The 72,089-nt window shown below is 38.8% G+C and overlaps 1 protein-coding gene across 1 annotated transcript; it reads left to right on the forward strand.

Annotated features, from left to right (window-relative positions):
* Positions 1–17,952: 17,952 nt before the first annotated feature.
* On the forward strand, positions 17,953–54,881 carry GPR26 (G protein-coupled receptor 26). The gene is made up of 3 exons (XM_089507823.1): positions 17,953–18,701; positions 44,764–44,877; positions 53,317–54,881. Exons 1-3 carry the CDS (start codon positions 17,983–17,985, stop codon positions 53,546–53,548), a joined length of 1,065 nt encoding a protein of 354 aa, XP_089363949.1. The 5' UTR covers positions 17,953–17,982; the 3' UTR covers positions 53,549–54,881.
* The last annotated feature ends 17,208 nt before the right edge of the window (positions 54,882–72,089 follow it).

The following is a 72,089-nucleotide window of genomic DNA, read 5'->3' on the forward strand; positions in this document are numbered from 1 at the left end:
GTGTTTGCTGCAAAGTCAGTGGGGATTAGGAGACTTTCATGATCCCTATGTAATATCTAGGGATCCAGGCATTGCATAATTGTCACTTACTATTTGATGTTCTTTTGGTGCCTGTTTATCAAACCATTTCCTGTATTGCTATGTACTGTATATGCATTATCCTACTTGAGAATATGTATTTTCCCTGGAAAATGATTAACCATCCATTATGAAGCCAAGCCCTCCCTCCAGTCCACCTGCCTTGGTCCAGGCCTTGGAGGTAGAGAGGAACTGCTGGACCTCTTACCCTTTCCCTCCACCACTCCCTTCTCCTTCTGTGTCATGTCTTTTTAGATTGTAAGCCTGAGGGCAGGGAACCGTCTAACTAAAAAGATTGTATGTACAGCGCTGTGTAAATTTACAGCACTTCATAAATAAAGGTTAATAATAATAATAATAATAATAATAATAATAATACAAACCGATTACAAATTAATAATAGGTCATGCACTCACAACTGCCATACTGAATTCCAGCCAAAATGTCTTACTTCAACCACAGGCCAAAAACAAAATAGGGTGGTAGAGAGAATGAACAATCTCATTGATTTCTCAATGTATTGGTGTGTGATCCTCTTTGTAGGATGAAGGGTTCTGTTGGCCAAGTACTGTGCATTCTAATAGTTCATGGAGCTCTTTCAAGCTCTAGCAGGCTGTTGTGTGATGTCTGAATAATTCAGACATTTATGGCAATTTCTCTCATGGGTGCAACTACTACATCCTGGTATGGAGATGTTAGTACATGTTAGGTAGTCTATATCTTGCCTCTATATGGCTGCTGCAAATAAAAAAAACTTATAGATGCTTTGTAATTAAACCTTCTTCTTGAAAGAAATATTTCTGTCAATGGCAGAGGGTAATTCTCTTTAACTATTACCCTGGCCTTCAAAATCTTCTCTAGAGAGTTTAAGAATTATAGGTGTGTGTGTGTGTGGGGGGGGGGTAGTTTGAGGCAGAGGATAGTGTAGAGACTTCAAAGGGAAGAATAGGGACCCATTCACACTGCACAGTTATATTCCATATTAACTGTCACTGTTCCATCCTATAGGATCCGGGGGGGTTTAGTTCAGTGAGATGCCAGAACACTCTGTCTCATGCCTTCTAAATACTGATCCCTAAACTGCAAACCTCAAGATTCTATAAAATGGAACCATGGGCGGGATACAAACCGCCATATAGTACGTATTCTATACGTACTAGGGTTAGGAAGGGGCGGTGCTTCTGCACCCCCCTAACCCTAGTACGTATAGAATACGTACAACATGGTGGCGCCCCTTCCACATGGGGGCCGCCATGTTTACGTACTGGACGCATAGCGTCCAGACGTGTCGCGGCGCCTATGACATCGCGAATGTGCCAGCGGTGCCTCGCGACGTCATAAAGGCGCCGCAAAAAGAAGCTCTGAAATGGAGCTTCTTTTTTGCTCCGCGCGGGAGCCGCGCGGTTTGGCTGCTGCAGCTCCCACGCGGAGCAAATGGCGCCAGCGGGAGACTGCCACAAAGCGGCGGTCTGTATCCCGCCATGGTAGTTAAAGTAGAACAGTACTGCTATAATTATATATTATTAATGGACTACAAGACAGCCAGCATGGCATAGCTGTTTGAGTGCTAAACTACAGCTCTGGAGACCAGGGTCCAATTCCCTGCTCAGCCATGAAACCCACTTGAGCAACTTACATGCTCTCAGCCTCAGGGGAAAGCAACGGCAAACCTTGTGTGAACAAATCTTGCCAAGAAAACCTCATGATAGGTTCACTTTAAAGTTGGCATAAGTCAGTAATTACTTGAAGGTGCACAACAACAATAACAACAACCTCCAGGAGTGGGAGGCCTGGTATACACATGGAAAACACCCACATAAGATTGGATTTCACTCTTCTTATCTACAAGAAACCAGAAAGCCTAGGAATATTTAACAAGATCAATAAAGCTAAAGTAACTTAGCAGGATTTGCTTCTGAATAAGCAATGTTTACAGCTGAACTGGAAGATTTAACATATTGCCTAACTAGTACAATGAGCCAGTGTGGTCTATTAGTTTGAGTGTTGGGTTAGGAGTTCCTGAGGCCAGGACTGAAATCCCCATTCAGCTATGGAACTCCACTGGGTGATTTTGAGCAAATTTTAGAGAAATATGAGGTAGTGAGGGTGTGTGGAGAACTTACTATATGACAGTAAAAGGCAAGTTTGACATGTAAGACTGATATAATGTGGAATTCTCATAAGTCATTTATGAGTCCCAATGTGTGATGCAACCTTTTGAATTACAGAAGAAATGTACAGAGAATATATGTACAAAGCAAACTCTCTCTGTGCTTAATATTGTGGAGTGACACCAGACAGAGTAATATTGCCTCTAAACTATGATGTGTTTAATAATGCAAATGTATTTCTCTCATACATCTTGTGTGTTTGAGTGTGTGTGTGTGTTCAAGCACATTATTTATTTCTGCTGTTGCAGTTCTCTCCCTCTCTTTTCACCACTAGTCATAAAGGAAGTAACCATGCATGGCAAATGATAAATACAGCAACACATAGAAAAAGAAGAAGCATAACACAGATTAGTCACTTTATTCCCATTGTAGCTATTTTAAGAATATCTGGGTGGATCTGTTTCCCCATTTTGCTCAGAAAAGTCTTGCTTTAATGCTGTCTGCAATTTTACATCGGTCAGCTTCACTGGTTTTAAGGGGATTTATCCACATGTAGCTCTGAGGTAGGAAAATGTAGCCTCACCACGGATGTGCCTGGATATTTGTGGGTATCATTAACAGTTTCAGCAAACCTGGTTCTTCCAAATGTTTATTTATTTTTTTAGGAACTGGATACTTCCACATTTCTAACTCTTTGAAGTGTTCCTCGGCTGACCTGTTTATCCAATTGGGATGTGCCCTTGATCTTCTTTTATGGTGCTTTGAAGTAATAGGCATGTAGGCTTTAGTTTCTGCAGTTGTTTTTCAATCCTCGCTGGTGTCAACACAAAAGGACTTACAGTCAGACCAATTTGTATCTCACTTTATATTTTGCAACACAAATGCATGCATTGCTCCATTCTTCTACACCTTTCAACAGCCATTTCTCTTCATATTCACAGTTATTTAAATAAGCTCTTCATTTTGTTAAAATGCATATCAAGCAGCAAGATATGCATTTTAACAAAATAAGGAGCTTATTTAAATAATTGTGAGTGGGATCCAAAATGCCATACCAAATAACAAGAACAGAGCCAACATGGTATAGTTTGAGCATTGGTTTATGATTCTGGAGACCAGGGTTCAAATCCCACTTGGCCCTAGAAACCCATCAGTAACCTTGGACAAGTCACAATATCTCAGCCTCAGATGAAGACAAAGACAAAGGCAAACTGCCTCTGAACAAATCTTTCCAAGAAAACCCCATGACAGTTTTGTTCTAGGGTTGCTGTAAGTTGGAAATGACTTAAAGGTACACAGCAAAAACTTCCAAATAAATGTAATGGGTAGACAATGTACTTTGTGGCTTCCTGGCTTGTTGTTGTGTAAACTGTCTTTGAGTTGTTCCTGACTCATGGTGACTCTGTGGATGAGACATCTCCAAGACCGCCTGCCCTCCAGTGCTCTGCTCAGGTCCTGTAAATTCATACCTGTGACCTCCCTTATTGAGTCTATCCATCCTCTCTTTCTACTTCCCTCCATCTTTCCTAGTATTATTGTCTTTTCTAATGAGTCCCACCTTCTCATGATGTGGTCAAAGTACAACAGCCTTAGTTTGATCATCTTGACTTCCAGGGAGACTTCAGGTTGGATCTGTTCAAAGATCCATTTGTTTGCCTTTTTGGATGTCCATGGTATCCTAAGCTCTCTTCTCCAGCACTAAATCTCTAATGAATTTATTTTCTTCTTATCCACTTTCTTCACTGTCCCACTCTTGCATCTGTACATGGTGATAGGAAATACAATAGCTAGGATTAGTCTAAGTTTTGTGCTCAGTTGTATATATTTACTCTTTAGGATCTTTTCCAAACTTGAATAACAGATTTCATTTCCCATCCAGGCATGTGAAATGCAACCAATTGAAATTGTTTCACCCAGGTAATGACTGCTAAAAATTTTCCGGAAGAAATCAGATATGGATGTTAAAATAGGCTGTTTCCAATATATTGCGGTTGTTCCTGTATGCATTCAAGTCATTTTGGTCTTATGACGACCTTAAGCTGAAGCTATCTTGGGGCTTTCTTTTCATGATTTCTTCAACATGTAGTGTGAGTTGCAATTTCCTAACTCACCACTTTAAAATGCTATGAGTAATCTCCTAAAGAGAACCAGCATGATGTAGTGGTTTGAGTGTTGGACTATGACTCTGGAAACCATGGTTTGATTCCTACTCAGCCGTGGAAACCCACTGGGTCACCTTGGATGAGTCATACACTCTCAGCCCTAGAAAACCCCATGATAGATTTATCTTATGGTTGCCATAAGTCAGAACTGATTTAAAGCCACACAACAACAAAACAACAAATTACCTAATGGTTGTCACCTAACAAATCATCTAATGGATTACATGTTATCAAGTTTTGTAAAGCACAAAATGATGGAATTAAACTAGGTAGCTGCCAGGAGTAAAGATAGGTCCTTTAGGTTTCTGGAGTATATACAAACAAAGTAGACCCCACCAACTGATTCTGCTGCTGACGGGGGGCTGTTTCATACTACACAGTTATAACACTATGATTTCACTTTAACTGTAATGATTCTGTTCTGTGGAATCCTGAGATTTGCATTTTAGAGAGGGGTGTCTGGAATTATCAACCAGTCCCTATCCAAATCCCAAAACCCAAGGTTGCACACAGTGCTGCTGTGGCTGTCAGCATGGACTCATGCTGCTATAATTATGTAGTGTTGATCTCTCATTTTCCCTGGTTAACTCTTGGAGAAGAAAATATGTCATGATAAACAGTATTGTCAAAATCTGTAACTGGATCATGGGGTGGCCATCTGGTATGGAACATACCATGTTGCCTTTCACTGGGGCAATCTGTGTGTTTCCATGTATTTTTAAATTGACTGTGGGAGAAATCCTATGTGTGCAACTGTAAATTTATGCTGCATGTTGTTATGTTGCAAATCTGTGTGAGACTGATTCCTCAGTGCATTGCCTCACCAGAGAATGTTGGAGAACTGCACTCTTTGGCTTAGTGACAATCTTGGGATTTGTAGTTTGTTGTGGCACCAGAGCTCTCTGACACAGGAGGCTAAATAGCTCACAAAATTACACATTCCAAAATTCCATAGCACTGAGCCATGGCAGTTAAAGTAGAGTCAAACTGTATTATTTCTGCAGTGTGGATGCATCCCAAGAGTCTTGTCTGTAAAAATGGTTAGCTAGGCCAGTCAGAGACAGGGTGAAGATCTGAACAAGGTTTTAGGGTCTGAGAACATGGAAAGAGTTCTGGAATTTCATGTTTAACTTATTTGTTATATAGCAAATATTTACTGTTTTTATTTTCTGCAACTGTATCTGACTGTTTACTGTTAAGCATGGAAAAGGAAGACTGATCTGCTGATTTACCACACTGAACCCACTGATCAGCAGCAACAGCAATATATTGGAAACAGCCAATAAATTGTCCAGAACAGGAGTAAGCTTGAAGCTTGAGTACAAGATCTGAGGGCTGATCTTGAGCTTAAAATGACAGGAGGCCTAGGACTGGAAAAGTAGGATCACAGAAAGATAACACAAGGGCCATCTATTGCATAATCCACAGCAGGAATCACTCCTAAGCACTACCAAGAGTTGGTCATCTAACCTTTGCTTACAAACCTCCAACAAAGTATAGCCCACCACCTGCTTCTAGTACTGTATCTCCTAGTATTCCTCTTCACTGGATATACTGGTTGGGGTTAATGGGGGATGGAATTGAGCATTTCAAGGGCTACCTTAATCTATCTTTGCCCACCTCTGCCTCCAAACCAGTATGCTCCCTCCTCAACAGTATCCTGTTTACATCTCCTGACTTTTCTGTAAACATGTGCTGAAACTGGAAAAACATAGTTCCTTCAGATGACTGTAGGGTAGCAAGGGTGAGGCAAGAGAAGTTATTTCATTCACTCTTACTCAAAATAACAGGAGATTGTTTAACTGAATATAAACCAAAGAAAGTCAGAGCACCTAATTATTCATGGCGGTTGTCCTTGAATTTGAACATCTTGTAATGAACCCATTCATAGCGGAAGCACACGGAAGACAGAAAAGAAGCAAGAAATCATGAACTGAAGACAAGTAATCAGGTAAATAAGCTTCTATTTTGGTGATTTTTTCCATGCAGTGAATGTGAATGTTCATTTTGCAATGTTTTATTCAGTATCAAGAGATAAATGGTTAAAAGCCCAAGAGAAGTTTTCAGTGATATTCCCATGAATGACATTGGCACATATGTGGCCTAACATTTCTTCTTTGTGTTAAATTCATTTTCATTTGTATATTGCTTTCTGAATTTTATCTCCCACTCTTCCCCTTGCTCTTCAAGTTCAATTGTGCTGGTTATTCTCACTCTAGCCATAGTAATTAATGGATCAGCCCAGGAGATAAAAATAATAATCTCCAAGCAGTTTTCTTCCTTGCTTTTGTACCATGTTTGCAGAGCAAACTACAGTGTGGATTAAAGAAGGTAATTAATCACACATTGTCTACATTTGTGTTTATGGTACACAAATACTGTTGTGCCATTCCATTTTTCTCACTAGAAAAACCTGATTGCACATTGGTCATTCCTAAGCTTTCTTCCAGGGCCCTTTCACACTACACAATTATAACATTATGATTCCACTTTAACTGCCATAGCAATGTACAGTGGAAACCTGGATTTCATTTCATTCTTTGGGGAGGCACTTGAGCACTCTGGCTAAGAATCTTAACTATATCTGCCTGAACTTCCACATTTCCAATCCAGAATTCCATGGGATCTTGACATGGAAGTTAAAGTGGAATCATGGTGCTGTAATTCTGTAGTGTGAAAGGAAAAGGCCCCTGAACTTTTGTAAGTAACCTGCATGGAATATTACATATATGAGAGAGGTTTCCTTAGGCAAGTCATCTGCACATATTAAAGAACAAACGATATGTGTGGGTGAGTAGGTGGGTGGGTGCGTGTATGTGTGTGTATGCTTTATGATGAAATGGATCTGCCTCCTCTTCCCTCAACTTTTATCAAAATGATTTGTATCACAGAGTTGTCCCTGTTTGGAACAGTATGTTCAAGATTGAGAAATTTGGATGAATAGGAAAATTTTAAGGAGCAGGCTTGGGTTGTTTTCTGCTTGGTTTTCAGTATCAAAATCATAGCAACCTTGTTCTTGAAGGAATGGTGCATGAGACTTTATTGGGAAAATGCACAGAATGTTTGCAACAGAGCTTGCATGTATGGTATGGTGCTAGGGGAGTAAAGTACCCTTTTACTGCAGGGGTGAGCAAATTCTGGGAATCAAAGGGACACTTTTAGGCCTCCAAGATCTACTGTGGTCTGCACTAGTAAACAATGCATAAATAAATAAATAAACAAACCAGAACTTGCTGAGAGTAAAACCAAGTGAATGGCTGGATACCTTGTTTTAAAGTAAAATTGATGCTCCTGTGGCCTTTTATTACAATTTTCTATGTTCATTTTTTGCAGAGGAGAGGAGATTAGTTCCCCTGAGCCCCAATGCACATTCACTTAATGTCTGAAGCTGGAAGTATACTGAGTTGCTGCAGACAGCACCTGTACCAGGAAAAGATATCGTTTCTTCTGCTGAACCAAGCAGAGCTTTGAAAGTAACTGTTGAGAAGGTGGCTATATTGACACACTGAATATATCCATCAAACATCTCCTTTTGCTTGATAAATCTGATAACCTTTGCTCTGTAGTTTATTTCTGGAAATATTTAATCTGGTACTGATCTATCCTAAATGGGACAAAATGGACAAAATAGAGAGATACTGCTGAAAAGATCTAGTCTTCTTCCAGAAGCAGTGTGGTATCCAAACCCTAAAAGGAGGCTGCAAGAGCATTTTATGTAGGTACCTGATGAAGAGTCTTTTCTTCCTTCTGTTGCTAAATTTGCCCTGTCTTACCACTTGCAGGTAGTCAGTAGACTCTTAGCATAATAGGTTGAAATGAGTCAGAGGAAAGGGTAAAGAATGAGTGTGTGTCCAAATGTTATCTTGTTCCTGTTTCCAAGTACCCCTGTTGAGGACTGACTGTAAATCAGTTTGACATTTGCCTGGAAAGCAAGAACTTTGTTGGCATAGCCATACACTAAAATTTTATATCCTCTTGTCTCCCTCGTGATAAGGGATATACAATGTCAGATAACAACTATCCCTGTGATATTCAAGGTGGGAGGGAAAGAATGAGTCAAGGTTAGAAGAGGTAAAATTATAGCACTTTTCACACATAATGTGTTCAATAACCTACATAATTTAGGCATCAGTTCTGAAAGGCTTGTTGTCAAAAGCTTCTCTTTGACTTTGCTGTGACTTGAGGAGTGAGGGGATGAGCTTCGTTGAGCTCATACTGAAATAAGAACTATACTCAAGGATGTTAATAATGACTTTTGAAGCCTAAATGGCTTGGGATCTTGTTATTGGAGGAAATACCTCAATCAATATATACCTGCCTGATCATTAAGATCTACTGAGAGGGAGGGACTTCTCTGTGTCCCACCTCTGTAGTAGCAGGTACATAATGGGTATTTCCACAGGAGCCTTAGCAATCATATCAGAGCAGCCATCACCACATGTCTTTTCAGTCATGAGACTGAGGCTGCTACATCCATCATTCTTCTGCTACATTCTTCCTGACCCCCTTTAACTCCATCTCCCTGCCCTATGCCTTGCCCAACATGCTTTTTGGTTATTTTATTTTCCACTTTTTTCACACAATTCTGGAGATATGCTATTTTGAGGTTTTTTTTTTTTAAGAATTAGAAAAAATAAAGGGAATTTGTCTTCTTGGGAATAGTGAGAGGGAAAGGCAATAATGGGAGAGGAGGGGAATCTGATACCACGTAACTACCAATATCACAACTGCCCTGGCAGTGACATTTCACACCTGAAGACTTGTGTGATTGTGAGGTGATTGATGGGTTTCCTTTATCAGTGAAAAGGGATGAAGCAGGTATGGGCTGGGGACAGAGCAGCCATGGGTTGGAAACAGCGGTGTGTAATAAGTATCACTGAAGCTGCTTTTACCCCCTAGTTTAATCATGGTCAAAAAGCTGTATATAGTAATCTTCATGGGAGTGGTCTTTCTTGACTGTAGCCCCAATTGTTCTGGAAGGCCCAGCAAATAGTGGCATTGCTCCTATTTCAGCTCCAAACTGGCTGTTCACCTAAGAATTTGAAGCTTATTAAGATTGTGACTAGATTTTTAATCTATCATTTTGCTAATTCTGGCGGGTTACATACCGCCATTTGGGACGTCCCCAGGATGTCCCAGTTTAAAAAAGGGGCGTCTCTTCTAGACGCCCCTACTCCTGTTACGGACTCTGTCTGTAACAAATGGCGGCTGCCGTTCCACACGGCAGCCGCCATCTTGACGTAGCGGACACTGTGCGTCCGCACGTCATGCGGCGCTTATGATGTTGCGAGGGAGCCATTGGCGCCTCGCAGAGTCATAACTGCGACGCAAGAAGAAGCTCCATTTTGGAGCTTCTTTTTTGCTCCACGGGGGAGCCGTGTGGTTTGGCTGCTGCGGCTCCCGCACGGAGCAAACAGCAGCGCTGGCAGACCGCCGCACAGCGGCGGTCTGTAATGGACCTCTGTCTTGTTTGAGTTGTTTAAAACCTACCAATATATTTTAAAAAATCTGAACTGCTTTAGATTCATTTAGGGTGATTGTATGGATTATACTGTACTCCAGGACTATTATACAGTACATCCACGTTATACGCATCATAATGGCAGGCGCACCGCATGTCGCCACATGCACAATCCCCATTATCTTTAATGGGGCTTGAATAGACACTGAATTCCCCTTATGCAGGGGGGAGGGCAGAACGTAAGGGAAGAGCCCACTGTACTTCATGGTTGACCGTGCTTTACCTGGTTTCTAGACATGTCACCTAATGCTCATTTAGACCACCATGCAACCCAAATGTCATACTTTCATTTATAAAAGCAAGTTTCTAGTTCTTAAAAGAATGGAGCTGTGGGTGGAAATGTTCTGTCACTCTCATGACCAGTTGTTTTATGAGAAACAAGCCTTCCCCTACAACCTTTGATATATTTAGACCATGAGCAAAGTTTCACATCTATAACTAACATGATATTTGTGACCTGTCCTCTCACTCAGTTTCTCATTCAAATCTCTTAGTGTTGAAACTCTAGCAGAAAGTCTAGGTTTTGGAGGAAAGTGTGGTTGAGATCTGTTGAGTTCCTTTCAAAGTCTACACAGAAAACCTGCAATATTTGAGGTTCCATGGAGTCTGCTTTTCCATGACTTGCATGATGTAAGAATTTTAATCTGTTTTATTAGAGGTCCAGGAAAATAAAATTAAGTTCAGTTTTATGAAGGGGCTCTATCACACAGAGGAGGCAATCATCATTAAATCGTGATTAAATCATGCTAATAGCATGATCAGGGGGATGATTATCACATCCCTGTGCACTTCTCCCATTTGTGTCCCATGTGTAAATAGTAATGGAAATAGTTTTTTGTGGGCGTTTCGGGCTATGGAAATGTCATTGGGTAATAATGGGAATTTCTGTTATTACCCAATAACACATCCATCACTGTTTACACACAGGACACAAATGGGAGAAGCATGCAGGGGTGTGATAATCTTCCCTCCGACTGCACTATTAGCATGATTTAATCATGATTTAATGACACTTGCCTCCCATGTGAAAAAGTCCAAGGGCTCTTACAGTTCTTCCTCTGCTAATGTGGAGTGGGGGAGAGACATTCCTATTATTGTGACCTTTTCTCCATCCCAATTTGTTTTCCTTCCCTCTGCAACCATCAGTTTTTCTCCTGCCCCTTGTCTTGGAAGAGCAGCAGTACCACCACCACCACCAGCAGCAGCAGCAGCACCACCACCACCACCACCACCACCACTACTATTGACTTCATCTGGCAACCTGTCTTCTGTTTAAAGCAGAATTGGCAGCTTTGTTTATCTTTGCCATTTTAGAGGGCATGCAGTTGGCAGCATGAAATGAAACAAAAGGGGGAGGATGTGTAGCTACAAATGCAAGAAAGGGAAGCACAGGGGCAAGCTGAGGGGAAGGAAGAGAATGTAGAAGGTGCAACAGGTGGGTCCAAGATGTAAGCGAAGGATGCAAGCAAAGGAAGGTCCAGCAGTATGAGGTAGGAGGAAAGAGAAGGGAAGGAATGATGGGATAGGATGACATCTAAAGAGCAAGGTGAAGGCACAGTGAGGACAAAAGTTCAGATAAAAGAGGGGTGGGAGGGTGAGAGGTTCAGTAACAGAGTGCAACAACCAAAGAGGTAGGCATAAGGTGACAGACAGTGCAAGAGAAGGCAGAGTGGAGACACAAGTTGAAACAAAGAAGAAATGTAAAGTCGGTGACACAAGCAATGGAGAGAAAGCAGCAAGGCAGCGTAGAAGGTGCAACAGGTGATGGTATAAGGTAAGTGGGATTCAGATACTGAATAAAGGATAGAGACATTGTGGAGGTACAAGTTGAGGCAATAGAGGGGAAAGAAGGGAAGACAGGGTGAAAGGTGCATTGGGGTGCAAGGAACAAGAGAAATAGATTAAAGATGTGACAAAGTGCAAGACAAGGAGGTGTATATTTTTTCTGTCTTCTGAATTTCCTCCTGTGAATCAAATGTCAGCCATTTTCAGGAGCTTTCTGTGATATTTTCATAATTAGGTATATTTTTCCATCAGTAAAAAAAAATGAAAATAAGGTAATGACAACCAAAACTGATGAGATGAAAATGCAGTAACAATTAAAATGTACAGTGCTTTATAAAATGTAATAATAATAATAATAATAATAATAATAATAATAATAATAAAATTGACAAATGTATTTTTTGATGTTGGAGTTATTACTACTATTTTGTTGATGTTATATGCTTTCAAGTCATTTCTGACTCATGGTGATTAAAGATGAACATATTACAGGGTTTTCTTCATGGGAATTGTTCAGAAGGGGGTTGTCATTACCTTCCTCTGAAACTCCTACTACTACTATTATGCACATGTTCACTTTTTATATGGTACTTGTCTTTCTATTAGTCCCCACAGTAACCCTGTAAGGTAATTTTGCTGACAGGTAATGATAAATCTTCTAGAACATGGCCACATAGCCAGAAAAACCCACAAAAAACTATGGATGCCAGCCATGAAAGCCTTTGTCTGCATGAATACTTGTTAGAGATGGCATTTAGAAACCTTCCGAACATCTTTGCAATCATGTAATAATTGACTAATTGGTTAAAGTAATCAATTAAAAAACTTTCAAAGAAATTCCACCAGTGACTCCTGTTTATCAGGTAACAGATTTTTTTTTTAAAAAAAAAAAACACACACAAATAAACTGGCAAGAATTACTTTTGAATAAACATTCCTTCTCTTCTGTCATTCTGAGAAAGTGGATTTTCTTTCAGAATTGTTGCATCCACAGGCACATTTATGTACATATAACTGATGGATTGAACAATAAAGGAATGAAATTACATTTACAGTGCAATATCATGCATTTGTCCTCAGATCTTAAATCCCATTTAGTTCTAAGAATGACTAATTGTTAAACCCTAGGGGACTGAGGTATCATAGAGTTCCTCCTTCCCCAATTCCCCCCCAAGTGCCTCATTTTTGTCTTCTTCAGCACTGAGGTTCAGCAAGCAGAGAATCAACAATAGCAAATATTTCAGCATCCACACAAAGGAAGCTTCCAAGAAGAAAACTTCTTTTCTACCGACAGATTTCTCTCCAAATGGGCTGAGAGCAAAATCCACAAAATTCTATGACCCATGAGATGCTCTTAGGTTGACCACAGAGTTGTATTGTAAATTACAACTTTAATTCTGATTTTGCTGTCTGCAACACACTGTGAAACAGAAAAGGCAAAATCATTGAAGATTTTCACACAGCATCGTTATATTGTTCCTCATGTGAAAATCTTTTGGAATTGTCTATCTGTTAAGACAATTCCACTACACTTTGGGACAATAAAGGAACGATATAACGATGCTGTGTGAAAATCTTCATTATCATGTTTATTTATATCTTACTAATTTCTCAGCTCAAGGGATTCAAGATGGCTTACAAAAATTAAAGCTGATACAGAAAAATGTTTATATCTGTAATAAAATATACATATAATCTGCTATTAGATACAAGCTATTTAAAATGTATTCATTACAAGTCCCCACTAGGCCATGAAACCCACTGGGTTGCCTTGGGCAAGTCACATGCTCTCAGCCTCAGGGGAAGGCAATGGCAAACCTTTCTGAACAACCTTGCCAAAAAACAAACAAACAAACAAAAAACATGCCAAAACACCATGATAGGTTTGCCTTAGGGTTGCCATAAATCAGTAATGACTTGAAGCCACAAAACAACAAAGTAAGAAATAATAGTACAGCACATTATTAAAAGCCCCTTCTCCCCAGTCTGAGTGCACCCAAACTGCAGAATTAAAGTGGTTTGGCACCACTTGCCATGATTCTGTTTTTCAGATTCCTGGAATTTGTAGTTGGGGGAAGCAAGAGCTGTCTTGTCATACCAGGCTGAATCTCTCACCAAATTACAAATCAGAGGGAGTCCTGGTGGCACAGTGGTTAAATGCTGGTACTGCAGCCATTCACAGCTACAAGGTTGTGAGTTCAGTCCCAGGGACTCAAAAGTCCACTCAGCCTTGCATCCTTCCATAAGTTGCTAAAATGAGTAGCCAGCTTGTTGGGGGCAATTAGCTTACACATTATAAACTGCTTAGGGAGTGCTTAAGTGCACTGATAAGTGGTATAGAAATGTATTTGCTGTTGCTATTGCTACTTAATTCTGATTAGCTGACACACCCTCAGTCAGTTCCCAAAAGCCTATCAAAACAAAAAGTCCAGGCAGGGATGTGTGGGAGAATATGGTCTTTCAGATTACACAGACTTGAGCTGTGAAGGGCAGTATAGGTCATAACCAAGACTTGCAATTGGAAGTCTTGGTTATGACCTATGGAAAGTGGTCAGTGGAGCTGTTGTAACAAGAGCATTGTGTATCCAGTCCTGTATCCAGCCCAGGACTGGCTGCAGCTCTTTGAACCAACTGATATTTTTTTAACATTCTTCAGTGCAGACCCAGGTAGAACACACTGCAGCAATCCACACAAGAAGTAACCAAGACATATCTCACCATGACCAGACAACTATATAAATGGATGCAGTTGGCATATAAGCTTTACCTGTGCAAATCTAGTTAACGTCAGGTTGAAGCAGGATAATTTACACTCATTAAAAAAATTGCAGAAACATTGCAGAAATCCTTATATATCTGTTACTAATAGCTCTGTTATGCCCCCTTTTCCCACTGAGAAATACAATTAATTTTTAAAGAGTTGAACATTTGAGAATAGCCTAGATAGAGGTATCATGTAGAGAGAAATAATGTTTATACATATGCCTATTCTGTGAATGTACTTAAAGTGCCTGTTTACCTAAACAGCGCAATTGAAAATGAACACAGTTCTCCATATAAACGGGTCATATGAAACAATGCGCAAGAAATGTTCAGAAACTGTCCACAGGAAAGAGCAGCATTTCCCACCCCCTCAGATCCACCCACAGAAGACTTCCTAGTCAAAGATTTGTGTGGGCGGTGGCTGCTGCTGCTGCTGCTGCTGCTGGATTGATTTGATTTTCAAGTATACTCTGAAAGCTCAAAAAGAAAAAGAAAACCCCCAAAAGGGACAGAACATCAAGAAACAGGGACTGTTTGCCAGAAAACCTATTTTTAAAAATATATATATTACAGGAAATAAACTGAAAACTAACCTAGGCATTAGTAATTTGCAAGTACAAATAATAAATGTTTCTCATTCTGCTGGTGTTCTTTAAGGTAGGTTGATGGATACAAAATGGATTACTGTTAGAGTAAAGTGAGTCATTTTTGTTCCTATTTTCAAGATCAAATGGAAACTTCAAGAGAGTATTTTACTGTATTTTAAAAAAGAGAGACATGATTTGCAGTCTGCCTTTCCTCAAAGGCTTCCAAGGGGGCATACTCAAACCCACCTAGTAACGTAAGTCATAACAAAAGCACATTTTTCTCTGATGTGGTCACACAGGACAGTCATCTGCTTTTAACTTAAATCACTGCAATAAGTCATAAATTTCAGTTTCCTGCTGTTGTTTTCCAATTTTAATCCATCTGACATCACTCACTATCCAAACCTCATTCTGCTGTTAGCACTTTTGCATGATCTCACCAGCCTAAACTTCTCCCATCCTTAACCCACCTCAGATGTCCAGCATCACTATATGTACAAATGTCAGCATATAAACATTACATATTAAATCAATGAACATATGGAAAGCAGGGGTACATTGACACCAAACAATTATAGTAGTTTGACATAACTTTCATTGTCGTAGTTGCATCCTGCCAACCCTGGAATTTGTAATTTTATAACAGACATCCTCTGATGTCAGAGAATTTTCATTATTTCTTGAAACTATAACCAAGAATACATATGTTGAAACCATGACAGTTAAAGTGATATCAAAGCACAATAACAGTGTCGTGTAGGTACATCCCAGAACAGAGGCATGATCCCTCCACACATTCATTTTACATGGTTTCAGAATGAACGACAATGATTTTTGTCACACATATATATTTGCCTTTATTTCCCTATCCCAAACCATAGAAATCCTCTTCTTTCTCTCTCTCTTACATACACACTCTCACGCAGAGACCATATTGAGATACAGAAACTGCAAAGAAACTCCACTTTGTTTCAACCACAAAAATCCTGTAGAGTCAAAGTTATTTCTGCTTCACATCACATAACCTCATTTCTCACACATAGAGACATTCTCTCTCTCTGTCTCTCTCTCTCTCTCTCACAAACACACACATTAAGCATATTTTCCTTATGCAACCCCCAGCATGGTATATAACGGTATTCCCCATGGCACTATGTCATTTTTTCTGGTAAATGAGACTAGCTAGTACCTATTGAAGGCCGAGTCAAGTTCTCAGCTTCTTCCCTTTCCTTGCCTCCCAGATATTCTTGCCAGAATGTACTCTCATTACAATATGGCAATATGTCCAAACCATGAGTCTTTATTTTCTCTTCTAAACCTCTCCCACCCCTAGTTTCTCTGGTTTATGCCACCTCTGCATAATATCAGGTAAATTCAGAGTGTTTCATGAAAGATGCTGAACATTTTGTTCCCAAACAAAAATGTCTGTTTCAAAATGGGACGTGAGAGGCACTTCTTTCAGGGGTCAGGAACTCCAATCTTCAAATTGATTGTTGCAGTCTTTTGAGGGGGAGAAATAAAAAAAAACTAGGCAATGAAAGCACAATTGTGCCTTTGAAATCTAAGTGTCTGAGACCCTTATCCATTGGAGGAGATAGCCAGCAGGTTTATTATCTAAAACAGTTTATTAATAACTTGACCTGAAGTCTTATCCAAGAGCACCACAATATGAAGAAACATTGGAGTTATTAAGATACAAAATTTGGGGTTTTAGGGATTTTAAAAACAGTTTGCTGGTCCCTTATGTTTGAGAACACTGCATGACCAATATAGTATTTACTAAGCAATGGTAAACAACAGGACCCTTGATGGGCTCTTCAAGTAGTGAGGAAGGGTTTTTTGTCTCTGTATTTGGAATTTAATGTTATTCCTTCTTCTTGTCCTAAAAATCTTGGTTCTTTGTATTCTCTGTACCTTAAGTACTATACAAAAGATGCTGATTTCTGTGAAAAATCCAACCGATGCAAATTCAGTCTGTGTGACTGAAGGGGACTGGGAATGTGGTTTCTTAGGCTCAGAATTTGGATTGGACTAGGTGGGGATTTGAACAAATTGCTCTCTGTACACTTGCTTTTCTTTCTATGAGGGAGGCATGCTCTCGTACATTAGAAAATGTTCACATTCACAAATGAAGTGTAGTGTAAAAGTGCTGGGACTGTGTGACAGTAAAGGGAAATATATGTTTTCTTTGGCATCATCTGTAGCTAAGTTCATCAACATAAATAAAAGAAGAGTCATCCCTTTAAGGATACACTGAAAGAGAGGAGAAGAAAGAAGGCTGAAATATGGGATTTTGGATTTTATTTTGGGGGAGGAAGAGATGGCAGATGAGTAAAGATGTTAATCTGTGTGGGATTTCTTTTAGATATGCAGCTCCCCAAATATCAGGGGGATAGTATCTGGGGGTAGTATGGGGAAGGGGGAAATTAAAGGGGAGATGACGAATCAATCATGCCAGCAAATCACCAGCAGTGTGCATGCTTTAATCCATTAATGTGGGATTTATCTGTGATCATAAAAGCAGGTTAGAGTCAGCCTGGAACCGTGTAGGTGGGAGGGGAAGAGTGAAAGAGTGAAAGCAGGAGAGAGAAAGAGACAGAGAGAGAGAGAGAGAGAGAGGAAGGGAGGTAAAGAGAATAAATATAATGGGTGAATTGCTAAGAAGCTTTAGGACCAATAATTAGGAATCTCAGAAGAGCTGCTCTTCAGAATATCCTGCTTTCTCTAGAAGAAGATTGTGTCTTGGTCCTGGTAACATATATATCTATATATATAGAGAAAAATCTCCTGCATAGTTTTGATGGGCATTCCCAGTGCTTTTTGTGCATGTCTCTAAAAAGCGTTGATGTGGAAAGAAGCAGCAGCAGTGTGGGGGGAAACGGCAGCTTTTCTAAAAATACTGAGGGCATGCAGGAGTGTGAGCAGGCTGGGGAGGAGGAGGAGGGTGTGAGAGTGCCTTGCACCATGTTTTCTGGATGCCAGCTGGGTGCAGTTTTGGAAATGTCCCTCCTCTGAATGGAGGCACCATGAACATTTGGGAAGTGATCCTGGCTTTCTTGATTGTGGTGCTCATCCTTGTCTCGTTGCTGTCCAATGTGCTGGTGCTGATCTGCTTTTTGTACAGCTCAGATATCCGCAAGCAAGTCCCGGGATTGTTTATCCTCAACTTGACCTTCTGCAACTTGTTGATGACTGTGCTGAACATGCCCCTGACCCTCGTTGGGATCATTTACAAGAATCCACCAGGAGGAGATCAGCTTTGCCATATTGTTGGTTTTCTGGAGACTTTCTTGACCACCAACTCCATGCTGAGCATGGCAGCACTCAGCATTGACCGGTGGATAGCAGTGGTTTTTCCTTTGAACTATCATTCCAAGATGCGCTACAAAGATGCTGCTCTCATACTGAGCTACACGTGGTTGCATTCTGTGTCTTTCCCTATAGTGGCAACTTCTCTTTCTTGGGTAGGGTTCCATCACCTTTATGCCTCTTGCACCCTGTATAACAAGAAAGTGGAGGACAGGACACAGTTTATCATTTTCACTGGAGTCTTTCATTCCTTCAGCTTCCTTCTCTCACTTGTAGTCTTGTGTTTCACGTATCTCAAAGTACTGAAGGTGGCACGCTTTCACTGTAAAAGGATTGACGTGATAACTATGCAGACCCTTGTGCTGCTTGTGGACATCCATCCCAGGTAAGTAGGTACCTGTGTCCTTGACTGGAAAGGTTACACACTGAAGATGTCTGTAGAGAGAGAAGACCAAATTATAATCCTTCTGTAGCTCATTAATTTAATATGCAGTCCTTGTCATTTCTACTTTGCATGCTTTTATTCTGAGGTTTCTTTATTGTTTAAAAAATAATTGCTAATTATATGCTGCAAACAGCAAACAATATCACCCAGGAATCCTTATATGCATTTGGGAATGGATATGTTGAAACTGGGGGGGGGGGGGGAGGGGGGAAAGGTTTGCATAGGAATGCACACATGAACACAAACACACACACAATTTGGAATTTGTGTCTGAATCTTTGCTGTTATTACCTGCAGTGAGAAAAACAGTGCAAATATCTGTGTCTGTTTATTACAGTCAGTCAGTAACTTTCATTGGTAAGCTGAATCAAACTGTACTATCACACTGGCAGAGGAAAAACAGCATACTAATAATTAATTTGTTTTATTTATATACCGCTATTCCAAAGATCATAGCAGTGAACAGCAAGTAAGCTAATTAGCAAGTAAGCTAATTTGCCCCCAACAGTCTGGGTACTCATTTTAGCGATTAGATGCCATTCTATTTTCTATGTATTTTTAATATCCCCATGAAGCCAATAACTTTATTTTCCTTGAAGGAAAGATGCCCAGAGAAATAATATTCTCAAATTCACATGAACTACTGACTAGGTACAAATACATCCAAAATAGCAGTTTAGATTCAGATGCATACTGACAAGCAAAGAAAAGTTCAGTTAAATGTGTTCGAGAGTCCTTGAATCAACCCGTATTTTCTAGGTATGGGAAAGCAGCCTCAAACTATGAAGGGGAATGAAGGAAGAACTAGTAGGATGGGGAGTGATAATCAGGGGGAGGTACAAAAGAAATGTCACAGAGAATGAGGAAATTTAACCAGAAGATTTGGGTGGAGGGTTTAGAAACTAGATGTGAGAAGATCTGATGGAAAATTTGCGTGGCTGACTAAATCTTGGTGGGAGATGAAGATAACATCAGGGACAAGGGGCTTACTGGGAGGTAATGGAACAAAGAAGGAAATACTGTCACCAGATATGTGTCCAAGAGCCTCTGCTGTGAGGGGGATGTGTGGATTTGGGTTCTAAACACACTGCAGAAATAATCCAGTTTTTGACCACTTTAACTGCCCTGGCTAATGCAAGGGAATTCTGAGAACTGTAGTTTTGTGAGATATTTAGCCTTCTCTGTCAGAGAACTCTGGTGCCACAATAAACTACAATGCCCAGGATTCCGTAGCACTGAGCCAGGGCAGTTAAAGTGATCTTGAACTGGATTATTTCTGTAGTGTGTTTTGGACCTTGGTGAAGAAAATGGATAAAAGTGAAGTGAAGATGCAGATGGGCTTTTCTGTAGTGTGTGTGTGTCTGTGTGTATATAGAAGAAGCACTAGTAATGTGATCTATTAGTGTGTCATTGCTAGAACAGTCAAGTCTATTCATTGTTGTTATTATTCATAATAATAATAAAATGGGTTAATATGGTCTCAGGTGAGAAAAAGAATGCCTGAGTGAACAAAAGAAGGAAATCATTCTTATCATACATATAGTACTTTAGACTGTTCAAGCATTTTTAGAAACATTACTTATGATCTTTATACCAAGCTAGTAGAGGGCAGCTTAATCATCACAATCCAAGGCTAGGAGAAACTGTTGAGAGCTATTTAATAAGTTTGTCACAGAAGTTACACTCAACTGGGAGCTAAGTGATCTGTAACTTAAAAGCAAACTACACATGACACTGAAGATCTTTCCATGGATTTCTCAAAATCTACTGTTAAACAGAATTGGCTGTAGGACTCTAAATTGGGTTGGGCTGTAATACTGCTGGAGGATAGTCTCACCCAAACTTTAGTCCATTGCTGTAGGTGAAATCACTGTACAAATTTATATATTTCCTTCCAACATGTATAGTTATAGCTGGAGGTGCAATTCAATTCATGGATGGGAAGGATTCCATCCTCTCACCCTTAGTAACATTCCCCCAATCTAAGCTGGTGTCATGAAATTACTCTTCAGTCAAAATTAAAATCCTCTTGCATCAGGTGTACTGTATGTGGGCCTTGGCCATTTTGCTACATTAGTGGTCATAAAATGGATGAACTAGGAAACTGCTTTCACAAAAGGTCAGTGATATTTCAACAACAGATAATTTGAGCAAAAAGGTAAGAAAACAGACAAGGGAGTATTGTTATAAGATGGTCCATTCTGAAAGTGTTCCGAGGTTAATATAAAGGGATATCATACAGATCTAATGTTGATTTGGATCATAAGGGATAATATATTCACGGAGATGTCTGACTGTACATGAGGTATAGTAATGAAAAAATCTTGCAATGAATTGCAAATTACAAAGAATACAATTTTGCAATGAAAGGGGGAGATTTATCTGGGACAGTCTGGTTGCAAAGGTTTACATTAAAAGCAATTCAATAGAGGCAGTCCAGGAAGTGAGAAAGTTTTAACATCCTTGGGGGTCCCATAAAGAGAAAAATGCCCAACATCATTTATGCTTGGAATTAATTTCAGGTTGCATGCATCCATCAGTCAAGGTAATGATAAGATTGTAGGTTGACCATTAATGAACCTACTGTAAAATCAAGATGTAGAGACGGCTCCTGGCATATCAGAGTTCTCCCAAATTACTAGATGGAAGAATGTGGGTTTAAAAGATGGAAAAATCAGACACTGACTGGATTCAGGCACAAATGTGTGTAATAATCAACCATTACCCTCTGGCTTTTGTGCTCACTTTCTTTATTAGTCCTCTGGCACAGCAATGAGAAGTTCTGAAACACTAGATCCAAAACACACTGCAGAAATAATCCAGTTTGAGACCACTTTAGCTGTCCTGGGTCAATGCTAGGGAATTCTGGGAACTGTAGTTTTGTGAGACATTTTGCCTTCTCTGTCAGAGAGCTCTGGTGCCACAATAAACTAAAATTCCCAGGATTCCCTAGCACTAAGCCAGGGCAGCTAAAGCAGTCTCAATGTGGATTATTTCTCAATGTATTTTGTACCACTGTGTCTGAATCCCAAACTGAGGTTTAACTATGGTTCATTGAAACATATCAGCTACTACTAACGATGGCATGCACTTTCACCTGACCATTCTTGATATTAAATTCATCCTTTGTGATTTAGGACATAATGCTTAATCTAAAATGGAAGAGAAAGCTTCCAAACTCCAGTCCCAGAAGAGGAGCTGGGGCAAGGGAAAACATGACCCCGAGGCTTGCCATATCTTACAGTATTTCCATAACAACAAAAAAGTTTATTTTTTTCCTTCAGTATCAAGCTATTGACATAAATTTGTTGTTGTTAATTGATGTCAAGTCAACTTGGACTTATGGTGATCCCATGAAGGAGATATCCCAAAGTCATCCCATCATCATCATCATCATCCCTGCTTAAGTCTTGCAGACCCAGGGATGTAGTTTATAGACCATTAATGATTCATCACAGTTCAAAGCAGTATTGAATTTAGGGACAGACTAATCTATCAGTTCTGGGTCTAACCAGAAAGTTTTTATCAAATCATTCAAAGCCCTCAACGATCTGCTATGGTCAAACTGAAGAGGCAGAACTATTTCTGGTATGGACAGAATGATGTTGTTCCTGCTTGACATGTAGCTGTTACAGAAGATTAGGGAAAAATGGGGTGGAAAAGAAGAAAAAGAAACAATCCTAATTCGGTACTACTAATTGGAGTAAATGCTGCTGCTGCTGCTGCTGCTGCTGCTGCTGTTAGATGCCTTCAAATTAACTGACTTAGGCAACACTATCATGGGATTTTCTTGGCAAGACTTACTCAGAGAACGTTTGTCTTTGCCTTCCTCTGAATGTAGCCTATAGCACCTGCTCTTCCCTGATGGTCTTTCTCTTCTAAGTACTAAACAGACCTGACCTTGCTTAGATGCTGAGATCAGACAGGACCTGGAGCCTTTGGGGTATTTAGGCTTATTGAGCAAGACTTATTAACACCAGGATTCAAACCTAGACTTTTCAGAGTTCCACATTCCAAGCCCACTGCTTGCATGGGTGAAACTGTCAGTTTTTCTTTTCCTACATTTGAATTTTTAAGATCTCAAGTTATTTCTGTCAAATAGATGAAAAATAAATGGCAAACTTTGAAAATATAACCAAAAACAGAACTAGACATAGCCATGTTAGACTGAAAAATCAGTATTCAAAGGGATCATGTAGCACTTTTAAGCTTAACTGGGGGGAGGGGGGGAGAGAAAGCTGGTAGCATGGGTTTTCATAGACTCAAATCTGCGAAACTCTGTGAAAGCTCAAGTCTATGAAAGCTCAAGCTACCAGCTTCTTCCTTTCAATTAGTCTCAAAGGTGCTACAAGATCCTTTTACAGACTGAACTAGAAGCATTTCTCACCCATCCCTAATTGAACTTGTTCAACCACATACTATCAGCATTTCTATTTAATGTAGTTTCAGTTTTACTTCTTGGTTTTGATTTTGGTTTTCATACCACACCCCTTATTATCAGAGGAGATTGTGTGACATGTACAGTAGGCCATTGGTATCCACTGGGATTTGGTTCCAAGATCCCAATGGATACCAAAATCCATAGATGCTCAAGTCTCATTAAATACAATGTCATAATAAAATGGAGTCCCTTATATAAAAAAGCAAAATCAAGGCTTGCTTTTTAGAATTTACATTTTAATATTTTCAAGCCATGGATGGTTCAGTCTGTGGGGAAAAAATTTGTGGATACAGAGGGCTGACTATGGAGTTTAATGCATTGGCTTTGCTCCCACGATAGACACGGGGTGTAACTTTAAGAAAACAGATCTTATTGCATTTCCCCATCGCTGGGGAGTACACAGCCCATTTGCAACCCGGGCTTCTCCAGGCTCCTCCTGCATCTTTTCATTCTTGAAAAGATATGGCAGAAGCCCAGGTTGACAGGGAAATGAGATAAGATCCACTTTCTTAAAGTTACACCATATATCATGGGAGCAAAGTCAATGCGATAAACTGCTATACAGTATCTGTCTTCTATTAACAATGATGGAGAAAGTGGAGCCCCCTAGAAGTTGCTGCATGACAACTTCCATCAGCTTTAGGCCAGCATTTTTCAACCTGTGGGTTGCAACCACTTTGGGAGTCGAATTATCTTTTTACAGGGGTCACCTAAGGCCACCAGAAAACACATATTTCCAATGGTCTTTGGAATAGAGACAACGCTCAGGGGTCACCACAACATGAGGAACTGTATTAAAGGGTTGCGGCATTATGAAGGTTGAGAACCACTGCTCTAGGCAGAAAAGCTAATGGCTAGGATGCAAGAACTGAAGACCAACAACATGTGAATAGTTGTACCTTGCTCAGCTGTGTCCAAGAATTTAACTAAGTATTAACTAGGTTGATTTTATGTTTGTGTAGATCCAGTCAAATGCAAAGACAGAAACAGAAAACCAACCCATTTCCTTTCCATTCTTGCCTGAATCTGTTGTTCTCATAAGCCCATCAAGCCCCCTACCTGTCGCTTGTATTCATGTGATTCACTTTATTACTTGTGGTATGCATAGCTTTAATATTTTTATACAGTCTGCCCAAGGCAAACATTTAACTAAGAAGCAAAATGCCCCAAAGTATTGGAGATACTTTGTTTTGCTTGAAAAGAAAGTGGGTAATCTGTGATTGGTTAATGTCAAAATGAAATTGGATGCTTTAGGAAGCAATGGATCATATTCTGTCTGCTAAAGTGCCTTCTTCATGCCAATTATGCTGTTCTTGTTGTGGCTGTTTGCCTTCAAGTCGTTTCCAAGTTAAGGTGACCCTAAGATAAATCTATCATAGGGTAAATCTATCATAGGTTGTCAAGTTCCTTCGGAGGGGGTTTGCTGCTGTCATCCTCTGAGGCTGAGAGAGTGTGACTTGCACAAGGTCACATAGTGGATTTCCATGTCCGATCCAGCATTTGAACCCTGATCTGCAGGGTCCTAGTCCAAAACACTACAATGGCCCCTCATCATTTATGTAATCAATCTTAATTTTATGTAGGTCCAACAGCTTGGTCTCTGAAGCATAGGGTACAGTTGGGCTACTGATTATGGGTAACCTTGGTTAATATTTAAATACCATTAAAGTTATATTTCCTTCTTCTGTGACATGGTAGGGTAATATAGGTTATGTGATATTATAATGAGTATTAATTATATTATATTAATTGTATAATTAAATGTAGTAATTAAGGATACAAATTAAAATATCCTTAATTATAATCTTTTTAATACCATAATCTCTCATAATGTAAGCTATAAATCCATTTTTTTAAAGAACAGAAACAGTAGCTGAATTTGTGTGGTTGGAATGAGTGATTCAGTACCAAACAACAGGCTGTCCCTTTTTTTCTGAATTTGTAGGACGTCACATAGTAACGTTATTTACAAGCCTTTTATCAATGTGTAACAGGACTATGCAGTGAGACAGCTGAATTTTTTTTAAAGTAGAAAGATGCCTTATGGTGCCTTATGTGGGGGTGGACAAAGAGTTCCACAGCAGTATCCCTTCAGTCTCCTTTGATGGCACTTCAAAAATTGTATCCTTGTTTTTGGTCTTTAAACAGGGGAAATGGAAGAAATCAGATACCTTTAAAATAAGAGCAAGCAACTTCCCAGAATGCAGGGAAGCACACTAGGCTTTCCAGAACCAAGTGGGACCACACTGTCATACAGTCTGATGCTGGCATTGCTGTGGCCATTTGGCAGAAGCTTCTGGACTGCCACTGTCACAGTCACCATCAAAATTAGGCAGCAAGTGCAATGACTCCGGATGGTGAAAGGTATTAGACTGAGCATCCTCCTCCATCACAAAGCACCATGAGACGGTGGGTCAGAAAGTTCACATCCCTTCATGAGGAGAAGGAGGATTCCGCAGCAGTGATAGCCACCAGATAAGGAAGGAAGGAAGGAAGGAAGGAAGGAAGGAAGGAAGGAAGGGACGTACCGTAGATGTCTCCGGCTTATGACATTGCAGTTCAAACCCACACACGACCTTATGAGAAACTCCTATAAGCACTGTCTTTTTCATCCAGAGAATAGGCTTTCCAACTTTGGTGATCATAATAAGGAATGGCAGGCTAATTGTCTTTGTGGTTATGGTTTGAAAGCCAAAGATGTATAAATGTATATACCACCAAGAAACCTTGCACAGCAAGCCTTCTGTATCCACAGATTCTGCATCCATGGATTTAACTATCCAAGGTTTGAAAATATTCGTCTCCCCCACCAAATATTTCCAAAAGGCAAACCTTGATTTTGCCATTTTATAAAAGTGACACCATTTTACTACCCCATTGTATATAATGGGATTTGAGAATCCAGGGATTTTGGTATCCATGGGAGGTCCTGGATCCAAACTCCAGCAGATAGAATGGGTCTACTGTACATGCTTGAGGTTTCAATCAATGTTGGCAGGGCTGTCTACTCAAATTTTGAAAGACTATGTTTTCACACTAGCAATACATATCCTTTCTAACGTATGCTACGGATCCTTTCATACTACACAGTTAAGATTCCACTTTCACTGTTATGGATGCATTCTATGATATCCTGGAGTTTACAATTTTGTGAGTATGTGGAAGAGAGCCTTCTCAGTGGCTGTTTGCATGCTTTGAAATCTCCTTCTGAGGAGGCTATGCTGGCCCGCTCCCTGTTTTCCTTTTGACATCAGGTAAAGACTTTTTTTCTTTAAGCAGTCTTTTAATGTGTAAATACTTGCAAGGAGGCTTCTTATGGGGAAAGGTGTTTTATTTTTAATTTTTATATGCTTTTTAATGATTTTATACTGTTTATAATCTATTGTTTTAACCTGAATATTTTAATTGTGCTTAAAAATTTATTGTTTTTAGCTCATTCTTTTTGTGAGCTTCCAAGTTCTACTCAGGGAGCAAGATGGCATATAAATTAAATGAATTAAATTAATACTTTGATGAGGCATTAGAGCTCTTTGGCTCAGAATTCTAAGTTGTGTTGTTGTTGTGTGCCTTCAAGTCATTTCTGACATGCTGACCCTAAGGTGAACTTATCATAGGGCTTTCTTGATAAAATTTGTTCAGAGGTGGTTTACCTCTGAGGCTGAGAGAGTGTGACTTGTCCAAGTTCAGTCAGTAGGTTTCCATGGCCAACTTGGGATTTGAACCCCAATCTCCAAAGTTGTAGCCCAGTGCCCAACCCACTACAACATGCAGGCCCTATTACTCTTTTCCAAACACTCTCCCTTAAATTGCAAATCTCAGGATTCCATAGGATATAGACATGATAGTTAAAACAGAATCATAGTGCTATAATTGTGTAGTGTGAAAGGGTTCTAAAACTAAGCTGGAAACAAATAAATTAATACAGGTGGTGGTTCAACAACCCATGTTGTTTCCAGTTTCCTCCATCAATGTTCTGAAGTCTGAATCAAAGCTGATTGGCAAGACTGACTTCACTACATAAGTGTTGGCGTAAATTTCATTGTTATGATCTGAGATGATCAATCAGTAATGACCAATGATAGATTTCACTGAAATTTATAGGATTTTCTGCATTTTCCATATTTCGTGTAATTTGTACTAATCTTCTGTAAATGCTTCTTTGGGAAAAAGTCCCAGTAAAAAGAATGGCAATGGCTTCTGAAAAAAAAAAAAAAGAATTACATGGTTAGGTAAATTTTCAATTTTGTAAGAAATGAGGAACCAAAGCTTATGAGTGACATGTGACAAAGAAGAAAATAGAAACTTGATTACAAAATTAGATTCACCAAAGATTTTGATTGTTTGTATTTAACAATATAGTACAGCCTTTCTTATTCAAATGATTTGGGAGACATTCAGTGTTATTATCTTAAGTTTGTTTAAATAGGAGTACTGATTACAGAGAGAATATAGTTAGGGAACTATATACACACACACACATACACGGCTATTTATAACAACAACAACACAGCCTATCAATTTAGATTTAAAAAATTGCTAGTTCATTTTCTAATATAAAGATTCTACTGTATTTAAAGAAAAGAAAAAAATATATAGGTTAAGGCTTCAACAATTTGTCATTCTGTGCCTTCAAATCATTTCTGATTTAGGGCAACCCTAAGGCAAACTTCTCATGGGACTTTCTTGGCAAGAGTTGTTCTGGTTGAGTGTTGCCTTTGCCCTCCCTATGAGGCTGAGAGTGTGCAGTTTGCCTAAGATCACCGCTTACATTCATATGGCCAAGCAGGGATTCGAACTCTGGTCTCCAGAGTCATAATCCATTGCTCAAACCATGCTGGGTCTGCAATTATTTGATAATGAACCCCATCAACTCCATGAAAGTTAGTTTTGAGTAGACATAGATAATCTCACTCTGTATATTTGTTATGCTGTCAGCAAAACTGTATGCCTAGTGAAATGTTCAATATTTTAAGATATCAAAACTAAAGATTTCATTAATCAGCCAAAATATCAACTGCATTTCTTGGAATCCAAGAAATAATCTGTGGTCCTGTGGCAGCCAAGGGGGAAAATAATGAAGATCAATCCAGTGTTAATATCTGGGGTGCAGAACAGCAAAGCTCAATACATTATATACTTTATATAAAGGAAAACATATAGATGAAAATGTACACAGAACATATACTCCCAATGCAATCGTCTATACATTTATTCAAAAATCCTAATCCAACGAGATCAATCCCAGTTGAAATGAAATAAAACCACACTCTTAAATGACAATATCTAAAACAGAGAACTGTTAAGGGGAAGCAAATGATATTATGTAGATGGGGGGGGGGGGAGATCTTTGGGGGAAAAGATATAGCAAGGAAAAAAACTCAAAAAGGAAGAACAATGAACAAAATTTTAAGCTAAACACCATTTGGATGTTTCCATTGTTTTCAACTTGGTTTCTTAAGTGCATTTGGGTTGCATTCGGAACATGAGGTATTTGTTACATTTTTTTTAAAAAAGTTATTCCATCATATATAAATAGATACCTGCATTCTTCTGTCATGGAGGTGGCTTATTTTATTATTGTAGTGCCCCAGAACTCCATGACATTTTCCCATCCTCACTTGCCTTAAAACAACAACAAACTTTGTGTTTCTTAAAACTTCTGCACTTTCCCTTCCATGCCCTTACTCCCCATTCAGTCCATCAAATCCATCTATTCCTGAAATTTTCCTCTGCTCTCCACCAGCTTGCAATATATATATGCACACAGTTTTGGATTACTTGCTGTCTTTTGTTTGTTTGTTTGTTTTTGGAACCTGATCCCTCTCACTACTTTTATCAGAGCATCTGACTTCATGTACATGGTTCATACAAATTGGTAAGCCCAATTATTGGTCACACTGGGGATTTGGGTACACTGAGGTCACCATATTGGCAATCTAGCCATCCATGGACTGGAGCTCTCATGGATTGCCCCACTCCCATATTAGCCAATGATGACACATACCCACAGGTGTGCTGATTTGGGGGCATACACGTCATTGCTCATTGACTAATATGAGCTTCAGCTCTTATGTTTATGGTACATATTTTCTATAGTTGGCAAAACGATATAGAGATTAAAAAGTTTATTTTTATTTGCAATTCCTATTGTTGGCAAGAGATTGTTAGCATTGTTGTTATCTTTTGTGACTGTGTGAATTTCCAGGAATAATAATAATAATTTTGTTTTATTTATATACCGCTATTCCAAAGATCATAGTGGTGAACAGCAAGTAAGCTAATTAGCAAGTAAGCTAATTTGCCCCCAACAGTCTGGGTACTCATTTTAGCGACCTCGGAAGGATGCAAGCCTGAGTCGAGCTTGGACCCTTTTGCTGGTCTTGAACTCGCAACCTTGTGGTTTTGAGTGAATGGCTGCAGTACAGGCAATTAACCACTGCGCCACCAGTTATACAACTAAAAGACTCCCATAAATTATTTCTCATAGCAAAAAGTCCCATGTTAGTCTCTTTCATGCTTGGATATCAACATACATCCTATATAGCAAGCAAGACTTCACATAGCTGTCTTTGAATCAGAAGAGAGCCAGAAGAAAGGTGAAATATAAGGTGGGATATTTAAATAACTAACATTAGCCAATGATGCAGCAGCCACACATACAGCCTTCCTTGAACTAAGGCCTGTTACAGACTGCCAAAATAAAGCTGCTTCAGGTCTCTTTGGTGGTATGCTGTTTAAATGATGCATGCATCCTAAGAATCCAGAAGCTGCACCAAAGCTGCACTCCAGTCCTTAGGACTGGAGCGTGGCTTTGGGGCGACCTCTGGACTCTTAGGACCCATGCATCATTTAAATAGCATACCTCCAAAGAGACCCGAAGCAGCTTTATTTTGGCAGTCTGTAACAGGCCTAAGATGACTTCCCCATCTTTACTCACTCACTTCTGTTCCCAAGTGCACTTTCATTACACCTGGCATGGGAGGGAAAAGCTATTCCTAACAAATTCATACATCTCCCTGCAAGAGAAAAAGCTAGGAATATGAGGAAATTTCATATTTCTTATGGCTTATAGCCAAAAATGTACTTGACCTTCAAACAACAAAGACAGGGAGAGAGAAAGGTGTTATCTATTGCTCCCAAATCTGACTTTAGCATCCTCAGTTAAATGCTCACTTTTTCTTTTCTTTTTTCTTTTCTTTTCTTTGGTCTATAATAATTTCAGTCTGTTTGGCCAGGAACATCTCAGTCCAGCTACTCTTGTCCATTGTACTGAAAGACATGAAGAGAAAAGGAGTAGAGGACAGCTCTCCTTAACCTGAGAGTTTTAATCCAACAAATCAGAAGGGCACTGGATTGGGAACAGCTGCTCAAGGGCATGGTGACCTCCAAGCAGGACATTTTTCCAGATAATTTGAATGAAGAAGAGTACACACAGAAAACAGGATCTATTTCCTATATATTTATTACCAGGGCAAGACCACACATTTCTAGTAAAGCCATGTTGTTTTTAATTAAATCTCAGGCATACCTTTCTTAACAATATTGCCTTGTTGCTGCATTCATTATGGCCCACTGGTAAAACTGAGAAGGAGTAATCACTTTAATGAAATAACTTGAATGTAATTGGTTGAAATATGTATATCCCTTGAATATCATTTAATATCAGGGTGGCACACCATGAAACAAATTTAACAAATGTAAATGGTTATGTAAAAAATGTAAATGTGAAAAACAATTGAAACAGACGAAAGTAATTCAACATTATAACTTTAGACAAGATAAAACAAGCTATTTCAAATCAGTTAAAGCAGTTTAATACAATTTGAAATAATAGTGCATGTGTAGATTCAGATAAAATTAATTGGACCTCAAAGGGTTTAATCAAAAGCCATGTTTTACTTAGCACCAGAATGGCACTAGTGTTTGTTGCAATTGGGACTGAAAAGGAAAAGCATTTTACAATTGTGCTGCTTTATTGCGATCCATCCTCAAACGGGTACATAGAAGGAGAGACACTTCAGATACTAAAGGTTTCAAGCTGTATAGGCCTTTGAATATCAGCCCAATGCTTTAATTCAGGCTGGAATTGTATTGGTAGCCAGTGCAGCTCCTTAAAATCTGCTGTTATATAGCTTCTCTGTGATGTTCTTCTAATCAGCAATCTGTTTCTTTGCACTAACTGCAACCTCCAAGTCATTTTCAAGGGCAGCCGCATATAGACTACATTACAGTAATCTAATATGGAAGTTACTGTGAATGGACTATTATAACTAGGATACCCTTATCCAAGAAAGGCCATTCTGGTGGAGCAGATAAACCTGGCCCTATACACTCTAAGACAGGGGTAGGCAATCTTTTTGAGCCGGGGGCCGGGTTGCTGTCCCTCAGACAACTGGGGGGCCGAAGCCAATAAATAAATAAATAAATAAATAAATAAACCGGGACAAATGTAGGACAACATTTTCAAATGGTGGACACTTTTTTAAAAAAAGTGGAGAACACGCAAAAAAATTTGCTGATTTTTTAAAAAATGTTAATATAAATGCATGTTTCTGAGGCGTCTATAGACAATTGCCCCCCTTGCCCCTGCGTGCGAGAGGCCAAAGGCCCCGGCGGCAATTGGCGGCAGGACCAGGCTGGGGCCGGTCCCAAGGCCTCGCCGGGCCGCATCCGGCCCGCGGGCCGCAGGTTGCCTACCTCTGCTCTAAGACATGGAGTTTACTTGGATTTTTACTGACAAGGAGTACTCCCAAATTATACAAGGAGTAAAGTGGACTCCATGTGGGTTTGGCTCCAGGGTCCACCGTGGATAACAAATTCCATGGATGCTCAAGTCCCATTACAGTGGGCTAGTAAAATGGTGTCTCTTATATTAAGAAAGCAAAATAAAGGTTTGCTTTCTGCGATGTATATATCTTTGAAATACTTTAATCCATGGATAGAGGACCAACTATACTCCCTAACAATACATGGTTCTTCATAAAGAATGGAACTCCACCCAGGAAAGTTTGCTTACCCAATTGTCAGATGTAGAAACCACAATTCCACAGAATATCGATCTTATTGGGATTCAATTTAGTTTACTGGCTCCCACCCAGCCTTTTACAGGATCTTGACACTGATCCAGCACCTGTGCAGCCCAAGTTGATTCTATTAAGAAGGAGAAATATACAGTAGTCCCTTTTTATACACAGATTTTTTATACATGGATTCAAGCATACATGGCTTGAAAATGTTCAAAAAAAGTATAAATTCCAAATAACAAACCTTGATTTTCCATTTTTTATAAGGGACACCATTTTGCTATGCCATTATATTTAATGGGACTTGAGCATACACGGAATTTGTTATACACGGGGGATCTTGGAACCAAACCCCAGCGTATAACAAGGGTCCACTGTAGCTGAGTATCAGCTGTGTCTCAGCTGTGTGCTGATAGCAACCCACATCCAAATTCTTAATGATATCACCTACTGCCATCCAGCAAATATTAAACAACATGAGAGATAGGGTGGAACACTGTGGCATTCCACATCTTCATTGCCATGAGACTGAGCAGGAACCCACCAATTACACTCTCTGGTATTGAAATGTAAGTAAGAGTTGAATCACGGTACCTTATATTCCCATCCCACAGACCTGCTTCCCTGAAATACACTAACCAATTACCTCAAAAGCCACTGAGTGATCAAGCAAGTTCTCGATGGTGGTCTAGAGTAATTTGTCTGTCAGAGCAACTAAGGCTTTATTGATTGACCAGAAACCAGACTGAAATAGATCCAAATAATGTTTTCTCCAAGTAAGTTTTAAGTTGCCAGTCTACCACCCTCTCAAGCACCTTACCTTGATAGGGGATAGTAACAATGAAGTGGTAATTTTTACATATTTCTGGATCCATATCCTCTTTAGGAAAAGACACACCATGACTTCCTTCAAGCCAGTGAGCATCTGATCCAGGGAAAAATGACGTGTTTAATATCCCCCTATGCTACATCTTATTCATCAAGATACAGAAAGCTTACATGTGTGGGATTAATTCAAGCATTTTGTTCATATCATGAAGTTGCATATAACACAACTTACCCCAACACATAAGTGGGCCATATTGTAAAGCCCTATCTCCTTGTGCATCTGACATCTTCCCTCCCTGGTAATCCAGGCATTCAGGATGGGGTTCTAGTTCACATGGGGGCTAGCACATGTACAGTTGCATAACTGAAGTCTCCTCAATCTAAATTTTGACATCCTATGTGCAAAATCTGGGGAGCACATCATATCCACAGTGCCGGGGAAGCTGCACAGTAAGTCAGGTTGCCTATGTCCAAAAGGAGCTGTAAACAAAACATAAACATTGAAATGTTTAAAAGGTTGTCAGTGAGTGTTTAGGGTAACTTATGAGGAAGACATACATTTTTAAAATCTGGCCCCCGCCTCTCAAGTCATAAGGAAATGTGTTTTAGCTTACGGGTCATACAGACTTCATTTTTTTTAGTATGACAATGCGAATCATCTCACTCATGCATTCCAGGTTCAATATTCACACTATGGAACCACATCGATGTGCATTTCTGCAAGTTTGGTTGCTCACACATGGAAGCATTTGAATAAACATGGATTTAATAATGCAAATGCATTCAGCACCCCTTTTTGGGTATGCAGCATTTTATCCCAGGTCTATTTTGGTCTGTTCACATTGGTTAGTCACACTACTGATTATGCAGATTAAAAAAAAAAACCTCAGGAAAAAACCCAATATCAATTATCCTAGATTAAGCTTTTTTGGCAGCCCTCCCAAATTTAATCAGGAGTATTCAGGATGTGTGTGAACAATGGAGATTTAACCTGGATTCATCCTGGATTATTGTCACAGTGTGACTAGTCCCCTGGATACCATAATGCATTTTTATTTTTAGGATTTGTAAAGTAGAATAGCAGATAGGCAGCTGAATTTGAGGTAGTTTAAATTAATATATTTCTTACTGAGAAGACAAACATAATCTATTAAGTATGGAAGAAGTAGTTTCAATTCACTTTTTTCCCCTTCTGGAGGGAAAAAAACTGTGTTTTTACTCTGTTAATTCATTTTAGGCATCTTGCCCATGAAACAGGTCCCTTAGTTCAAAATTTCAAAGTAAAGTAAATAATTAATATATACAATCACATTCTACAAAAGACCATTCAAAAATGGGAAGCTTGAAACAGTATGGAGATCTGTAGTACAATCCTGCACATGTCTGCTAAATTAGTCTCACTGAATTCAAACTACCTTCTTTAGAGGTAAGCGCATATTGGAGGGGTAGCCCTCCAGAGATTGTTAGCTTTCAGCTCCCATCATCCTGCCCCATTAGCAGGTAGGCATCATATCAAACAACATCTGGAGAGTCATATGTCAGAAAGGCTATTAAAAGTGAGACTGAGACAATAACTTTGTTTGACATTGTATCATTTTCTGGCACTGAAAAACATGCCTATCTTATTAATTCTGTTTGGTTTGTTTTTGTTTGTTAGCTTGCTTGCTTTTTGTAAGTTTTTTGTCTTTTTTGCTATTTACTGCCAAAATGCAGGCATTTATGACATTTAATAAGGGTGAAAAAAAGAAATATCAAGCACACCAAGGTTATGTTCTCTGGCGAAACTAAGCAAGAGAACACTGACACTAATTGCCAGAGTTTTGCAACCTTCTTCTTGAACCAACTTGTACATGTAATTCTGACTATTTCAGTGGGGAATCTGGGTGGATCATAGGTTTCATAGGTTTGTTTTATTCTTGTGTTTTCTACCTATGTACAACAGAAGATAGCATTTGAACACATTCTAGACCTTAAAAGAAAACTATACAAAGCTTCCAACAGATTTGTCCTGTGTGTATTTACAGCATGGCATTCACAAGAGGAAAAGAGAGAGAAAAAGAGGGAAAAAAGTTTTGCATAACCATTTATATTCTAGCTCTGTTCATGTATTTACCTGAACATATGACGGCTATATAATGGCTAGGGCACATGGCCATTAATGTCAAGCCTACCCTTTTACATCTCTTACCTTAACCTTTAACCCGGTAGTCCTCAACCTTCCTACATTACATAGGGAGGGCTGCAGAAAACACTCTATTTAAGTTCCCATGTTCACTTACACATGGATAGAATGTTCCATGTCATCAGGGATCCCACTTTTCCCAGGCCTCCCATCATGTGGAGTATTCTACTCAAGTGAACAAGAGCTGAACCTCCTTGTGCACTTTGCATGGCAAGGTGAATACTTAGGGCGTAGGACAGAAAATCACAGTGGGATAGGGGTTAAACCATCCTTGTTCCCACTTGCAACCTTCATGCATTCAGGTGGCTTGTAGTTTATACTCAGGAATGTATGCATTCCCATGATGCTGTTGAGTACGAGGATCTGACTGGCAATTAACAAGGTTGGTCCTACATTCCCCCCCCCCCCACATCTTTTTCAGTTTCTTAATACCTTACTTTTATTGTATTTCATGACATTGGTGTATAATTTGCAGACATGTTTATCCCTGCCATTTCAGATGATTGCATTTCAACATATTGATCTTATTACAATCACTCCCTATTACTGTTTGTTGAGAGTAAATATAGCACTAATTTATATTTTTTCATCTTCATCATTATCATCATCATCACCTTCACTACCATATTTCAAAACCATAATGACAAAGAAGGTCTATTGTACAAGTGAAAAAAATTAATTATTTGGTCTTTTTACTTGAATTGTTTGGTAGATGGTTGAACAGACAGCCTTTCATAGGCACCCACATGGATGCATTGGCCACCTGCACATAAAAATGCCCTGATAATTGTTATTTATTTCAGTACATACATAAATCATCCTTATCATCATCAAGTTGGGGAATAGCAACTGATTAAAATACAACATATAGCATCAGTTAAAAACACATAAATTAAAATACATGAACCAGTTAAAACAGCATCAGTTTTTTTAAAAAAAAGATCAATGCATACCAAAACAATCAGTCCATAGTTTAAAATTCATAAATTAGAACTCATAATTTAAAAATCACCTGCATAGACCTTCAAGAAGAGACTGGTCTTTAATGCTGTTTTAAATGCATATTTAGCTGTTGAATCTCTTCTTACGGGTCATTCCATAGGTTAGAGGTGACTAAAGAAAAAGTCCTCTGGGTGACAACCTAGTTCTGACTGACTGGTGGAATGACATTACCACATAACCCCTGTTCTTGCAGCAGTTGTGTCAATTTTTAAAAAATAGGAGGATACTGGGTTCAGAGCAGCCAAAATCACACATCTATGCAATCTTGTGACTGGGGCTGCTGCCACCATCACACTCTCTTCCTGACTCACCTTTAACCCTTCCTCCCTACCCAGCATGCCCTTCAGATTTTTTAAAAAATATTTTTATTTATTTTTCTTTTAACTTTTTCATACAATTCTGGAGCTCTGCTACTCTGATGTAAGCTTTTCTTCACAAGAAAAGGGGAGGGGAAAGCAATTAGGCTGCTTGGAAATAACAAGGAGATAGTGAAGAGGATGGAGACAGAGGAGACTGAGACACCACGTGACTATTAGTATTGCAACTGACTTGGCAGTGATGTTTCACACCTGGGGACTAGTATGATTGGGAAGTCATTGATGGTTTTCCCCTGTCAATGAATAGTGCCACAGCAGCTATGGTTCAGGGACACAGAGGCATAGTAATGCAATATTGCCAAAGCCACTTTTTTCCAAATCTAATTGCAGTTTAAAAGCCACGTGTAGTAATCTCCCAAATGTCCTCCAGACAGGCAGATTATATGGGAGGAGATGATTCCATAGGGAACTTGCACCTGAACCAGGTAGGACTTTAAAGATAATAACCAACTTTTTACCTTGCCTGAGAACTAACTGACACCCAGTGAAGTGATTTTAATATTGATTTAATATGATCACTCCTAGATGTAACAGGAACCAGTTTGGCTGCCATGTTTTGAACTAGTTGAAGTTTCTGAACATATTTCATGTATGAAGTACATGAATGTACGAAGTCCAGCCTTGAGGTAACCAGGGTGTGCACTACCGCCTTTAGGTCCTCCATTTCTAGAAAGGGGCACAGCTGCTGTAACAGCTAAAGCAAATAAGCATTCCTGACTGTGGCATCTATTTGAGATTCATTTGGAGTGATGAATCCAGAAACACCCCCAGCCTGTGACCACAGTCTTTCAGGGGGAGTGTAACCTTCTCCAGGACTGGTTGACACACCTCCAAACCCCAATTAAGATCCTTGACAGTAAGCACTAGTGTTGTAAAATGACAGAATAATTCATCTTGTACTTGAAGAATGGTGGCTTTTTAGCTAATACTGAAGAGGACAGGATCAGAACTCAAAATGAATTTGACAGATTTGGGAGCTGGCCCAAAACTAACAGAATGAATAAGGATGAAACTACATCTAGGCAAGAAGAATCAAATGCAGGGTGACTGATATCTGGCTGGAAACCAGTATGGGTGAAAAAGATCTAGGGGGTCTTAGTAGACCACAAGCTAAACATGAGTCAAAAATTCTAGGCTATATCAACAAGAGTATAGTGTCTAGACCAAGGAAAGTAGTAGTGCTACTCTATTCTGATTTGTTTATTATTATTATTATTATTATTATTATTATTATTACCCTTTATTTGTGAAGCACTGTAAATTTACACAGCGCTGTACATGCAATCTTTTTAGTTAGACGGATCCCTGCCCTCGGGCTTACAATCTAAAAAGACATGACACAGAAGGAGAAGGGAGTGGTGGAGGGAAAGGGGATGAGGTCCAGCAGTTCCTCTCTACCTCCAAGGCCTGGACCAAGGCAGATGGACTGGAGAGAGGGCTTGGGTTCTTAATGGATGGTTAATCATTTTCCAGGGAAAATACATACTCAAGTAGGATAATGCATATACAGTACATAGCAATACAGGAAATGGTTTGATAAACAGGCACCAAAAGAACATCAAATAGTAAGCGACAATTATGCAATGGTAAGTGACAATTATGCAATGCCTGGGAAGGCTTCTCTGAACAGGCCTGATAAGTAAGGAGGGGCCAGTCCATGGAGGGCTTTAAATGTCGACAGCAGGAGCTTGTACTGAATGCGGAAAGGGAGGGGGAGCCAGTGAAGGGATGCCAACACAGGAGAGATGTGGTCAGAGCGGTGGGTGGAAGTGATAATGCGTGCAGCTGAACGCTGAACAGAGATTAAAGGACGGAGGTGAGAAAGAGGAAGCCCAGCCAGGAGGACGTTACAGTAATCAAGTCGTGAGGTCACTAGGGCATGGACCAGGATCTTGGCAGTAGAGGCGGAGAAATATGGTCGGATTTTGGCAATATTGTACAAAAAGAATCTACAAGCCTTGGCTGTGGTCTGGATCTGAGGGATACAAAACAGAGAAGAGTCAAAGATAAAACCAAGACCTTACATGGAATGCTGTGTACAGTTCTGGGCAGCACAAATCAAGAAGGATATTGATAAACTGGAAACTGAAGTGAGACAAAGATTATGAAAAGTCTGGAAACAAAGCCTTATGAAGAACAACCTAGGAAGTTGGGTATGTTTACTTGGAGAGAGACTGTTTAAGTATTTGAAGGGGTGCTGTTTAAGCCATGTTTAAGTATTTGAAGGGGTGCCATATAGAAGATGGAACAAACTTGTTTTCTGCTGCTCTAGAGACTAGAACATGAATTAATAGATTCAAATTAAAAGGGAAAAGATTCCACATAAATATGAGGAAGAACTTCTTTACTGTAAGAATTGTTTGACAGTATAATTCATTATTCCAGAGGGTGATGGATTCTCCATCTCTGGAGGAGTTTAAATGGAGGTCAGATTTGAATCTTTCAAAAATACTTTATTGGTATATTACTTCATATACAGTTGGACTAGATTGCCCTTGTAGTTCTTTGCCACTCTCAGATTTCAGGATTCTATTGTTGTATGATCTACATTGTAGTGTAGTATCTTGCTTTACTTAGAGATGTAAGATTTTAGCCCTAAATATTTATTAGACAAATGTTACAGTTGGTGGAGGTGATGTCATTGGAGAAGTGATTAAGTTCTAAATTTCAGCCTAAAATTCAAAGCAGCTTTCCAGGGTGATGAATTCATTTCAGGGGATGAGGTCTAGCATCTTGGATAACTCCTTTGTGGTTCAGACTACAACCCCTTGGGAATTCACTGGTCCATTAACATAGTAACCATCAACCCTGGCTGGTTGGAATTATTCAATGTCAGCCAAAAACCCTGCTCAGAATGTAACAAGTTCCCGAAGGAGGCATTTGCAGGTAGCAATCTATCATAACATCACACTTAGAGGAATAACTAACTGAGGATGTGTGGCAGCATGAGCTGAAAGACAAGTTCTGTTTAACCATATTTAAATGTCAGAGGCAACCTGAACGAAAAAGCTCAATTTTCTCTAGCTACTTTTCTAGTCTATGTACAGAAATAGCACTGATTGCAGCTAAGTGTTTTATCAGGACATCAAGGCTATTTTAAGATCCTAATGGCTTTTCACATCAGTGAGAACAACCTAGAATTGGCTCAAATCTGGACCACCTCAGGCCAATTACATGCCCTGTATATTTATTATTTCTACACCCAGCACAGCAGTAAGTTTACAAACAAGCCATGCAATTTCCAAGGTGGGTTTATTTTAATTTTATCGTATTTTGTCCCCTTGAATTTCCACCATACTTGTGTGAGAAATCCCAAATAATGAAGCCAAACATGGTAGTATTTCATTTGTTGTTGTACACTTGTTGTTTTATGCCTTCAAGTCAGTAGTGCCTTATATCAACCCTAAAGTGATCCTATCAGACCTTTCCTGGCAGAATTTGTTCTCAGGGGACTGTCTTACCTTCCCCTGAGGCTGAGAGAGTATGACTTGCCCAAGGTCACCAAGTGGGTTTCATAGCCAAGCAGAGATTTGACCCAGATCTCCCAGTGTCCTAGTGTCCTCAAACCATGATACAATGCTGGCTCTCACTATTTCACTTAGCAAGTATTAATAAATAAATGTTTAAAAATGTATGTAAGTATTTAATAGGAACAGTTTTTTCTTCTTTAAATGGCAGCTGTAGGGTATGTATCATGCCTGGCTGGGTGGCTGATTAGGGCCACAAGTTTGGCATGGAAGGAGAGGATATTTAGCCTTTTATGAACACACTATGGTTTTGTCAGAGCACCTCACATAGGTTACTATTAGCTATGAGGATATCACTAAAACTAGATTTTAAAGACATTCTCAAGTTAATTTTGAAGGCCTGTCACGTAGTGCACAATGGCAAGCTTCCCATGTGTCATACACCAATCCCTCTAGCCAAATCTTTGCCTCACCTGAAATCTGGGAATTACATTTGATTCAGAATTTTTTAAAAAAATTCCACACATTTTTCTAACAAACTCATTTTAGTTTTCAACTCAAGTGTTAAGGCTGCTTTTTGGACAAATGTCCAGGCATTACCCTATATTAAGAGATTAACAAAGCAGTCCTGTGGAAGTGTGTGTACCAAAGAAGAACTGGGAACCACCACTTGCAATGGCCTGCTGGATCATGCATTCCATGGCTGATGAAGCAGGAAAGTTTTTTTTTCTTCCCTTCTGTACCATTCTTTAAAAACCAGTCTCTTTGCATGGGTCCAGTGCTTGTATTATTCTTCCTTGTTAAATGAAATATAGGAAGACTTTGGGTTCTGTGCACCAATTAATTCTTTTAGTGCCCCTGAATATACTCTGAAAAATGTCCCTTTGCTGCTCACAAAACGCTGCCTGTAGTAAATCTATCAGGCAGCTGCAAATCTATAGAATTCCAACCAAATAGACCATTGCTCAAAAGATCTATTTGGATTATATTAAAACTCCCACAGTTCTCCAGGCTCCATTATATGTCTATATTACACACTCACCTACCGTATTGTAAAGTATCTTGGGAACATAAGAAGAATGTGCAATATATATTGTATATTCTTCAAAATGTGAGTATTTGTACAATAATAAAATAATAATAAAAAGTAAAATATCTTGGAATGAAAAAATGAGGCTTCCATATTTTGAACTATATGTCCCAGTCTTACAAATGGGCTTTGAACCTTCTATTTTAGGTTTACATGATGTATGTTCTATAAAAAAATACAATCAAAATATTCTACCTGTAAAATTGGGTTAATGTGGAGCCAGCATGGTGTAGCGGTTTGAGTGTTGGACTATGACACTGGGAGTCCATAGTTCAAGTCCCCACTCAACAATAGAAACCTTGGACAAGTCACATCCTCTCAGCCTCAGAGAAAGTCAAGGGCAAATTCCCTCTGAATAAATGCTGCCCAGGAAACCCCATGATAGGGTATAACATTTGGCTCTTTAAAATACCCTGCTAGATGGGTTATAGATAGAAATAAGCACATTGCTTATCTGAATGAGTGGAGATAACATATCCACTACCAGAGGACTTCACTCTAATCAGTTTGACTTCTCTCCCACATTTAAAGTATTTAATTCTCTCTTTTTTCTATGAAGAATATTTTATATGAAGAAAATTGTTGATTTGGGTAAATTCTGTTCAGAAACAAGCTGAAATGAAATGTTCACCAATGGCCAAATGTAATAGGAACCATTATTTCTAGTGTGGAAGATGAATATATTGCATCTGCTGTTAAAGATGAGGGACCTGTCTAAAAACCTTGCAGTTTTATTTCAGACTCACAACTATGGTTGAATGTACAGGTACTCAAACCAAATTGTTTCAAGAATGAAGCCCTCTGCCCGGATGTACAAATCTGTCTTTTCTGTTTTCCCCACATGGGATTTTTTTTTAAATATCCCCAGTTTGTAATTTTAATGGATAGAATTGTTTAATCCTTTTTTAAGAGTGGTGGTGGTGGATTGTATATATTTTATTTTTTAAAGGTTGTATGCCGCTTTGATTGTGGTAACAAAAAGCGGGATATAAATTAAAGTTTTATTTATTATTATTTATTATTTAGTTCTTTCCACCCCAATATGAAAAGATTTGCAAATTCTGATAATTGTAATCAAAACCAGTCTGAAGTGAAATTCTCACCTATTCTTATAGGGTCAATATGCCTTACTATATTGACTAACTGGAATGTTGCAGTTCGGTATTAGTTAAGGTTGTTCATGCACTTTGTAGAAAGCTTTAAAGCTGAATGGTCCACTTTGGAGGTGTTTGGACCTCTTAAAGTGAAAGGCATATCTTCTCTGAAGTGGTCCAAACCTAAATGGAGATCTACAATTGATTCAGAGAGTTGCTTGGATTGAAGTCAAAATTAAAACTATTATGTTAATGAATCAGATGCAAAGTGTTCAGAAAAGGAAAACACTAGAAAACTGAAAGGGAGTGGAAGAGGTTGGGTGTGATTTTGGAAGTGGTAAATCTAGTTTTCAGTGGCTGAAACTACAGCTTTTCTAAGGCTGTAGTTTGAAACTGCAGTATTAGTGCAGTTTGATACCACTTTAGTTGTCATGGCTCCATCCTTTGGAATCTTGGGATTTGTAGTCTGTTGTGGCACCAGAGTCCTCTGACAGAAAAGGTTGACTATCTCACAAAACTACAAATTTCAGAATCCCATATCATTGAGCCACAAAAATTAAAGTAGTGTTAAACTGCATTAATTCTGCAGTAGAGAATGTTGTAGCAATGTATTAAATGTTTTCAAGTACTGCCCCAACAACAGTACCGGCTGCTAATAAAAGTTCATACATGGATGTAATGCCTTTATTTGGCTTCTTCATATGCCAAGACTGAGACGGTGTAGCAATGTGGCTAGCTAATGCTGTGGTTCTTGCTTAAAAATTTTAGATGCTCAAAAACATGTTAAAAAATGTCCAAAATGTTGATCACTCCTTATAATTTCCTAACCTCTGTGCCTGTTCTTCTGAACATTTTGCAAGAGTTTTCTTAGCAGAACCTCAGGGGTGGGAATCGTGTGGCCCAACAGATATCATGAAAATGCAACTCCCAGTACTCCTTACCCTTGACTATGCTGGCTAGAGTTGCTGGAACTTGCATCTGGAGATCAGTGTGACTCCCACAATGTATATAATGTTGCTCACTAAATCAAGGCTCCCCGTGCTCAAATTCCCAATACCTAACAGCTTAAAATTCCTCCCTTCAGAACATGCCAGAATATATGCATGCAAATGCCATCCAGTTCACCTAAGAAATAAAGAAAGAGTTTATGTCTCTTTCAGAAAAGACAGAACCCAAATGATAGATTTGCCTTAGAGTTGCTTTAAAGTCAAAATGACTAGGAGGCACACAACAACAACAGAGGAGGAAAACAGGAGGAGGAAAGAGAAACACAGACATTTTCAAAGCAGCTGAAAAAGTTGGCTAACAGAGAATTGATCAGGACAGTTGGGGGGCATGTCATAGTATACTGGGGAAAATGCTGTCTCTCCCCCACATCAGTTAGTGGAAGAAGCAATACTTTATATAACTGTCTTTCAAAGCATATGCCACTGCTAGCAGTGGTACAGTGTAGACAGAGTTTGCAGAGCCATTTTAATAAGCAGAAATTAAAATGTTGTTTATTACCAGCAACAGACTCCTCTGTTTCAGTACCATCACTAGGACTGGAGTCACTCAGTGCGGTAATTCAACATGTCAGCCCACCCATTGACCTCCTCTCACATCACACCATACAGAATACTTAATAAAAAAATTTGTACTGATGTTCCTCATAAATCATAATTTCCATGTATCACTGAATGGAATGGCAATAATTGTGACATAAACAAACAGTAATATTAAAATTATACCTTTAAATTATAATATCACGCACACAGTCTAAATTTATTTACATTTACATACCATACTTTCATGTGGTTAATATGAAAATTTGGTAAGGTGTGATGTTTTCAAAGAATTTTTTTTAATTTTGAAATTGAAATTTTAAAATTTTATTTTTTTTAGAAAAAACCTGAAATCTTTCCTTTCTCTGCACACTGAACCTCACCCCACTCATGCCATCTCTTCCACTGAGCTTCAGTGTTTTAAAAGGACACAGGTGAATGCCACAGCCCATTTCTGACAAAAGGCATATGTTTAAGTATTAGTAGTGTCACACAAACACCCTTAGGATGTCACCTAGTGCAGCCTGCACCCATCCCCTCATCCCCCTAGTGAGGCCCCTGCTCTGCTCCCTCTATAGCTGGATTTCCTCCCCAAACATTGTACAGTTATGAGTTATTCCTGTTGTAATTGAAAGTATTTGTGGGTTTGCTTGGTCTTGAGTTGGCAAGCTTAACAAAATATCTGCTCCTGACAGAGATCAAAACACTTTGAAATGGTTTTAGATCAACACAGGTATCTATATTTTGGGACCTTCTGTGGAGACGTTGCTACGAGGGCTGTCCTTGTGAGGGCCTGAACTTCAAATTTATTGCTACACACCACTGTCTAACAGCAGCACTCTACATTAATGGGCTTCATCTTCAGAGAACATATGGTGGAACTGATAAGTAAAAGGGATGAAGTTGTATTTGGAATTATAATTTGCTTTCTTGTTTATGTGAAATACTATACAGTGTAAGAGAGCGATGTCTAGAAGAACAGAAGAGGAGGAGACAACGAGCAACTAAGAAGATCAGTACATTTATTGGGACTTTTGTACTTTGTTTTGCACCGTATGTAATCACAAGGTAAGTTTTAAGCTAGCCACTTCCATTTCATCTCAGACAGAGCCAGGCCTATCATTAAGCAGAGTGAGCTGCTTGCAACAGATTCTGAGTACTGTGAAAAGGGGATCTATTGATAGTTATCTACTTTCTTACTGTCTTTTTACTGACAGGTAAGGTGTGAAGTCTGGTAAGATTTTCTGCCTAAAGAATACACGATCTATTCTTTAACAGCACCTATGTGTTCGATTGTATGAAATATTATAGAAGTCTTCCTTCCTCACTCCAAAATAAAACTATCAAAACATTTTGGCAATTTAATCCTGAATAGATCCAATAGGTTTTTGACTCTTATAGTGAATCTATCCTCTTTTTTACTACACAAGGATGCTTCTTTGCCCGCTCCTACTGTATATGGTGGCTTCCCAACTATGCACCATCCCAAATATTTAGCAGCCACGATAGAGGAAAATTTGAAGTGACCACTATATCCCCGCCGGTGAGTTGCATCAGTTAAGAGACACATCCTTTATATCACAGCTTTCCCACTTGAAACTACTAGACTGAGTTTGCATTTTATAAGACACCACTGATTAATACATGCTAGGCAATGCACATAAGTGTTCATTTAGAATAAGACCTATTTGCTTTTTTAAAAATCACAGTGTGGGAGTCCTGAATGATAATGAAGAATTTGCATCCCATATCAGAGGGGTTCACAAAAATCCCTGTTCTGTTGCTATGAGCAGTTGCTGGGAAGAAGCAAAAAGAAGTAAAAGGGGGGGGGGGGGAAGGGGGAGCGTAACTCAGAATTGTTCTAGTGGAAATGAATTATTGAAATGTTGATTACTGTGCTTCAGAAGCAGCATAAGAGGGAACAATCTAAAAGGTTATGTTAGCTTCTCTGAACACTTGGAATGTGTACATTTATTTTTAACAAAATTGATCATGGAAAAAATGAGACTATTTTAGCACACATCTAATTTGGAATGGCATTAATAACATCCGTGCTGCCCTCAAGCTGATGTATATGGGCATAAACCAAGATTGTAAGGAGATCATCACTCATTTCTTTTCCCTTAAACATTTTTGTATATAGTCAAAAATGCATATAAGAGTCATATAATGAGTATTATTTAACCAAAATCAAGCATCAGGAAGCCTGTTGCTCAGTGGTAGAGGTTCTAGGCTCTGTGGTAGAGGCTTTAGATTCAGTGGTGGTCCCTCAGACCTTGGCATTGCTGAGGAGGGCAGCATATCCCAAAGATCAAGAGAACGACTGCTAGTCAATATTGTTTAGATGGACCAGTGGCTTGATTCAGTTTAAGACAACTCCTATGTTCACATTCAAGGCTCAGTGTTTGTATTGTGAGAACTGAAAGTAGGTTTAACTATACCCTGCAACTGTCAATGAGTTGGTTCCAGAGTGGAGTTATAGAAAGTATGTCTACCTGGGGATCCCTTTTCCCTACACTTCATAACTTATCTCATCCAACAAAGTGTCCTGAACCTCTGTGTGGCTCTGGACCTCAGACTCAATGTTGATTTACAAGCCTGCTTCTCATTTTAGTATAAAGTTTTTATTTTCAAGTAGGAAATTCTGGTCTATTAATGTATATATCACTATGTACTGAAATATCCCCAATTATCTTTTGATATTATTATTTTTCTCCATGAGGCTCATTTGGATGAAAATTTGCATTTGCTGACTGTTTATTTTTTATTTCATTGTTTTTGGTCTTCATTTTATGTTCTATTATAGCCCACAAATGGGCAACTATGGTCCTCCAGATGTTCAAAGACTGTATTTCCATATATCTATTGGCTTACAGTCTAGTATCATCTGTGGGCCAACATTGATGGGAACTGCAGTACAACACCTAGGAGGCCACAGTTGCCCAGATTTTGTAGCCTATTGGTTGTACCAAAAAAACTAAAAAGCCTTACTTTATTTTTATGATTTACGATTTACAAGAAAGATATCAGGATCTTCTACTTCTATATCATGAATGCAAGCACTCCAAGGCTATGCAATGCCCTTAAAGACATGGTAGTGCCAACACATCTGATGCGGAATTGATGAGGAATCTGTACTCAGGACAAGAAGCTACTGTCTGAACAGAACACGGAGAAGCAGAATGGTTCCCAATTGGCAAAGGAGTCAGACAAAGCTGCATCTTATCACCCTACCTGTTCAACTCATATGAAAAACATATTGTAAGGAAAATAGGCTTGGACACAGAAGAGGGAGAAGGGAAAATAGGAGGAAGCAATATCAATAATCTGAGATATGCTGATGACACCGTAATACTAGTAGAAAATCTCAGAGACAAATACTAAGGAAGATCAAAGATGAGAGTGCAAAGGCAGGCTTAGTGTTGAACATAAAGAAAACAAAAATAATGACCACAGAGAACTCACACACATTCAACCTAGACAATGAAGAAACAGAAATAGTAAAAGACTGCTCATATCTGTGATAAAACATTGATAGAAATGGAGACTGCATCCAGGAAATCAGAAAAAGATTATGAATGGAGAGACTGGCTATAAAAGAACTAGAAAAGATCATAAAATGCAAAGACATACAACTCAGCACAAAAGTCAGAATTTTACAAGCCATTGTATTTCCTATTACCATGTATGGATGTGAGAGCTGGGCAGTTAAGAAAGCAGATAAGAGGAAAATCAGCTCATTTAAGATGTGATGCTGGAGAAGAGTGCTGAGGACAGCCAAAAAGACAAACAAATGGATACTAGAGCAGATCAAGCCAGAAATATCCCTAGAAGCCAAGATAAAACTTAGACTATCGTGCTTTGGACAAATCATGAGAAGACATGAATTGTTGGAAAAAATAATGTTGAGAAAGGTAGAAGGAAGTAGAAAGAGATGAAGGCTAATGCTAGATGGATGAATTTGGTTAAAGAGGCCATGAATATGGGTTTGCAGGAGGGGCAGAGCATTAGAGGACAGAAGGGCCTGGGGATGTCTCATCTGCAGGGTCACCATGGGTCAGGATCGATGCAAAGGCAGTTAACAACAACAAAACGTTGGGAAGGGAGTTTGCCATGTGGATGATCAAGTTATTTTTTCCCCTTTCTACAACAAAATCCTTCACAAATGCTGATAAAGATTAGTCTCCTGTACTTTAAAGAACGGAGATTAAAAATGGAAAAAGAAGCTGGAAATATCTTGACTGGTTTCTAGGTTGACCTGTACAGGATCGTCCTGCTGAAATGCATGTTCTACTGATAGCTGTGCAATCTGTGTTACATCTACTCAGAAATAGGGCCAATTGACCTCCCAGGGAGTGAGGAAATAGATTTGCTATAACTGAAGCAAACTGGTTTCAAAATAATAAGAAAAAATTAGAATAAAAGGAAAGCAACATTTTTCAGAGTACAGTTTTGCTGGATGGATGATAACATAGATCAAAAGGAGAGCTAATATGTTCAGTTTCTCTTTGTTGACCAGTGCTCACAGTGATTTAAAGGACAGACAATTCCTTCTAGAGCTCTTTTCTAAAGACACCCTGGCATGTTACAGACTGCCAAAATAAAGCTGCTTCGTGTCTCTTTGGAGGTATGCTATTTAAATGATGCATGGGTCCTAAGAGTCCGGAGGTCGCACCAAAGCCTCACTCCATTCCTAAGCACTGGAGTGAAGCTTTGGTGCAGCTTCCGGATTCTTAGGACCCATGCATCATTTAAATAGCTTACCTCCAGAGAGACCCAAAGCAGCTTTATTTTGGCAGTCTGTAACAGGCCCCTGATTTCCTTACCACTTCTGAAGTGCAGACACAGCACAGCACTTTAAAAAAAGAAAAACATTTCACAAATAAAAGAAACCTGCCTGTAATTGCTGAGCTGATTTCACTTTGGACAAGAAGCCTGAAATCTGCCTGAGGACTTTTAAGAGAGGGCAGAAAAGAAAATATGTTTCAATTGGCAGGTTAATGTATCAAACTTACAAATGGGAAAAATCACAAATAAAGAAAATGACACAAGTAAACAACCTTGGAATAAATAAGCATGAAAAAACTATAGAAGAGAAGAAAGATATGTGTGACTTTTTAACATCCAAAGGCAAAAGAAAATACGTAATAACTGTTTAATAAATAGACATCACTATATAGAATCAAACATGTCAGTGACAGGATAATGAGTGATACACACAATTTGTGTGACACTGAAGATCCTGTGAAAAAAGGAATTTTGGCCAAGTTCTTGTACACTTTTAGCATAGCTTAAATATTCACAATGGACAGTTACACCAGATCTAAACAGGTGCCACAGTTTTGAGCTCCCCTGTTGTATAGTCATCAATTATCTCCCCATTCACCAAATAAAAAGGTGTATGTGTGCTTGACTTGCAGAATGATCAGCTGCACCAGGAGTAGCACTTACACACCTTGTCATGGCCAAAGTAAAGTAACAAGATCAGAAAATACACTTTTACAACTGTTTTGATCTTGGATTAGCCCTGTTGGAGAAAGGCACGGGCATAGCAGCTGAATATGATCTTTCAATTACTGTGCTTACTCTTGAATGATTTCACACCATGATTGATTTTTTAGATGCCCTGATTGACACATGGATGACACTAACCTAAGAAAGAATAACTCATTAAAGCAGAGAACACAGTTCCAAAAACATAGTGAAAATCTTTTCCATAATGTGTTTGAGAAGACATTTTATTATTTATTCTGTACTGCATTAATTGTTTTTTTCAGTGGTCTGCTATGGTATTTTGTCTCCCCAGAAACTTGTAAGGGATGTTTGTTTTTGGAATAGAATGAACTGAAGTACATTTCAATATAGCGATATCAAAGGACACATCTGTTTATTTGTTATTTATTCATTTGATGCACTTTTCAGCCAGAAAAGCTTTCAGAGAAGCTTACAAATTGATGATTTGACAATTCCTTGCCCACTTGGATGCCACTGAATATCACTCAGTGTTACTCAAAATGAAAACTATTTTCATGTGATCAAATCTGTATTTGGGTACATGTAACTGGGTGGCAGAGAGCTAGTATGATGTAGTGGTTTGAGTGTTGGGCTGTGATTCTGGAGATGAGGGTTCAGTTCTCAGGGCAGCCATGAAACCCACTTGGTGACCTTGGACAATTCACATGCTCTCAGCAACATGGGAAGGCCATGGCAAACCTTCTCTGAACCAATATTGCCAAGAAAACCCTATGATGGGTCATCTTAGGGTTACCATAAGTCAAAAATGACTTGAAGGCACACAGCAATAACAGCAACTGGATGGCCAGAAGACCTCCCCACAGCCCTGTGTAGTACTTTGTATGTGTATTGACTTGTTCTCTTCCCTCTCCCCCTGCCCGGAATAAAACTTCATTAGAGCCATTATGGTGTAGTAGTATAAGTGTTGGACTAGGACTCTCAGAAACCAGGATTCAAATCCACACTCAGTGACAGAAACCCACTGGGTGACCTTGGGCAGGTGACAGTCTCTCGGCCTCAGAAGAAGAGAATGGTAAACCTGCTCTGAAAAAATCTTGCCAAGAAAAGCTGATGCTATGGTTGCCCTATAGTCACCTTAACTTGGATACAACTTGAAAGCAAACAAGAACAAACAATTTCATTCATCTCAAGAAGGTCTGTGACCTTCAGGAGGTTTCTGAAGGCTGGTGAAGACCACAGCTGACAGAAAGGAGAGGAGAAATTTCTCATTAATCTGGGTAACACTGTAAATATGTGCCACCTGTAATTATCTTTGCCTAAGTATGGGTGACTAAACACATAGACACAAAACACACATGCAGTTCAGATGTATTCATGTAAATATGGATAACTTATTTGCATATAATAAAAACAGAAGTGTGCATTTTAATGAGCATCTGAATGTGCTCTCAGCTAAAAATAGTGCAATGTAAATAACATCTTCGGATGAACATCTAACTTAAGTATTTGTTTATTTTTATTTTATGTGGTTTCTGGACCCAGTATGTCATATTAACATGCTACTGCACATGGACATAATTATCTGGTTTAAACTGCAAATGTATAATTAACAAATGAGCAACTGTATGCAAGGTGAGGGCCAATTCCCATCCTCAGCTTTCCCATGGGCCACACCCATTCATCTGTGACTGCAGTTATTCTTTTTGGCTGTATCTCAGACACCTCTGGTTGCCGTTTTTACCAACAGATGTAATCTGAAGGAGGTCCAGTGGACTTGAAGTTGGTGGGAGAGTGCTTTTGCCATTTTCTAGTATTTTGGATGGATTTGGTGTGAAACCTCCCTAAAACTGTACTGATTTTTTTAAAAATGAAGAAGAGTTGGGGGCACAAAAGTGAGGTTTGGGAGTCACTTGTAGCCTATGGGCCATACTTCCTCCACCCTTAATATTAATTATATTAATTATATTATTAATGATATTTGCCAAATTACCAGTATTTCAATGAAAGAGCAAGCCATATTTACAGCTGTAATGTATAATGTTCCAATATACATTAACCAATGGCAGACACGCATCTGTTTGTTCCAATATTCATTAACCAATGCACAGACACACATTTTAAAATCCAATGAACAGCAATAGATCCTAGAGTATGAATTATGCTTTTTCCTACACTGCAATGCCATGATCTCTTTTCTGCATTTTCTCTCTCATCCTCTACCTGTGATAACAGTAAAAAGCCTTTTTTAAAAAACCCACAAAAGGGTCTGCATATATTTAAATCCTGCTTACTGGAAATCTTCCATGTAAGAACATCCATCATTACTTGTGACAGAAAACCCCATTTTGAATCTGACAACTTGACAGAAAGTAATTAGAAGAAAATGGAACTAATTGTTCACTTAAGTCAATCGTATAATCCTATTCTCTTCAAATGCTGCCCTTGGGTAACAATGACAATCAATAACCTTGGTTCATATGTCTATTCTGATTTACCACTGTTCCAACAATAGTGGTGAATCACAGATGTGGTGGAAAGTGTGGAACACTCCAGATATTGTTGAACTGTAACTCCCATCAGCTGAGATAGCCAAAGGCAGGGAATGCTAACAGTTACACTTGAATAGCATCTGGAGGGCTGCACAGTCCCCACCACTGTCTTGAGCTGTATTCTTATTAGATATTAAACACCTTAAAACACAGTGGAGCCTACTTCTGAATAAACAGGTTTAGCATTGCATTCTTAGAGTCATATAGACAGATAAGCAGACAATGCTACTATGGAATTAATGGCCCATGCAAATTTTTCAGATGGGGTTCAAAGAGGAAAGTATACTAGATAGCTGTCTAGGTCATATAGCCAGTACTGAAACATCTTCACAGATTTCCAGTTGCACTACTCATTTGCTTGACAAATTTAGATGCATGCAAATAGTTGGAAGAAACAAACTTCTTCACCCTCCCCTTTCCACAGAAGCTCTTGAAATGTGGAGCAATAGAAGTGGACACACACACCATCAATTGAGTAGAGATCTTCTATTTGTGAAAGGCAGGTGATGAATCTAAGCCATTTTTGTTATTGTATGTCTTCAAGCTGTTTGACTTATAGCACCCCTAAGATGCACTTTTCAAGGGGCTTTCTTAGCAAGATCTGTTCAGAGATGGTTTGCCATTGTCTTCCCCTGAGGCTCAGAGTGTGTGACTTGCCCAAGGTCACCCAGTGGGTTTTCATGGCTGAGCTCGGATTCAAACCCTGGTCTCCAGAGTACTAGTCAAACACTCAGACCACTACGCCATGCTGGCTTTCATTTTTAGCAACAACAACAAAACCCTTCCTTATTTATTTGCTTTGCTTCATCCCCATTCTGATTTTGTGATCCTTTATATTACTTCCACTAATGACAGCTGCCATGAGTTATCTAAAGATAAATAGCAACATTTTACAAAGAGGAGTAGCAGATGTGTTCTCCTTAATCTGAAACAGTCCAATAAAACACATTTTTTGGAAATAACATTCATTTCTATAAGTGGTGGCTAGAAATGGGTAGACACATGGTTACAGAAGTGTCTTCAACTTTCTTTGTTAAACTGCTCAGTCAATATTACAGCTTAAATCCAGTTTTAATTCCCAACTACCAGTTGAAAGGATAGAATTTACACAGAGGGTGGCTTTCCAAGTTTATTCAACAGGTCTGCCCTTTTCTGGCACTAAATAGTAGATTTAAGCCTGTGGTTTCCAACTGTATGCCCAAGCAAACAGTCATATAAGGACCATAGGTAGGATCATATGCATGTGTGCATATGTGGCTCATACTATTCTAACAGAAAAGCAGTGTGTTGTTTGGCTAAGTATAACTGTAGCTGAGATAGCTAAATCTAGCCTTGTAAACAAGCAGTAACAGTAGGCTATTGTAGTCATGTTCTTAGAAAGATCTCAGAGGATAACTGCTCAGCAGGAAGAGAATCTTTGTACTAAGTTGTATACTTTGATATTTGTACCAGATAGTAAAGTTACTCTTTCTTTTCTCAACAGACTGGTAGAACTGTCATCAGTAGTCTCCATCAGCACACACTGGGGAGTCATTTCCAAGTGTTTGGCTTTTAGCAAGGCTGTTTCAGATCCCTTTGTGTACTCTTTGTTACGGCATCAGTACAAGAAGACATGGAAGGACATCATAAACAAAATGTTAAAAAGAAGCTCAATAAATTCATCCGCCCTCACAAGCGAATCACAAAGTCGAAACATTTTGCAACCAAATGAATGAAGATTGAACTACTTATTCAATGTAGCCTAATACTGGTGGACAGAAGTCGAGGAACCATAGCTGGTGCCCTTAGGAACATGAACTCACAGTATTTTGGAAAGCCTGCCTTTTAAATCTTCAGCAACTTAGGTAATGAATTTCTTCACAAAGTTGGGCTGCCTTTTAATGCTGATATACAATCACCTCTATAAAACTCCCTGCCAATTTCATGAAATCTGTATATTCCTATCCACAAAGGCAAAATCCTATCTTTATCCAGGGCTGACAGGATATGGATAATGTTAAAGGATTATGCTTATATAAAACATATCCAAGGGTAGCCATGTTGACCATGTAGCTGTTATTGGATTATGCTTATATATCTCTATTTCCAGCTCATTCCACAAGAAAAGCCCACTAAAATAAGTTTGAATCTTGGTACGAGTTTTGATGTGTGACAGCAATTGCCACCTGCTAACATGTGACCCTAGAAACTATATGATCAGTTATAGACAATCACTCCTGATTCTTCCTGAAATTTACTTTCTTTGGCCCGTCTTAATTTTACACAAACCTATTAGATCAGAATCTTAGGATTCATCCACTGCTTCAACATTTCTGATATTTTTTCTATGAGCAAGTGTACAGAAAGAAACTACTGTTATTAGTTCAGTGTTCATTACCTTGTGATGATGAAGAGCAATTGCTTTTCCATGTCAAACATGTCCCACATCTAGGACAGACCAAGGTGACTCGATTTCAAGTATTAAGCACACTGCTCCAGTATTTTCAGTTTTTCCAGCTATATAGGCTTTGGTGACCACCATATTGGTGGTTGACCACTAAATTACATAAAATAGTCCGCAGTCTGCATGTGTATATTGGGAGAAAGGTTCTAGTCTTTCCACAAGACATTGCTGATCTTCCTCAGCTGTGTGTTACACTGCTATGCCAAAAGAGCAGAATGTTGCATTTCATCATTTTGCCCAAATTGTTTCCATGTTGCAATGATTTTCTGACTGTGAAAATACCTAAAGTGTTGTTGCATTAAAGTGTCAGTGTTTAATGTCTACAGTGCTCTGGCTTGCATAGGCTGCTGGCAGTCTAGAATGTAGTGCTCTTCACAATGCAATAGCTAACATGTTTCCTGTCTGACCATGAAGCCTTTTATTGGCTGCCTCAAGAAATGCGTACAAAATTGTTATATAAGACTCCTTGTTCAATGCTGAGAACTGGAAAAATGTTTGTGCAGATGTCATAGAGATAAAACTAGCAAAATTCATTTTTAGATTAAGACAATACAGTGCACCTGCGTCATAAACGGCTTTTAGCATATGCTGAAAGCCATGTGGGGAGGAAGGGGTGACGTGTCCCATAGGGAGTAATGGGGTGCGCACCTGTGGCGTGTGCGCACTGCCGCACTGCCATGCTGCTGTGTGCACAAACCCCATTCAATTAAATGGGGCTCGAGCATGCGCAGAATTTGCTTTACACGGGGGAGCCCAGAATGGATCCCCCACATAAAGTAAGGGCGCACTGTATATGAGATTTTTTAAAAAAAATATGTATGAAAATAAGTTATAATTCATTTTTCAGAGAAAACACTAAAATGTTGTTGCAAGTGACCAAAATGTCTCAATGTTAGTTTCCAATTTTTAAAAAAGTTCTGAAAATATAAAATGAAAGGGGGATATATTCTCTTTCGTCTTCTGCCTATTCTTAAGAGGGGAAATACCATTACTGCTGCTTTTCCTTCTCCTACAAACCTCTGCCTTGGTTGTAGATTGCTATATATGCCTAAAGGTGTACAATAAAGAAGGGCTGTACCAGGCGTCATATATTTATCAAGAACTTAGCACAAAATCATGAAATACAAATGCCACATCTAACCTCTATTTGTCATATGCCATTCTATACAATTTAATTTATTATAGGCAAATGATGTCCATAAAGTGGGATGCATGACTCCCCCCCCCCCCCCAAACTAGTTTTGAGGGTCTGGTTTTCTTTCTTAATTTCCTTTAAATTCTCAATTCCTAAGGGAATTTCAAGGAAACCAAGAAAGAAAACCAAACCATCATGTGAGAGCTAGCATGGGCTGCATCTACACTGCAAAAATAATCCACCTTGACCAACCTAGCTGCCATGGCTCAATGCCATAGAATTGTGGAAATTGTAGTTTATTGTGGCCCCAGAGCTCTCTGACAGAGAAAGCTAAATGTCTCACAAAACTTCAGTTCCCAGAATTCCATAGCATTGAGCTATGGCAGTTAAAGTGGTGTCAGCAATGGACTACAACTCTGTTCTAAACCCTGCTTGACTATGGAAAACCAGTGGGTGACCTCTGGCAAGTCACACCCTTTCAGTCTCAGAAGAAGGCAAGGGGGAACTCTGAACAAATCTCCCAAGAAAACCCAGTGATAGGTTTGCCTTAAGTAAAAAATGACTTCAAGTCACACAGTAAAAACACCAATGCCTAAGAGACTTTTAAGTCAAATGTTCTTAGCCATATGATATATTTAGAGCTGGAAGAGTGGTAGAATTAGAGCTATGAGAAAATGGCTTCTCAAAATTCTGCATGGCCCTGTGCATGGAGGGAGGGGAGATAGGACTGCGGGATACAGAGAACTAGTTTACATAACTTCTCCAAGGAGAAGAAAGATTCTTTGACAGTTACCAAGAGTATTAGCAGCAGTGATGTAGCAATAAGACTGAGGGGAGATGAGGGTACTGCAATCCCAAATAATTCTGCCTCCAGTCCCCAAATTTCTAGCATTGCAGTAATTTAAACTTTCAAGTTGAGAATGTAGAAGTACAATTTAAACAACCGAAGAAAAGGGGTAGGCAAAGTTACCAAAGGAAAGCAAACACAGCAAATGCAAGCCTTTCAGGTGTGAATGATTTTCAGTGTCTGAGGCCCGATACAAATGGGCGGAGAGCGGCATCCTGGTGGGGATTCTAGGGTTCGGGAGCACGCAGTGACCGCACGCTTCCGAATCCTAGTCTGTACAGATGCTGCCATCATGGTGGCCTCCCATACATACTGGGGGCGCCATGTTGACGCAAGCACGGCACAGCATCTGTACATCGCGGCGCCACACTCATGTCATCAACATACACCAGGGTGCCAACGGCATTTCGCAGCTCCTTTTTGGGCGGATTGTTGTCGCGGTCATGCATTTGCCATGGCAATGAACCAGGGCACTTCACTATCCCTTCTTGCCTGTGTGTACTGGGCCTGACTCTCTGTGGTGCTAGCAGTTTGGAGACTGAAGGAAATTTTTATTTGGAGTTGGGAACAGAATTCTTATTTGACCCTCATTTGCTCCATCTAAAATCCTGAGTAGCAGTAACAAAACTTTCCTTCCTTTTTTCTGAATGGATTTTTTGGTGTGTTGGCATTTTCAGTTATGCTATATGTGGCAAAAGCTGTAACTCAGTCAATGGTATCTTAGCTGCCACTTTGAAGTTTCCAGAATGTCACAGACATACCTTAATCCTGGCACATTCTGGTTGTGGTAAATAGTGAATGCCAGAGCCACCCAGGTACAAAACAGTGGAGGCTGTTCAAAGAAATCCTGCAAAGTGGCCTCGTTTGTCTAAGGTAGTAAGATAGAGTTTTCTGAGGCCTCATTCCCACTTACTACTTAACCCAGTTTGCAATTCGCTTTTGCATTGGATCAATGAATCGATTCCACGTAGAGAATTTTCAACAGATCTCTCCTTTGAAGTATACAAAATGAGTTTGCATTTGTTATCTGAAGTTACTTTCAAGGAAAATGTCATGTACATTTTCCTTATTGATAATGCATTGTGTGTGCATTTGTGCACACACACAAAGTAATTCTCCAACTGAGACTAATGCTTTCAATAATTTTATGAAAAAGTAGGGGCTTCTTTTCTCCCAGATGTAACTTTTAGAAGCAGAACTTTGATCTGACTGCCATTACTTTATGCTGCTGTCCCTGCAAATGTCAGTAGGTACCAGTTTTTGTGTGCACAGATTGCCCTGTTTACTAGCACTAAGTTGTGTTTATTTTTTATTTAGAATATTTATAACCCACTCTTCAGCCACAAAGGCTTTCAGAGCAGCTTACAAATGAACGGGGAAGTGTGCATTCATTTATATCTTTGCTTGTCCTAGGAAGAACTCCAGTTTTAATAGAAGGCAATAATTAAGATCAAGATTTTATTAGAAGCTGTAACCGAATTGCACTGAGTTTTTACGGTATAAGTTTTCTAATTGCGAACCCAGCAGGATAAAAAATATAATATATGGATAAATCATTTTCCCCCATTATGATGCAGTCACACAAATTTGGAGGAGGCCAGGTTGGAGGAAATGTTCCTGCTAGCTGCATATGCTAAGGTTTAACAAGCTGATTGGCAGAAATTGGCATAGTCTTTATAACCAAATCTGAATCCACCCAGTGTTTTCTTGCAACCACTTTAGTGCTTAATTTTTTTTAAAAAAATGCTTCATTTTATGCCACACATCCTCTTTCCTTTCCTTTCATATTAATTTGTCATACTTACAGTTAACAGATGATTTCATAATTAAATCATTTTAGATATTTCACCCTGAGGCTATCTTTCAGTGATTTATACAAAAGTACCACCACTGCTCATTTTGACTTTGTAGCTCATTAATATCACTCATTTTAAGGCAGCAAAAGCTAATATGTATATAAAACTGCTTTTGTGTATGCCAAATAAAAACAAAAATTGTCCAGATAAATAAGATATAAAGTGGGGAAAACCCAAGGGTACTAATTTTTAGCAAATCATTTTTGCTGTTGTCATTTCCAGATAATTATCAGCTTAAAACATCATATAACTTGCAAATTTAGGAGTCAGCAGTATGTCACAGAAAGACTTCTAAAGATACATTTTCCCCCTATTTTTCCTGCCTTCCTCCCCCTTTCCACAACATTTTTACTTTGCATTTATTCTTTTTTTTCAGTTGTCAAGATTGTCTGCTGCCAAGTTGACCAATGTCCAAAGGATAATAAAGTAGGTATAAAACAGACTGCAGAAATAATGCAGTTTGTGACCACTTTAACTGCCTTGGCTCAGTGGGAATTGTTTATTGTAGCACCAGAGCTCTCTGACAGAGAAGGCTAAATGTCTCACAGAACTACAGAACTGAGCCAGGGCAGTGAAAGTGGTCTCAAACTGCATTATTTCTGCAGTCTGTTTTTGGGCCATAATTATCCACTCTGAAGGACCAGACCCATTTGTTTAGGATGTAGTTTCAGGTCTGGTAGGGAGCAAAACATAAGTGGAGAATGAAATGGGAAATGGGAAAAAATATGGGAAACTTAGGATGCCACAAAAGCCTGACCTTTACAAGGCCCATTACATTGAATGAAAGAATTAATTAAAATGCATTTAAATCTTTCCCACTGAAGTCAAGTTGAATTTAAAAATTCCTAACTTTGGCAGAATCACAGCATGTGTGTCCCCTCTGTGTTCCAGAAAGCTCATATTTTGTTTTGGCTATGGCATGTTTGATAAGGTATGCATATAGTTTGGAAAAGATAGCATGTGATAACGAAAAAAAAACCTGTTACATGTTGTGTGTCCCTTATGTAAAATACTTGGAACTAGATTTTTGGAATACCTATATTTGCATATATGTACACAATGACATATCTTGGAGATGGGCCCCAGGTCTAAATATGTTTATTTAATATTTCATATACACCTTATATGCATAGCCAGAAGGTAATTTGAGACAATATTTTTTAATAATTTTGTACTTGAAACACAAAGTTTGTGTACAGTGAACCATAAGAAAGCAAAGGTGTCACTATCTTAGTCACCCATGAAAAAAGTTTGGGTTTTGAGAATATTTCAGATTTTGCAATTTTCAGGTAAGAGAGGCTCAAGCTGTGCTACTACTTCCATCAGCACTTTACAATTTAGTTAGTTAATTAGTGAATTAGTTGTGTCATTTCTTTTTCACTTCTTGATCCACCAAGGCCTCAAAGACATTGAACAATGGTTAAATACACTTTAAAATGTTAAATAAATAACTAAAAAACAATTGACATATTCCAGAAAACTCTTTAAAAATTTCTCTAAAACTAGACAGGGATTTAAAAGAGCATTAGCCTTTGGATCCAATTTTAAAATCAAGCGGCCAAGTGAAATAGCACAGTCTTCACTGCTTACCAGAGACTAAGGACTTTTTCACATTAGAGGCAAGTGTCATTAAATCATGATTAAATTGTGCTAATAGTGCAGTCGGGGGGGGGGGGAAGAGATTATCACACCCCTGCACACTTCTCCCATTTGTGTCCTGTGTGTAAACAGCAAGGGATGCGTTATTGGGTGATAACGGAAACTTCCGTTATTATCCAATGACATGTCCATTATTGTTTACACATGGGACACAAATGGGAGAAGTACACAGGGGTGTGATAATCTTCCCCCCGACTGCACTATTAGCACGATTTAATCATGATGTAATGACACTTGCCTCTCATGTGAAATCTTCCCCCTGATTGCGCTATTAGCATGATTTAATCACGATTTAATGATGCTTGCCTCCTGTGTGTGATAGAGCCCTAAGGGATGAAGTCAGCCTAACTTCCCCAAAGGAGAGTTCCACGTTTGGGCTGCTGCTACAGAGAAGGCCCTGTAATATGTACCAGCCAATCTAGCCTCATGAAGTGGAGGGACACATAACAGTGGTTCTACTGATGATTGTAGATTTAGAGCAAACTCCTAGCCCCAAGGCATGTAGATAAATATAGAGTACAAATAAATACGAAGTGGAGATCAGATTTGGTCAGTCTGCCCCAAGTACATGAATGGACAGCAGGAAGGTAAACCCAATACTACGTTCTGCATCATTTAAAGAACTTGGAAATTCTACTTTCTTGGACACTAACTTTATAAATGTTTCTACCAGCGTAGCTATTGGGGGCAGGTTTCTTTTTTCTCTGAACCTTTAGAAAGCACAAGGGAGGAACAATTGAATTTTCCTCTAGATGATATTGGCAGTTAGCTGTAGATGCTTGTCACCACCAGTAGGTGTTTCACTGGCCTGCAAATGTTGTTTCAGTTGTTCTGGCTTATGTATCCTACAGGTCATCAGTCATGGGGTGCTTCAGTTCTTCATTATGAACAGGCATGCCATCCTGATGTGGTCAAAGTCTTTGACTTACATTATTCACCATTTTCTTCATTAGAAATCATATTCTGTGACTGCAGCCCTTGTCTCGTTAACATTGCTCATTGTAGAAAGAGACCCAAGTGAATGTAGTTCAAAAATGGAGTCAAAATATTTTGGAAATAATAACTGGAAACAATCATTGTGCGGGAACTATCATGTTATATGATGATCAGACATCAAAATTCCCAGAAATGAAACAATCATCTGTGTGTTAAGGCTAGTGAGCATGATCAGCAGGTCCTACCACAGAGGAGGAGCTGAGGCATGCCACTCATCATGGAGTTATATATTATTAATGTTGTCATCAAGTCAAGCTGGGTCATAAGCTGCTGTTTTCTCTTGGCAGATTTGTCTAGCTAACTTGATTAAGTGGTGGAAATGTCACGCTGATCTTCCAGATCAGGCAGCTATCAATCAATACCCTAGACACACAGAAAGATGCAATACAAATCTACTTTCTAAGTGGATTTTCTGCCTTGAGGAGCATTAAATAAATAAATAAATAAATAAATAACATGTCAATCACAGCTGTCCTTCAAGGAACGGACTTCCTCTGGCATTTCAGGTGTTTAGTTTACGAGGCCGACTTTACGCTACAGTTGTTATCATCATTTGACTATATTTCACTAAAATCTGGAAGAAAGACAATTGATCAGCAGGAAATATACCAATGAATGCTGGTTTATAATGATCCCTTGAAATTTTGTATCTGGAACTTTCATGTTCACTCTAGTCCACACATTCAGAACAGAGGCAACATTTCTACATTACTATATAGCAAGCTAACCCCATCACTATCTTCACTATGGCAAAATGCTTGATATGAACCAGTATTCCACTTGAAAGTCCAGTCACATGGATACCTGGTTTACATGTTCCTTTCCCCTAAAAAGGGGTCCAGAAGGAGAAAATCCAGAGCAAGACTCTAGTCCAAAACACACTGCAGAAATAATCCTGTTTGAGACACTTTAACTGTCCCGTTTCAGTGCTAGGGAATCTTGGGAACTGTAGTTTATTGTGGCACCAGAGCTCTTTAACAGAAAAGGCTAAATGTCTCACAAAACTACAGTTGCCAGAATTCCTTAGCAGTGAGCCAGGGCAGTTAAAGTGGTCTCAAACTGGATTATTTCTGCAGTGTGTTTTGGACCTCTATCTTGTTGAGTAATCACAAACATCAGCTGTTTTGCCTACAATATAACCATGGTGTAGGGTAGAATGGTAAGCTTCCTTCTATGCCATGTAAGGATAAAACCAATCATGATATGCTAATGAAACAAAGTTTTTTGGTATTCTATGTGAGGAGGAACCATAATTATCCATTTCTGAAAGACCTTTTTGCTAAAACAAGAAGAGGTATCTTATACAAACAGTGTAAAGACTTTGAAGTCAAAGGCTTTCATGGGCCAGAATCCATAGTTTTTTCTGGGGTTTTGGGGCTATGCTACTGTGTTCTGGAAGAGTTTATTCCTGAAGTTTCACCAGCCACTGATGATGATGAAACCTCAGGAGTAAACTCTTCCAGAACACAGCCACATAGCCCAAAATCCCCACAAAAAAACTATAGTGTTAAGACTGATCAGAAATTGTGTATATAGTCTATATGGGTGTGTTCACACTCTGGGTTAACTCTTGCACAACAAAATGATTTACTGTAGAATTGAATGGTGAGAATACCACATTGAGATTGTAAAAAGTAACAGAAAGATAAAAATATGAGCCAGTGCATCCTTAAATTTCTGTCTCTGCATAATCTGTAAAATGTTCTTGCTTCAATGCAGCCTTGGGTGATCTATTTCCCTCCAGATTAAGTTGGACAACAACATCTATCATTCTTGGCCACTGACCACATTGACTAAGACTGATGGGATTTGAATTCAAAAAGTGAGTCTGAAGGACTATAACACCCCCACCCCCCCATCTAAGCTTCAATTAAATTTTACTTTATAAAAAGAAGCACCATATTTCATATGTGGAAAGTTGCCAGTAGAGTATATCTTGGACATGAATTTATCATAAAACATTCTTTGATTGAGAGAAAAAAATGTATAAAGGAAAGTGACATTATCTCTCTCATTTAATCATTCATTGGCATATCATGTGTTATTTTGAGCCATAGATCTCCTTTCAGTAATAAATAGCTTGTAGTTATCAGGCTGGCTTTCTCCCAGAATTAACCTTACAACAGGAAAAAAAAAACATTTTTAATATCCTCACAAAAACATTTTTAATATCTTACTTATTATCATATCTCTCGTTCAGGGCTGCTTGAGGCAAACTAGAATTGTCATGTTTGTCCTCAGACAGAAATGATGCAATCTATGGGGTTAGGAGGGGGAAAGTAATATCTTAACATTTTGCTGATAACATTTTGGAGCATGCTAGAATAAATATGGTTCTGTAGTTCATTCTCTTGTTCGTGCTACATTGAAATAAATGGCAGGCAAAATATTCAAAATCTTCATCTTAAATTATCAGTGGGGATATAGGTTAATGTGTATTCTAGCTGATTCTGATATATTATGGAAAATACTTTGTTTGCAGCTATATTATCTGATTCCACAGCCAATCCATTGCACCTGTATCTTTTCTGCTACATTGTGAAAATCACCTGGGAAAAGATATAGCTAAGCAATTGCTTCCCCTTTCCACCATTCCACTGACAAACATGGTCATTGGCTCTGTACCTTAAAGGCACCAGACCCCATCTGATCTTGGAAGCTTAGGAGGTCAGTCCTGGTTAGTACTTGGATGGGAGACTGTCAATGAATACCAGGTAAGGTGGGCTATATTTCAGAGGGAGGAGCTGGCAAAACCACCTCTGAGAATTCCTTGCCTAAGAAAACTCTTTGAAATTATTGCAGTCATCATAATTTAACAGATGACTTGAAGGCACATATGCATGCTTACACCAGGAGGGAAGAAGCAATCGGAAAAATTATATCCAGAGTCATTTTGTTTGTTACTCTGTCCTTATGACATCTTACACACAATATCTGGTTCACATAGGGCATTACATGCATGGTAGATATCTATCTACCATGTGATCTGTACACCAGAATACATCAGTTCAGGTGGTGAGCCATAAAGATACATGGATATTTTACAAAAATGATGTGCTTCACATGCACATTGAAATACTAATACTTATTACCAATATGATTTATGGAATATCAGTTATATCCATTAATTAGACTGAACTGCTTTATCCACAACAAAAAGTGGGGCTTCCTGTGTTTTTGTGAATGTCCCATGTTGTGCAATTGAAACATGTTTATGTGAGCATTGCTGTATTTTGCATACAAAGCTTAAGTGGTCATAAATAAAAATCCTAGTCTCTCAATTAGTCTCAAAGGTGATACATGACCCCTTTGCATAAACATGATATAGATTCTTTTTAACTGCATGTGACTGATATTAATAAATAAATGTCCGTATCTTTATTCTATACAATCTCAGCTGCAGAGTCTCATTAATTCTACAGCTAAATTCACCAGGAATGGACCTGTTTTCCTAGCTGCATTTTTCAAATTAAGCTGTGGGTGAATATTATGCAGTCTGTTTACCAAACAGAATCGGAAACACCTGTTAACTTCAGATTTTTACCTGGCCTCCCTCTCTTTCCCAATCTCTCAAACAAAAAGCACACATGCCACTGCATTTCTTTTCCCTTTTTATTTTCTTATGCATACATAGCTTTTTGATACAAAGCTTCAAGGAACAACGTAACATAACCCACCTACCTGCTCTGCAGTCTCAAATGGTAGGATCCGGCATGAGGTGAATCACTAGATTCTACTTTCATATATCTTGGGTTTTATGCTCATTAGTACAAGCTGAAGCTTAGAAGATAGAAAGCTTTCCAGGTTTGTACCTAGACCCGGAGCTCTGTGTTAGTGTGTGTCCCATCTTTCCTTCCATTCAAGTGTTCTTGAGATGTTCTTGCAGGAATCGAAGGCCTGTGAGTCTACTAAAATTTTCATTAGCTGCAAAATGGTCACTGGAAGGGAAGGCTGTTCCATGCTACTGTTCAATATACAGCAGTATATGACCTAGTAAATTCTAAATATAGGATCCTTGTGTATGTATGTGTTTCTTTTTCCTCCAGGAAACAAACTATGATGGAAAACTTGCAATTCATAAGAAACTGAATTTTCATTTCTTAAACTCTATCCCCTCATGATTTCAGGTAATAGTACGGTGACAATATGTTCTAGTGAGGATTCAGTCAAGTGTACTCTAAGCAATGTTGTCTGTACAATATTTGATGTGCTGGTATTCAAAGAGAAGAAAGCAGAGATCTCTTTTCAGCTTTATGGATCAGTTATGCTGAATCAGTAAACGAATTCAGACAAGCTTTAATGAAATCACCCATGTTCTTAATATTTACAGTTGCAGGATCAGGAGCTAAATCCTTTAGGATAATTGTAATATTTAGAAGCCCATATGAGCGGGCTACGAGTAATAATTTAGCCTTAACTCAACCCGGAAATGCATATTACTATGGTTTTGGAGTATGTTTTGTCAGTGTAATTGTTCACAGATGGATGAATGTGGAAGGAAAAAGCAATGTGAACCTTATGGAAGAATGTAAGCTTTTGTACTAGAAGATGGACAGCGAAGATTATTACAGAATCTGTTCTTCCAGTTGCTAGAAGCCTTGTTGAGTCTGTGTAAATACTTGCTAAGAGATTTTGAATATCACTGATTGTGGGATCCTTTTTCAAAGAAATATATTGACCATATGAGCTATAATAAATGCAAAAAAATTCATACATGTATCTACATTTATATTTCAGGTTAGGAACATGTCATAATAAACTGTAGTTGCACTTTACTGAAAAGCAAATATGCACTTGATACTGTAACCTCAGTATAAGGCCATGTATGTCAGTGCAGTAGCTCTGTGGAATAAAAGTGGCTCTTATTTGATGGGAGGCAGAGATATTATTATACATAGTTTTCATATCTCCAATGGCTCACATCAACATTTATGGCCAATGTGCTGACAGATATCATGTGGACAAAGTCTGTTGTGTCAATATTCTTATTGATGTACTAAAATGTTCCTGTCTTCAAAGAGTTTAAAGTTGTTTGGGTTTATTTTATTTTATTTTTGTTCCCTAACATGGATATTAAAAGAATAAAAGTCATTCTGGTTTGGCAAGGGAAAAAAAAGGTAAAATAGACCAATAAAAAAGAATGTCCTGTGCTTATACTGCTAAATTTAGAAACACTCATTATGCTTTCTATCATTAATGGACCCATGGACTTCTATTTTTTGCCTCTGGTCCATGGACTTCTAAAGAAAGAGAAAATATCCTGCTCTTTGATAAAGTATATTTGAAGCTTGTGTAATCCCACAAGGGCTGGTCCAAGGCATTTTGCTACCTAGATCAACAAATGGTCCTCCTCTTTTGATAATGAAGATGGATAATGCATAAAGCTACTCAAGTTTTTTTTCCATAACTGGCACACACAAAAAATCCAGAAGTTCCTAGAAGCATCTTCCTTAAAAACACAATGATAGTAAATTAAATAAATAACAGTTTTCTTCCTTTTCATGACATTGAAAATCTGCTGCCTGGTACAGTTGCCTCACTCTGCCTAAAGACAGGGTTGGCACAAGAAATATCATTTTTCCACGATGACAGTAGTGGGTGGGAAGAAAAGATAAACAAAGCAAGGCAATTTGCCTAGATTTTCATTCTAATGTGAGGCGTGCACAAATGGCCTCTCAAAATTTTCCACTGTATTTGTGAGTGAACAAATGGTGGAGCAGGAGGGGACATGTCACCAAATATGAAAAGCAGAGGAGAAGTTCTCCTTAGCTGCATCTGCACTACAGAAATAATCCAGTTTGACCCTACTTTAAGGGCCCCTGAGCTCTGCTCTGATGCTACAACAAGCTACACTTCCCAGAATTCCATAGCATTGAGCCATGACCATTGAAGTGCTGTCAAACTGGATTATTTCTGCAGTGCAGATGCAGCCACACAGTTCCACAGTGGAGAGGGTCATCATTGTCAATAGCAGCTTCCCAGCTCCTTTCTGTGGTCCTGGGATGCAACTGTCTTGGCAGCTGGACCAACATTTTGTATCTTTTTCAGTGTCCCAGACCTAGTGTTATTTGGAGGCATTTGAAAAGCTTTGGAGAAAAGTGTGCAAGATGGCTTTTTCCAGGATGGTAGGGGAGATGTGTATAGTGGAACAAGCTCTTTAAAGATGATAAGAATATAATTAATATTGTTCAATAGCTAGGAGTTTTCTGCAATGTCTAAAATTTAACTAAAATATATTCAGCTGAATATTTCAGCTGGTAATTAACTTCAGTCATCTCAGAAGTTGCTTGTGCCTATTGCAACGTGGACAGAGATAAACTCTCTCCTTGCCTCTCAGTGCCCAAACACTAAGCCAATGTGAATAAACAGGGAATGTCCCTTAGCTTAGCAACATTCAAATCTGGCTAGACAATTAAAATATTCAGGGCTCTATCACACAGGAGCATCATTAAAACATAGTAATATCATGACTGTGGGGAAGATTATCACACCTCTATGTGCTTCTCTCATTCATGTCCCATGCATAAACTGTAATGGACACATCACTGAATAATAATGGGAATTTCCATTATTACCCAAAGACGTGTCCATTACAAAGTTTATGCATGGGACATGAACAGGAGAAGCATGCAGGGGTGTAATAATCTTCCCCCCATCACGCTATTACCATGTTTTAAACACACTTTTAATTATGCTTGCCTCCTGTATGAAAAAGTCCTTAGACTTTAACAGTGACTGTTGGTTTCTCTCTCTCTCTCTCTCTGAATATCTATTATGGCATTTCACAACATTTTTTAAAAAAATTGTGCACATTTGACACATAGATTTACCATGCAGTATGGAAGAAGAAAGCTGGTATGCATTTGTACTCCAATCATGTCATAATAATAGATAGAAAATATGCTTGATTGGAATGATAGAATTATCTTTCTTGTGGAGTAATATCCACCTTCCTCACATTTCTGAGAGATGATGAAAATTATTTTCCAGAATTAAAACAGTCAGTTTTAATTTCACTGTGCCCAAAAAGAATGGATAAAGACAGGCTTGGAGCAATAATTCACACAGCGGTAAACTCCTCCAAAGGCCAGTAATTCTGCTGTACCTGTGCAGGAATGAAGGGATTCTTCATTAATTCTTGGTTTGAGATATGTCAGATTCTTTGTCTGCGATGACTGCTTGAAAGAAGAGACATTCTGGAGTTTTTTGGGAGACTTTATTGCTTCTTATCCAATGGGTTACCAGTAGATTTCTCAACATACATTATTGTGTTGTTGCACACAGTTTAGGAAAGAAAACACTGAATAAAAGGTATATAAGCTCTTTATACATATGCTTCCCCCCCCACACACACACACACATGTTCAGCAAACACACCAGCTGCATTCAGATATTTATGAATAGCTGGGAAAAGGGATGTCAAGGCCAGTGGCATGGCAAGCAGACAGAAGTAGTCTTAAGATCGATGCAGTCAAGTGGTCCTTTTAACTCTAGTATATGTTCCTTCTTCTTACAATACCATAACATCATGCAAAAGGCTATGAGGATTTCCTGACAATACTTGTGGGATCTGGAAAGGTCACAATGTTCAGCAAACAGAGGCTGTAAGCCCATTTGGAAAGGATGCTATAGTTACATTTTCTATGTTAACATTGACGGGATTACAACATGACTTTCTTTACTGAAATGCTGGTATATCTCTCTAAACTATAATGATTATGAAAGTGTAGTAATGGTCTCTGTTTAGGAGATAAGACATACACCATTCCTAGCCTACTCTGGGAAGAGTAGGCTGGGAATATCTTTGGAGAGAGAAAGTGCATTGCCTTCATTCCCCCCACCCACACTCCATATCACACAGCATGTGAATGGCAGTCATTAATAAGACCCGTGTAGGCAGACCTTACTAAATTCATTGTAAAGATATGAAGTTTTCCTTTATAGGATCCAAATAATAGATAGACTGCAAGAGCAGAACAAAGAGGGCTTCTCCACAGGAAAATACTGAAAAACATGATCACAAACTGCCTTGGAAGTAGAAAAATAATAATGAATAGGTGCCTTGATATGTGAAATGTATTTGTACAAATAGGATGCTTTTTGCCCCTCTTCCCCATGGTTATTTTTATAAACACTATTTTAGGGTGGAACCCTTGTAAATTATATGTCAAAGGAATGTAACATTTAACATTTATTTGAACCATATCTGAGAATTTGGATAAATGTCTGGTCTTAGGAAACTAAACTTCTGTTCCACTGAGGGCTTTTTATCTCAGAATTAGGGCACTATCTCATGAAATCTTACTAATAACCTAATATGTATTTCTTATCCAGGAAATAACTGTATAAGGGATACTTTATGATTTTACATTACCAATATGCTGGTTCCTGGGCAAGTAAGAAAGTGGTGATGCATCAGGAAAGTGTGATGCATCAGAGTACTTGATTCGGTTGTGAAGATGCAGTTTCTATTTGTGGCACTAAAGAAGAGACCCATTAATGACATTTTTTTTGTCTTGATTGGAACCTCAAATGTCAGTCACAGCACTAGATTAACACTATCTTGATGGTAGCCTAGTGATTAATACAGGGAAAATGATGGAACTAATGAAACATTTCAAAGTAGTCTGGAATTGAAAATGACAGAAACCTGCATTCTGACTAAAATGTAAGAAAAGGAACATGGAAGGATGCTATGAATCAAAGCAAAGTGATAGCTTAGCATTTGAAAAAAAGGGTATCAAAAGCTTCTCTAGATTGCACTGTTATCTTTTAAAAGCTTTAAACCACTATGTAGTGATAAATGATTTGAAAACATAAATCTTTCTGTCAATGTTTTGATAATCCAGAAGAGCAGTATTTTTCATGTGCCTACCTCACACGGTAAGAAAAAAATGGATTTCTTAAATAAAAATACTGTCAGGCTTAGGCCAATATTAGTTCCAGCATTCTACTGTATTTAAAGTTTAACAAAACCCTTGCATCAGTATCTCTATCACCTTCATGCTAATTTCCAGTAATTCTTGAAATGAAAATAAAAAAGAATGATAGATTTGTGTCTTTCTCTTACTACATTTTTTTAGAATGTAAGAGGCCTGTGTTGACTTGTTTTGTTTACAACGGCTTGTATTGTGTGACAGCGTATCAAATGTTGTACTGTATTTTTATTATATAGAATTAATAGTCAATACAGGAAATAACATCTAAGAGTATATATGTTTGTGTATGTTGTGATTTTGTTAAACATTATTGGTATAAAAATAAATAAACTCCAATTACATGAACTTGTGTGAACATTTTTATAATAAAAGTTTACATTTTAAAACACGTTGGTTGAATGTCCTGTATTATTAATCAGATATAGGTCTAAAATATATGATGACTGATCCAGACACACTTGAGTGAAGACTGGTTGTCATTTTATTGTCATATTAATGAGTGCTGGTGGTAATTATGCTAGTTATTGTTGTTGTTATTAAGCTTTATTTATGAAGTGCTGTAAATTTATAGTGCTGTACATACAATCAATTAAAAAAGATAAAATAAACCTGCCTATGGTGCAGATTCTACAAAAATAATTAAACATAATATATATTAATACATCTTAACATTCAAACAATAAAAAGCTTGATTGATACTAGGACAACAGCTTGTGAGGAGAAGGGATTTAACCAATGACAAGCACAACTTTCCTACCAATAAATAGTAATTTAAATGCCCTCTCACTCCTCAGCAAGATCTTTACTCAAACCTGTCTCCATGGCTACTATTCAGTACATTGTGTTTAGTTTGGTCCTTCTGGAGACATATGATATGAGAAAGAAACGTAAGAATAGGGACTTGATCACACCAGGCTCATAAGGTGCCACAATCATACCAGGTTGCAGACAGTAATTATTGCACAGCTTTTCAAAATCAGTATTGTGCTGCTTCTGTCCTGACCTCAGTCTTCTGCATGCCAGCTTCCATAGCACTACCTTCCTGCCCTTTGCCCTGCCCAGCATGCCTTTTGTTCTGTATTTATATTTATTTTAGAGCAACTTGCAAACATGCCAATCCATTAAGTGAAAACAAATAAAGAAAGGAAAATAATTTAAAAAGAAAGAAAGGAAAGGAAAGCCAGCCTGCTTGGGAAAAATGTGGGGGGGGGGGGGGAGAGAGAAGGGGGAGAAGAGCAGAATTATGCCTACTTGCATCACGTGACTGTCCACAAATCAAAACTGCTTAGAGAGGAACTTAGTACACATGCGTCAACAGTGGAAAAGCAGCACTTTTGGGAGGTAATGACAGGTTTTGTCCATCAATGAGGAGAAGCACACTAGCCAAGGGCATCACTAGTGGGTTGCGGAGGGTGTGGACAGCACCAGAAGACACCCTTGGGGGGTGACACCACTGCTCCTAAAATATCTGCCTTTTGGCACAAACAGGCTGTGGCATTCACATACAGTACATCCCTTTAAAATGTGGAAGAGATGGTATGAGTGGGCTGAGGCTCAGTGGGAGGAGAAACCCCAGGAGTTTAAAACATTTTACAGTGCATTTAATTTTTTTTATTCTTTTACATTTTTCTTTAAAAAGATCACATCTTACCAGATTTTCACTTTAGCTACATGAGACTGTGTACATGCAAATATGTTTAAGCTGTGCATATGACATTGTAATTTAAAGGTATAATTTTAATTTTGCTAATTGTTTTATGCCATAATTATTACCATTACATTCAGTGATGTATGGGATTTACAATATATGAGTGACATTAGTTTAAAAAATATTACTAAGGATTCTGTATGGTGTAGTATGGGAGATCAATTCAGTGAGGTGAAATGTTGAGTTACCACATAGAGCGACACTAGTGACACCACTGGCTCCAACAACAGAAGGACTACACACCAGCTGCTAGACAGATCATAGAATCAGAGTGGGAAGAGACCACAAGGGCCATCCAGTCCAACCCCCTGCCATGCAGGAACTCCCAATCAAAGCATCCCCGACAGATGGCCATTCAGTCTCTGTTTAAAGACCTCTAAGGAAGGAGACTCCACCACACTCCGAGGGAGTGTGTTCCACTGCCAAACAGCCCTTACTGTCAGGACTCCTTGATCCCTTACACATGTAGTCTTATTCAGCCAGTCCCTCATCCTATATCTGTGCATTTCATTTTTCCACCCTAAGTGCAGTACCTTACATTTCTCCATGTTAAATTTCATTTTGTTAATTTTGGCCCAGCTTTCTAGTCTATTCAGGTCATTTTGAATTTTGATGCTGTCCTCTGGGGTATTAGTTACTCCCCCTAATTTGGTGTCATCTGCAAATTTGATAA

Source organism: Sceloporus occidentalis, unplaced genomic scaffold (assembly GCF_023333645.1).
Source record: "Sceloporus occidentalis isolate IW3139 unplaced genomic scaffold, rSceOcc1.0.p SCAF_2, whole genome shotgun sequence".
NCBI lineage: Eukaryota > Metazoa > Chordata > Lepidosauria > Squamata > Phrynosomatidae > Sceloporus > Sceloporus occidentalis.

Bases quoted from the DNA above. Each gene is read 5' to 3' on its own strand.
- GPR26 (XM_089507823.1), top strand. From the start codon at position 17,983: ATGCCAGCTGGGTGCAGTTTTGGAAATGTCCCTCCTCTGAATGGAGGC. The intron at 18,702-44,763 runs GTAAGTAGGTAC...AATACTATACAG, and splicing joins CTTGTGGACATCCATCCCAG to TGTAAGAGAGCGATGTCTAG. The intron at 44,878-53,316 runs GTAAGTTTTAAG...TTTTCTCAACAG, and splicing joins GCACCGTATGTAATCACAAG to ACTGGTAGAACTGTCATCAG.